This window comes from Pecten maximus, chromosome 18 (assembly GCF_902652985.1).
Source record: "Pecten maximus chromosome 18, xPecMax1.1, whole genome shotgun sequence".
In the NCBI taxonomy this organism is placed as follows: domain Eukaryota; kingdom Metazoa; phylum Mollusca; class Bivalvia; order Pectinida; family Pectinidae; genus Pecten; species Pecten maximus.
The window spans coordinates 11,183,032-11,255,120 of record NC_047032.1 but is presented as its reverse complement, the minus strand read 5'-3'; the positions used below and the strand labels follow the sequence as shown (position 1 = coordinate 11,255,120).

Sequence of the window (72,089 nt, the reverse complement as noted above, 5' to 3'; positions counted from 1 at the left end):
ACAAAAAATAGTGGATTTTCAAATATCTTTGCCTCAAATACCATACCAACATATTTAAACCTTTCGCTCGCATACACCGAAGAAAACAATGTGCGAGAAAGCTGTTCTGACAAATTTATGCTAAAATATTGTCAATTATTATGTCGAATTAAGTTAAATTAAGTTAATTTTGGTGTGAAAACATGTTATGTTATTTTTTTTGTAATATTTTGATTTAAAATTCATTTCAACTTATTATAAATGGTATTATAGAAAATTATTTGACAAAATCAGAGTAACCAGAATTCAACCATTACAATTTTACAAAATTGTCTTCGAAATGTCATCTGCACACAGGAAAATTATTGGATTTTCAAATATCTTTGCCTCAAATACCATAACAACATATTTAAACCTTTCGCTCGCATGCACCGAGGAAAACAATGTGCAAGAAATCTGTTCTGACAAATTGATGCTAAAATATTGTCAATTACTATATGTCGCATTAAGTTAAATTAAAGTAATTTTGGGTGTGGAATCATATCATGTAATTTTTTGGTAATATTTTGATTTAAAACTCATTTCAACTTATTACAAAAGGTATTATAGAAAATTATCTGACAAAATCAGAGTTACTAGAATTCAACTATCACAATTTTACAAAATAGTCTTCAAAATGTCATCTGAACACAGGTAGAAATTAGTGAATTTTCAAATATCTTTGCCTCAAATACCATACCAACATATTTAAACCTTTCGCTCGCATGCACCGAAGAAAACAATGTGCGAGAAATCTGCTCTGACAAATTTATGCTAAAATATTGTGAATTATTATGTTGCATTAAGTTAAACTCATTACTCTGGGTATGGAAACATGTATTGTAATGTGTTTTTTTTTCTCTTTTGAATTAAAATCAATTTCAACTTAATGCAAAAGGTAGTATAGAATAGTACTTGACAAAATAAAAGAATTACCAATATTTATTTATCAATATTTTACAAAATATTCTTCAAAATGTCCGGTAAACACGGATAAACATGAGTAAATACAGGTAAACATGAGTAAATTTTCGAATATTTTTACCTCTAATACCATACCAACATATTTCAACTTTTTGCTTACATGTGAAAACAATATGCTCTTGATGGCATAAAAGAGGTAGTCACCAACTACTCCATGGAGACCCCACCTCAAAATGACCCTGGCTGTTCACGGGGTGATATTCCCAGCAAACAACAAAACAAACATAGTTAAGAGTAAGACATGTCATTTATTTTCAGTGCTATTTTTGTTGTGTCCTGGATGGCATGCGACAGGCCTCCTGCATATTGTTCAGTGATGTAGTCACCAACTACTACAAAATGACACTGATCATGATTTGAACTTCAGGGAAATTCTCAAAATAACATCTTATTGAAATAATTTAGGCAAAAAAGAAAACCAAACAATTTTCCTTTTCTCATTTGTATTTTTGTTCCACTGGCAAACACCAAAAATTGGGATTTTCCTCACGCAAGTATGAATTATTAACTTTTCCTCCAAGATTGAAATTGGCGCGAGCTAATTCCTGTAAAATCATGAAAATTTACATCTGATTGTGTTAATCCTTATATTGTGAGGAAATTGATTTAATCCCTATATTGTGAGGAAATTGAGTTAATCCCTATATTGTGAGGAAATTGTTCCAAATTAAGATATTGTCCTGTTTTAATGATTTTTATACGCCCGACCCGACGTACATTATAATGTTATCATGTTGGCAGGTGGGCGGGCACATATGGTGTCCGGACCATAACTCTCGACCCAGGCTCTCCATACTTGACAGAAATACACATCTTAATGAGCCGGAGTGTCGCATACCAAAATCATGCCCCTTACCCCCCGCCCCGTATTTGTGGAGTTATTCCCCTTTGATGATTTTACTTGTCCGGACCATAACACCAATACTACTCGACCCAGGCTCTCCATACTTGACACAAATATACATCTTAATGAGCCGGAGTGTCGCATTCCAAAATCATGCCCCTTACCCCCGGCCCCGTATTTGTGGAGTTATTCCCCTTTGATGATTTTACTTGTCCGGACCATAACACCAATACTACTTGACCCAGGCTCTCCATACTTGACACAAATATACATCTTGATGACTCGGAGTGTGGCATACCAAAATCATACCCCTTTGCCCCGTATTTGCGGAGTTATTCCCCTTTGATGATTTTACTTGTCCGGACCATAACTCCAATACTACTTTACCCAGGCTCTCCATACTTGACACAAATATACCTCTTGATGACTCGGAGTGTCGCATACCAAAATAATGCCCCCTTTCCCCCATATTTGCGGAGTTATTCCCCTTTGATGATTTTACTTGTCCGGACCATAACACCAATACTACTCGACCCAGGCTCTCCATACTTGACACAAATATACATCTTGATGAGCTCGGAGTGTCGGCATTACCAAAATCATACCCCTTACCCCCGGCCCCGTATTTGCGGAGTTATTCCCCTTTGATGATTTTACTTGTCCGGACCATAACTCCAATACTACTTTACCCAGGCTCTCCATACTTGACACAAATATACATCTTGATGACTCGGAGTGTCGCATACCAAAATCATGCCCCCTTTCCCCCCATATTTGCGGAGTTATTCCCCTTTGATGATTTTACTTGTCCGGACCATAACTCCAATACTACTTTACCCAGGCTCTCCATACTTGACACAAATATACCTCTTGATGAGCCGGAGTGTCGCATACCAAAATAATGCCCCCTTACCCCGCCAGTATTTGCGGAGTTATTCCCCTTTGATGATTTTACTTGTCCGGACCATAACACCAATACTACTTGACCCAGGCTCTCCATACTTGACACAAATATACATCTTGATGACTCGGAGTGTGGCATACCAAAATCATACCCCTTTGCCCCGTATTTGCGGAGTTATTCCCCTTTGATGATTTTACTTGTCCGGACCATAACTCCAATACTACTTTACCCAGGCTCTCCATACTTGACACAAATATACCTCTTGATGACTCGGAGTGTCGCATACCAAAATAATGCCCCCTTTCCCCCATATTTGCGGAGTTATTCCCCTTTGATGATTTTACTTGTCCGGACCATAACTCCAATACTACTTTACCCAGGCTCTCCATACTTGACACAAATATACCTCTTGATGACTCGGAGTGTCGCATACCAAAACAATGCCCCATTTCCCCCATATTTGCGGAGTTATTCCCCTTTGATGATTTTACTTGTCCGGACCATAACTCCAGTACTACTTTACCCAGGCTAAATATTGCGCGGGCGTATGTTACGGCCCTCCAACGGGCCCTTGTTTATTTGTATGTACATCATGGGAAATCAGTCACTTTCGTAACCTGATTTTCTCTTTTTAACAAAATCGCCGCCATCAACTGAGCTCTGCTTGGTTCAAATTTAGATATTGTCCAATTTTGATGAAATTTGATATGTAGGAACATCATTGAACACCGGTCGCTCTCGTAGCCTCACTTTCACATTTAAACGAAACGGTCGCCAATTCCTGGCCTCTGATTGGTCAATATGTAGATAATGTTCAATTTCAATTAGATTTGATATATGGGGGTATTAAGGGGATTGCGAATTCAACTTGATTGGTTTTGTTGCCTTTACGAACAACAGTCTTTTTATTGGTCGAAACTTAGATATTGAGCGATTTTGACAAAACATGCTCACACAGAGTTATCGCCCCTTACTACACTTCATTCCATCTGTGACATCCTTCAGGTGTCACCCTCTAGTATGGAATGAAGTGCAGTAAGGAGGCGATAACAGAGTTATCGTTCCTTACGGAACGTAATGTATACACGGCTACTTCTGCCTATTTTGCCGGATATAGTCGCGATTTGAGGGCAAAGAAAACTGTCCGTAACTTCTTGATGAAACTTTCCACACTTGTAAAACTCGGTGTGATCTACGTCCTGAAATATTCGGTATATCTGGGAAAAATCTAGTTATGGAGATATTTGGGGCCAAACACGCCAAAATCGACACTTTGACTGCAGGTTTCTGTATAACTCAACCTGGAGAATTCAATCTTAAAGCAGACGAACTGAAACTCCAAATGTAGCAAGTAGAGGTAATTCCGAAGAAAAGGCCGTGTTTGGTTTTTCGATATCTGTCATAGAACGGCCACAATAGGGCTTTAAAAATGGGTTGTATTTTGGCGAGGTCTCATGGAAACCAGAGGAGGATTCCGGATGTTACGTCACGAGGGACGTCACAAGTATGTGTGGAATGTAGTGTATTGGGGGACGGAACGTAATGTACATGCAGCTAATTCTGACTACTTTGCCGGAGCTTACTGAAAAACGACTCATTACATTTTGATAAAACTTTCCACACTTGCTAAAGTCGGTGTGATCTATGTTCTGGCAGTTCCCTTATATATGGGGAAATTTTAGTTATGGAGATATTTTGGGTACAAACACGCCAAAATCGACTATTTGACTGCTGGTTTCTGCACAACTCGGTCTTGAGAATTAACGCATAATGCCAACATACTGAAAATTCACACATCACAAGTACATATAATTCCAAAGAAAATGATATCTTTAGTTTTTCTATATCTATCACAGAACGGCCACAATAGGGTTTTGAACATGGGTACTATGTACCGCGAGCTCACATTCCGGAGAGTCTATTACGGACGTACGTCACGAGTGACGTTATCAAGTCTGTTCCGCTTGTCTGATTGAACTTGTAGCGCTCGGTGAGCTGCTTGTATTTTCACTGTCACTGTCAGTATTTCTTAAAATGTTGAGATATCAGAGAAAATACGAAAGACACATTTCTCCACAATTTTTTTTTTTTTTTTTTTTTTTTTTTACATATTTATCACAAACATCTCTATCTAAAAGACATAATTAATCTTGTTTCTTCATATATGGTACATTAAGTTCTTTTTCCTGTCGTATCCGTGATGCAACAGTTTCCGCTTAGGTCACACGGGTACGTATAATCGAAAGACAGTAAGCCAGACATTTTACACTGCACTGGGGAACCCCCGCCTGGGGAATTCCCGCCTTTTTACATCAGAATCCTACGTCATTCTATTTTCAGTAACAGTGTGTATTTGTGATCTTCTAAATCTCAACACACTACTCTTTATCCTCGTATCATATATAATAGTACCCGTTTCATGTGTTACATGTATTTACTCGGGAAAACAGATACAAAACAGAGAAACGCATTCTCCAAAGAGACTTGGATAGGGTGAAACACAAGCTGATTGGCCGGTCGTGTTGCGCAAGTTGTTAACACACTTTTGTGTGTAGATTTGACCTCTACCCCAGACCCGGATGTATATAATCCAGCCTTCGACACTAACGGTAGACCTGGTGCCCGAGTCCACCAAAATATTTGGAGGTCTCCAAATACTGCACTTACCTGGAGACCGTCGGGCACTGAGATTTTTACATTGAGGTGTTCTTAAAATGTAGGAATTTTTAGTAAAATGTACCCAAAAAGTTGTCGATTTAATTTCAATATCCGTCAGTCGTTTATACCCATGTGTTGCACGCATGTAAAACTGCACTTGTGTACTCCCGTCTTTCCGGTCGCCAGAGTATTTGGAACGCTTGTAATTTTAGACAATAAACTAGTACTATTTCAAGCATCTATATGACCAAGGTAAGTCGGCGCGAAGCGAAAGTGACCTTCACTTGCATTGACCTAGGGTAAACAACACACGTACATACATAGATGCATCGGTGGTTGGGGCTGTCGCCTCCTCCTAAAAAAGCCAAGACATCAAAGAAACGACGGTTTCAACAGCATCAATACGAGAAAGAAAAGAAAGTTCCAGAACTCCTTGCAAACACAGTTTAATTGGTTGGGCTACGACGATGTACACATGTACTGTACACTGTGTCGTAAACATGGAGAAACCGGGTCGTTTACTACTGGAGGAGGAGGATAAACTGGCCAATAACCAGAACCTTATTGAACTTCAACGGAAGTCTTTTAAACTCCTCGTGGAAATAATATAATAAAATATTTGAACAAATGAAATAAGTTTCTTTTTATAATTTTTTTGTTGTTGAAAATGTGGGCTCCAAGATTCTGTGGAGGGCACCAAGAATTTAAGTATCAGGAGACCGTTGGTCTCCAAGGCCTGGAAAGTTAGTGTCAAAGGCTGTAATCGGTATTTGATGACAGCTGTTGACAGATATCTCCTGATAATGTCCAACATGCTGTGTTGAAACTTTTATATTTTGTTTCTCAGATGTTGGTCTTGACCAGGTGAAATAGAAAGTTGTAAATGCAATTTTGGGAATTTATTATGAATTTTAATATTACAATGTAACATATAGCGAAGCTAATTGTGAACTCCGTCCCAATATATGATGTTATAACCAGAAGTGATGTTAAGGATTTTGTGTACACTTGTAGAATTTATTTTTAGTATCAATACTCAAGCGGTATTTTATACTTGGTAATAGAAATACCTTAATCAATTCTAATAGTATAATGAATGGCAGCATTAGCAACGTAATTCGTTAATTATTTAATATTATCGTGGTAATGATATCTCAGGATTCCGATCGATAAATTGACGATAGAATATTATAAAGGATGAAGTGTTTAATAACGGAATGTATTAATGTTCGAAGATTTAAGTTATTGTCCGATTGCAATGAAATTTAAATTTGGTATGTAGGTACATCAAAAAGGAAGGGTCATTCACATTTGGATCATCCTCGAGTTGGCGATACGTACCCTCGGACGCTAACGTTAGTAGCCCAGTAATCTACCCAGATCCTGGAGAAATGCGGTTTTGCGTAATAATGACGGAACAAAGTAACTGGCAATTGAATTCGCGCATGATTTAGGTAAACCATTTCTTTTAATCATTTTAAATAAAGTTACTGGTTCTAAGGTTCAAATGTATTTAATGGAATTAGTTTGATGGTGACACAAAAAAATCCAGCAAGAATTCAGCGTGTCCTGCTGAAACACAACCTTTTGTGGCGTGGCCGCCATTTTCATTACCAAATGATTTGTCACGTGACAAAACGTTTCTTCAAATAACCATTCACGTCCGAGGTGTATTTTGAAAAAAAAAAAAAAAAAAAAAACTGAGGGGTTCCGAATGGGTCATTTAAGGACGTGCCTGGTTTTGTTGGTGGAGGAAAGCTGGAGTACCCAGAGAAAAATCACCGACCTACAGTCATAAAAAGGCATCTGCCCTGTATGTGTTTCGAACTCGCAACCCAGAGCTGAAGGGCTAGTGATAAAGTGTTTGGACCCCTTAACCAATCTGCTACGGCGGGCCACAACACAAAGTCTTGTTATTGGTCGAAATTTTGATAGTGAGCGGTTTTGATGAAAACTGCTGGAACAGAGTTATCGCCCCTTACTGCACTTCATTCCATCTGTGACATCCTTCAGGTGTCACCCTCTAGTAGAATTGGCATGTATATCTTAATCAGTTCTGTCTAGTTCATGTGAAAACTAGCATTTCCTCTTGTAAGTGTGTGACAAATAAGTATATTTTTGGTACAAAACCTACAAAGTATATATATACTGGCATAACGAAACCATATAGAATGAAGTGCAGTAAGGAGGCGATAACAGAGTTATCGTTCCTTACGGAACGGAATGTAGATACGGCTACTTCTGCATAATTTGCCGCGGATTACTGCACATTTGGGCGCAAAGGAAAACGGCACGATAAAACTTGATACAATTTTCCACAGTTGTAAAACTCGATGGGCCCGACAGCCTGACATATCCGGTATATCTGGAAAAAATCTAGTTATGGAGATATTTTGGGTCAAACACCTCAAAATCGACACTTTGAACGCTGGTTTCTGAATAACTCAACCTGGAGACTTCAATCTTAAATCAGGCGTTGACCAGTGTCAATTTAACACTACCGTTGACCGGTGTCCATTTAACACTTCCGTTGACCGGTACACGTTTAACACAGGCGTTGACCGGTATACATTTAACACCACCGTTGACCGGTAGACATTTTACACTACCGTTGACCGGTACACGTTTAAAACTACCGTTGACCGGGTATATATTTAACACTACCGTTGAACGATATACATTTAACACCACCGTTGACCGGTACACGTTTAACACTACCGTTGACCGGTATACATTTAACACCACCGTTGACCGGTACACGTTTAACACTACCGTTGACCGGTATACATTTAACACCACCGTTGACCGGTACACGTTTAACACTACCGTTGACCGGTATACATTTAACACCACCGTTGACCGGTATACATTTAAAATTACCGTTCACCGGTTTACATTTTACACTACCGTTGACCGGTATATATTTAACACCACCGTTGACCGGTACACGTTTAACACTACCGTTGACCGGTATACATTTAACACCACCGTTGACCGGTACACGTTTAACACTACCGTTGACCGGTATACATTTAACACTACCGTTGACCGGTACACGTTTAAAACTACCGTTGACCGGGTATACATTTAACACTACCGTTGAACGATATACATTTAACACCACCGTTGACCGGTACACGTTTAACACTACCGTTGACCGGTATACATTTAACACCACCGGTCAAAGGTAGTGTTAAATGTATACCGGTCAACGGTAGTGTCAAATGTATACCGGTCAACGGTGGTGTTAAATGTATACCGGTCAACGCCTGTGTTAAATGGACACTGGTCAACGCCCGTGTTAAAGGTGTACCGGTCAACGGTGGTGTTAAATGTATCCCGGTCAACGGTGGTGTTAAATGTATACCGGGCAACGGTGGTGTTAAATGTATACCGGTCAACGCCTGTGTTAAACGTGTACCGATCAACGGTAGTGTTAAATGGACACCGGTCAACGGTAGTGTTAAATTGACACTGGTCAACGCCTGTGTTAAACGTGCACCGGTCAACGGTAGTGTTAAATGTATACCGGTCAACGGTTATGTTAAATGTATATCGGTCAACGGTGGTGTTAAATGTATACCGGTCAACGGTGGTGTTAAATGTATACCGGTCAACGGTAGTGTTAAATGTATACCGGTCAACGGTAGTGTTAAATGTATACCGGTCAACGGTAATGTTAAATGTATACTGGTCAACGGTAATGTTAACTGTATACCGGTCAACGGTAGTGTTAAATGTATACCGGTCAACGGTAGTGTTAAATGTATACCGGTCAACGGTAGTGTTAAATGTATACCAGTCAATCCCAGTGTTAAATGTACACCAGTTAACGACAGTGTTAAATCCAGATTTATTTCAATTTTTTTTTTCTAATTTATTGAAAATGTATTTTTAAGTTTTTTTAATCCCCCCAGTCAACGTCAGTGTTAGATGCACACCATTCAACACTTGTGGTAGGTTCAGATTTATTCATTAAAAATTTATTTTTTGAAAAAACTTGTATGGAATGAAGTGCAGTAAGGAGGCGATAACAGAGTTATCGTTTCTTACGGAACGGAATGTAGATACGGCTACTTCTGCATAATTTGCCGCGGATTACTGCACATTTGGGCGCAAAGGAAAACGGCACGATAAAACTTGATACAATTTTCCACAGTTGTAAAACTCGATGGGCCCGAGAGCCTGACATATCCGGTATATCTGGAAAAAAATCTAGTTATGGAGATATTTTGGGTCAAACACCTCAAAATCGACACTTTGAACGCTGGTTTCTGAATAACTCAACCTGGAGACTTCAATCTTAAATCTGAAGAACTGACTTTCCAAATATAGCAAGTAGAAGTAATTCCGAAGAAAATGGTATGTTTGGTTTTTCGATATCTGTCATAGAACGGCCACAATAGGGTTTTAAAAATGGGTAGTATTTTGGCGAAGTCTCATGAAATCCAGAGGAGGATTCCGGATGTTACGTCACGGGTAACGTCACAAGTATGTGTGGAATGTAGTGTATTGAGGGGCGGAACGTAATGTACATGCGGCTAATCCAAACTACTTTGCCGGAACTTACTGAAAAACGGCTCATTACATTTTGATACAATTTTCCACACTTGCAAAACTCGGTGTGATCTATGTCCTGGCATTTCCGCTATATCTGGGAAAGTTTTAGTTATGGAGATATTTTGGGTACAAACACGCCAAAATCGACACTTTGACTGCTGGTTTCTGCACAACTCAGTCTTGAGAATTAACGCATAATGCCAACATACTGAAACTTCACACATCACAAGTACATATAATTCTGAAGAAAATGGTATCATTAGTTTTTCTATAGCTATAACAGAACGGCCACAATAGAGTTTTGAACATGGGTACTATGTACCGCGACCTCACATTCCGGAGAGTCTATTACGGACGTACGTCAGGAGTGACGTTATCAAGTCTGTTCCGCTTGTCTGATTGAACTTGTAGCGCTCGGTGAGCTGCTTGTATTTTCACTGTCACTGCCAGTATTTCTTAAAATGTTGCAATATCAGAGAAAATACGAAAGACACATTTCTCCACAATTTTTTTTTTTTTTTATTTTTTTTTTTTTACATATTTATCACAAACATCTCTATCCAAAAGACATAATTAATCGTGTTTCTACATATATGGTACATTAAGTTCTTTTTCCTGTCGTGTCCGTGATGCAACAGTTTCCGCTTAGGTCACACGGGTAGGTATAATCGAAAGACAGTAAGTCAGACATTTTACACTGCACTGGGGAACCCCCGCCTGGGGAATTCCCGCCTTTTTACATCAGAATCCTACGTCATTCTATTTTCAGTAACAGTGTGTATTTGTGATCTTCTAAATCTCAACACACTACTCTTTATCCTCGTATCATATATAAAGCACCCGTTTCATGTGTTACATGTATTTACTCGGGAAAACAGATACAAAACAGAGAAACGCATTCTCCAAAGAGACTTGGATAGGGTGAAACACAAGCTGATTGGCCGGTCGTGTTGCGCAAGTTGTTAACACACTTTTGTGTGTAGATTTGACCTCTACCCCAGACCCGGATGTATATAATCGGTATTTGATGACAGCTGTTGACAGATATCTCCTGATAATGTCCAACATGCTGTGTTGAAACTTTTATATTGTGTTTCTCAGATGTTGGTCTTGACCAGGTGAAATAGAAAGTTGTAAATGCAATTTTGGGAATTTATTATGAATTTTAATATTACAATGTAACATATAGCGAAGTAATTGTGAACTCCGTCCCAATATATGATGTTATAACCAGAAGTGATGTTAAGGATTTTGTGTACACTTGTGGAATTTATTTTTAGTATTAATACTCAAGCGGTATTTTATACTAAGTAATAGAAATACTTTAATTAATCTAAATATTATAATGAACGGCAGTATTAGCAACGTGATTCGTTAATTATTTAATATTATCGTAGTAATGATATCTCAGGATTCTCAGGATTTAAGTTATTGTCCGATTGCAATGAAATTTAAATTTGGTATGTAGGTACATCATGGGACACTGGTTACTCTTGTAACCTCAATTTATTATTTTATTAACATTTTACCGAAAAGGTCGCCATTTCCTAGCCTCTGATTGGTTCGAATTTACATATTGTTTGATTTCAATGAAATATGTAAATAAAGTGTTTAACGTCATATAAAAAGGAAGGGTCATTTACATTCGGATCATCCTCGAGTTGGCTATACCTACACTCGGACGCTAACGTTAGTAGTCCAGTAATCTACCCAGATCCTGGAGAAATGCGGTTTCGCGTAATAATGACGGAGCAAAATAACTGGCAATTGAGTTCGCGCATGATTTAGGTAAAACATTTCTTTTAATCATTTTAAATAAAGTTACTGGTTCTAAGGTTCAAATTGGACATTCCACATGTTTAAAATTTGTTTATTGAAATATCTTTCATTATTTTAAGTTGTTGTACTAAGTACATTATAAGCAAACATGGCAGCGCCCATAGACTTTTCAACGTGTTTTAACATCGCTTTATCTAAATTTGATAATGCAATTAGTTTAAAGACGAAACAAAAAAACTTCAACATGTATTTAATGGAATTAGTTTGATGGTGACACAACAAAAATAGCAAGAATTCAGCGTGTCTTGCTGAAATACAGCCTTTTGTGGCGTGGCCGCCATTTTCATTACCAAATGATTTGTCACGTGACAAAACGTTTCTTCAAATAACCATTTTTGAAAAAACCATTTGAAAAAAAAACATTTAAGGACGTGCCTGGATTTGTTGGTGGAGGAAAGCTGGAGTACCCAGAGAAAAATCACCGACCTACAATCATAAAAAGGCATCTGCCCTGTATGTGTTTCGAACTCGCAACCCAGAGATGAAGGGCTAGTGATAAAGTGTTTGGGCCCCTTAACAATCGGCTACGGCGGCCCACAACACAATGTCTTCTTATTGGTCGAAATTTTGATAGTGAGCGGTTTTGATGAAAACTGCTGGAACAGAGTTATCGCCCCTTACTGCACTTCATTCCATATGTGACATCCTTCAGGTGTCACCCTCTAGTAGTTTTAATTCGATAAAACGAAAGCAAAATATGAACCAACATATGAACATATAAAGTACGGTGATTCTGATTCTTAAAAGCATGCAAAGAGAATAAGACCAATTACTCCGAAAGAGAAAGCGTCTTCTGCTTCTGACGACATTAAACCATACAAATCTAGGTCAATCGGTCGAAATAAGAACTAGACTGGTGAGAACGGGACCCAATGCATATCAAGACATATCGAGCAAGGTCCGACTTCATATCGCATAAGGAAATAGAATACTGCTTACCCAAATGACATCACGAAGTCGACCATAAAACTGTCCCATGATCTTCATCAATTTTCATCTCTCAAAACTTTTATATTTAATTTGATGCTAAGGACTTAAATGTTGATACCTAGGAGCACACTTAAAATGATCGAAGGAAATATCGACATTAAGATCGTGAGGTGCAAAGGCTCGAAGTTAATACATTTCATAATTTTAAAAAATCAGATTAAAAAATACAGCAACAAGTTATACTAACCTTAGTTCTTAACACATTCGTATTCTTATGAAGACAGCTAAGAAGTGGGGTTTTCCGCAAGGATTTTTCTGTTTGGTCATTGTCTGGTTTCCCCTGAACCAATTTCACGAATGTCTTTACAATTTGAATTACCTGGTATTTCAACAAGAAGTTCATTTACGGTTTCGGTTTAGTCAGGATATCTATTCTAACTAGCGTCTATAGCTAAAGGTGTATACAATCGCAGAAGTGGTCACGAAAATATATGGCATTCAAGTTGGCAGATTTAATGATATTCCGCAGTTATGTATGCACACACATAATGACATTTATTGACGCCAAGATTACACAATATAACAATGGAACGACTTGCTCACCAGAGCGGTGAGACACAGCCTGGTGGAATTACCAGTCATCGAGTTAGTATATTTGTAAAAATATATTTTTTTGTACAATTTTTTTCTTTTCCACAAGATAACATTCAATTATTTTTTATTGTCTTTTACTTCTTAAATTGCTGTGATTTCCGCGCGTGTTAAGTTAACTATCCGCGTGATGGTTATTGTAGCATGGGTTTAATTTCGCGATTTCGATAGGTAAACTATTCGCGTTGGTGTCATTTCCGCGAGAGCTTAATTTCGCTATTTCGATAGGTAAACTATACGCATTAGTGTCATTTCCGCGGGGCGTAATTTTGAGATTTCGATAGGTAAACTCAACTCTTGAGGGTTATATCATCGAATTTATCTTGATCACCTGTCACATAAATACAACATTCATCAGAATATAATAAACGTTGGGGAAAATTTCACGGTCGAATGAATTTTGCGTATCTTGGGTACATTTCCCCTTGCGTAAATTTCAAAGTTTACAGTACAATTTAAGACACATCTCACATTGAAAAATTAGGAAAAAAAACTTCAATTGGAAGCCGCTAGTATATGCAAGTAAGCAATCTGTCTATTCCGAAACTGGTCAGAAACTTTAAATACAAAACGATAGCAAAGGGAACTATCTTCTTTTTTTATTTTAATGCACAACAAACTAACTCCTTCTTATCTGTTTACATTACTTCCGGGTGTAGTAGGTAACAGAACACCTTATCCTCTAAGAAATCATGATTATTATATCATACATACTATAATCTTACTAATACTAGATTATCGTGTATACCAGCTATCATAGTAATCTGAAATAACCTCCCTGAATCTATCCGAATTCAGACCTCAGTCAAAAGTTTCAAAAGTGCAAAAAAAACCCATGTCATAATAATCCTCCGAATTTCTTTAGTTACGGTCTCCGTCACTTGAACATTTTATCAACAACACTAAGACATATAATTGTAGCCAACTTTTTTATGACCTGTATCGTGTGAATTTAGTAGAAACACCTTTATGTGTGTGTGGTTATCCATGTGAAAACTTATTTCAATTTCAATTTCAATTTCAACATATTTTATTGACATGATGTTAAGTCAATAGGATTGGACATCAGGCATAGCCTATCTTAGTCCTTTCCTTATAATTAACAGATGGTAAACAAACATAGACCTATATACATATATGGAAGGTTGGTGAGGGTATCAGGGGAGGTAATTCCTTAATAATTACAAGGATTTATTAATTTTAACATTAGATAGTAACCCTTAGGATATTTAGTTTAGCTAATTGTTTTATTATTTACTAAATGAATATTCAAACGTAGTGTATTTTGTAAAGTAGGTGTATCTATATGATGATATTGAGTTTATTCCCCCAACAGATACAGGCCATAAAGTCCATATGTTTAACACACAAGCCATCCACTGAAGAGGATCAAAATTCAATTTCATCCCATAGAAACATATTAAGTAAGTAGAGTTACACCAACTCTTGAAAATAAAATGATTGTTTCAAAAAGACCTTTATAGGAATTACCTCACTTACATATAAGCACAAACAAATAAGGTTATAGATAAAATAGATTAACAGAAGATAAATTGTTAATAGACTGCCCAGAGTTCATTATTACATTAATCAAGTATATTTGGTAATCAAGAATAAATAGACATTGTTCACTCAATTTCATAAACATGTATTTAGATGTCTATTTAATTATATTGCTGTATAATTGGAGTCACCAGGGGTTAAAAAGAAATATTAAAAATATTAGATCATTATACATCAGACATGATTTCAAAATCTCTTTGATTGCAGGATGAAATTTGAGACATGTGTCAAGATGCTAAAATTTTGAATATTATTACAAAGAGTACATCCATTGACAATGACATTGGTACATAAATGATCATGATGTGGATGATTTAAATGTTGTATAAGTACTAGACGAGGATTTTGATATAAATTACATTCAAAGAAATAATGTGATATAGTTTCAACAGATTGATTGCATTGACACATTGGAGATTCAATTAGATGATCATTAAAACGGTCGTAATTTAGATTACTTACGTTGTTTCTTAATTGGCATAGAATAATGTTTATATCACGCCGGCCAGAATATTTAAATACATCAGTTGTAGTGGATATAGTATGGTGGTTGTTATTTAAAAGTTTTTTAAATTGATTAGTGGAGTGAATATTACTGATTTCAGGAGCGAGTCTATTCATTGCATTTAACATGGATGGGAAAAAACTTTCAAAATAAGTTACTGTACGACATAAAGGGGGGGGGGTCAAATAATCGAACTGTACGGAGTGGATATCTAACTAAGGTTTCATCATGAATATATGGTTCAATAATTTCTCTTAAGTAATCTGGGGTTTCATTATTTAATATTTTGGACATTAAGATAAGTTTGTGTTTTTGCCTTCTGCAACTCAATGATTCCCACCCTAATTCTGTATATAGTTTTTCATGTGAAGTACCTTTGCGTAAACCAGTAATTAATCTAGCAGCATCTAATTGAATTGATTCTAAGAGATTTTTTTGTATTTGTGAACAGTTATCCCAAACAACATCGGCATATTCAATAATTGGCCTAATGTAGGATGTATATATGGTTGTTAGAGACTTCCTATCAATTTTAATTTTTAATAATCTTAAAATGTTTATTCTTTTTGAAGCTTTATCATATATATTAGAAATGTGTTGGTTCCACTTGGCATCATCACTGAGTGTTAGACCAAGGTGTGTATGTAATTTATTTTCAGTAACTGGATCATCATAAAAATTTACAGCAGGGTGATCTTTATTATTTTTTCTAGAAAATATAACTGATTCTGTCTTAGCAGGATTAAATTTAATATCCCATTTATTAGCCCATTGTTTGATATTAATTAAATCATTAGTGAGACTTTGAGCTATTTCAATGGGGTTATTATCACATATACCATACAGAGAGGTGTCATCTGCAAATAGTTTTATCTTATTAGAAACACAGTCAACAATATCATTAATATAGATTAAAAACATCAGTGGTCCGAGGACTGAGCCTTGAGGAACCCCAGCTTGAACAGGGTCAAATGTCGATACAAAACCTTCAGTTTGAACTCTCTGTTTTCTGTGTAATAATTTTTTTTAAACCAGTTTAAAAGATTACCTTTAATACCATATAACTCCAGCTTGTAAAGCAGACCATCATGCCAAACCCTGTCAAATGCCTTACTAATATCGCAAAATATGTATCTAATTTCTTTGTTTTGATCAAGACATTTAACAATGGTATGGTAGATAGACAATAATTGATTTACAGTAGAGTCATTGGGTGTAAAGCCACACTGATGTTTAGTGATAATTTTATAAGTGGTGAGGTAATTATATAAGTATTTAAAAATAAGCTTTTCTAACATTTTACTAAAACATGATGTTACAGTAATTGGTCTATAGTTAGATACCTCATTGACTAATCCTTTACCTTTAAAGATAGCATTAATATTTGCCATTTTCCAGGTAAGTGGGATTACACCTGTTTCAAGAGTTTTGTTGAATAAAAGAGTAAGAGGTACATATATAGATGATAGTAGATTTTTTATGACTTTAGGAATCATATTGTCTGGTCCAGCAGGTTTGTTACTATTTAAGAGGAATAACTGATCTTTTACATCCTGCTGTGTTATAATAATGTTGTCAATGGAATGGGGGGACTTCTGGATAATTTCTGGAATTGGACCAGTATTTGCTGATGTTGTTGATATGGAAACAAAATATTTATTTAAACACTCAGCTTTGTCAAATGGATGTTGTATAAAAGTGTTGTTGTGTAATAGTGGGGGAATAGATGTAGATTTATTATTAATATTAAGGACATTTCTTGCAATTTTCCACCATTTATTGGGGGAATAGATTTATCAGAAAGTGACTTTTGTAAATTTTCAATATATGTGTTTTTTGCTTCTCTTATCTTAGTAATAATTTCATTTCTCTTAATTCTATAATTTTCCCAATGGTGCATGGAATTAGTAGTTTTTGCTTTCCTATGAACTCTATTTCTTTGTCTTATAAGTAATCTGATATCATTAGTCATCCATTTCTTATCATTTGGTCTAACTGTAACATATTTACTTGGTACACATTCACTGATTAAATCATTTACAGTATTACATAAAATATTATTAAATTCATTCGTATCATGTATATTGATTAAATTATCCCAATCCTTCTCTAAAATATGTCTGTTCATCTTATCAAAATCAGCATCTTGATATATAAAGATTTTTTTACGATAAGATTGTTTTTTGAAAACTGAATAGGAGATAGTGAATTGAACCAGTGAATGGTCACTACATATTGGAGGAAGTACGGATGCATTTTTAATCAGACTTGTATTATTAGTAAAAACAATATCAATCGAAGTTGATGAAGTTGGGGTGATACGAGTAGGGTCCTTTATGAGATTTGAAAGATTAAATTTTGTCATCATTCTAGCCAGATTTGAATGAGGTTGAAGATTAAGCATGTTGACATTGATATCACCAGTTATCACTATGTCAAGATTTGTGTTAAAGGCTTTTTCAATGATGGTGTCCAGAATGTCCCATTTCATTACTTTTTCCAATGTCCAAATTACATGAATATTAGACGTGAAATGTTTGATATGTTGTAACACCAACAGCCTGTACTACCTATTATTGTGTGGAAACAATAAAATATCTAGAGGTGACAATGAGTTTATTTTTGAAACAGTTCAAATGTTTTGTTCGAATAAGGGACCGTTTCAAAGCAAAACTTTCATGGGAACAAGTACATCTTTATGTTTTGTTTTTTTTCTTATTCTATCTATGTCTTAAAGTATACAATTTGTTGATATACATACTGTTATTGGTTCATATATTACATATATCATTTACAGTTTATGATAAACCTCTACTGCATGGCATATGAATAAGAAACTTTTAAATTCAAGAGTGACCCTATGAAGGATTTAAGGAGTGTTTTTGTGGACAATGGATAAGTGAGGTGTATTAAATGTATAGCTCGAATGTGCCATGCATAAGTTTTTAATTAGTTATAATTAAGTATATATATAAAGATATATAATGTTTACATCGTTGTTGAACCCTAATTTGGAGTATATCCTAATTTATCTACCTTTATCTTACTCTTAGATCTCTACAATCAATATAAGTATACTGTGTCGCTATCACAATATTTGTAGTACTTATTTGTGGAGAGGGTTTTTTATAAGTTGTTAAAAACTTGTGCCCAATTCAATTGTGTCTAAAAAATTAATACGTTTTAATCATCTCAAGCAGGCTGTATTATCCATTGGAATTCATATATGATTTAATTGATGTTACCTGACAATTAGTGTGACGTCACCGATCTGATTGTGCTGTTTAAAGATTGTTATTGACGTAAGGGAACCGGAAAAAAAATAACGAAAAATTGAAATGAAAAAAAAAAAACAAAAAATAAAAACACCATATACTATTGAAATGTAAATATTAGTAATAGGTATATTGGTCGATTGCGTTACTAATTGTCCTAAGACACACAGTGCTAGTATCAATGTGAGAGTCGGGTTAATTATAGCTTACAGACAAAGGGAGATAAACGTAAAATAAAACACCTAAAGAAACTGGTATGAGGTCAGAAATATCATTTAAGAAAAATATGAGATAGTCCATAACTTTCACACAATATTAGTAATACAATATCTTTTAGAGAAAAATATGACACTTAATCATGTTAAAATATGATAGGATAGTTCATACACTTCAGATGATAAAATGTAAGATATCAAATATCATGTGTGTATAATTTTATAAATAAACAAGGGGCCGCGGTGGCCGAGTGATTAAGGTGTCCCGACACTTTATCACTAGCCCTCCATCTCTGAGTTGCTACGTGGGGCAGTTGCCTGGAACTGGCCGTAGGCCGGTGATTATTCACCGGGTACTTCGGCTTTCCTCCACCCCCAAAAACCTGACACGTCCTTAAATGACCCTGGCTGTTAATAGGACGTTCAAAAATAAACCAAACCAAACATTATAAATAAACAACGGATCCATTCTAATTGCAGATTAAAAGGCTGACGATCATGTCTGTATAAGCCTAATTATTAAATCATTATCTAATAACATCACATCTTTTGTTTGAAACTATGGCATTAATGCTTAAGAACAAAAGTATCATTTATGACATTAAATCCTGATTTATTTACATGCGTTAACATGTATTACCATTGTCTGCTAGCGGGAGAACTAGGTCATTAACACATAAACCTGGACTACTTGAAGATACTCGTTGTATTAAAGTTTCCGAATGTTTTGCTATTTTCTGTTCGGAACCTCATACTCTATTCTAGTTTACATAGACCAACAGGAATAACTAACTCATTTTTTCTATCTCAATATTCTAAGGATACTTAATCATCGTCTACCTGTTATTTGCTGAGGTCTTTCATAAAAGCATCCATGATATTTTGAGAAAACTGAATTAATCTTTATGTATGGTCAACGCGTCAAAATTGCTTTCTGTCGCCAGAATAATTCACAAGATTTTCAAAAAAAAACACATTGTCACTATTTGAGTAGCTACTTAGCATATGTTTCGCATAAGAAATCAATCTAAAGGTCTTTTTATATCATAGAGTATACAATTTTATATTCTTAATTATAAAGTGAATTAAACCAGATATACAATTCAATTTCGTATAGGTATCAGAACTAATTCTATATGCCCCATACGGAGACGCCTGCGTACATGTCTTTAAATTAAATAAACTCGTCTTTGTTGTGAGCAAATATGACAGACAGTGCAAATACATCCGGGCTTAACAAGGAATTCGGTAGTATTGTCAATATATCATACAAATACTTTCAATTAAATCCAAAATACTTACACAACTATAGATCTATAGAGTATATATATTGTTTATCTATGGAAGAATGATTTTATTGTAACGTGTTACATGTATTTAAATCCGACTTCTTTTGACACTTTCAGATGAGTTGGAACATAAATGAATATAGCAGTCAGATATATCCCATTTCATTTCTTTAAAGTCTTACAAAAATGAATCGGCAATTTATCAGGAAAAGTATATTACAGATAAAAATCTTGAAAAACAAACTTTGGTCCGCAAATGCGAGAATATAGCTCATCTATCGCGTGATAGGAAGGACACACCAGGAATTACCATAACGGTATGGAACCAAGGGAGGTCCAAAAAGTGAGTAAAATTCCCAAAATGGTTGTATTTCCATTACTTTGAATGATGTTACACCGAAATATACATTTCAAAATCATGATTATTTCTTATTTGATATATTGATCAGTACATAATAATTTGCTATTGTTTGTAACAAGCATTTTCATTGGCGTAGATATTTATGTTATCAGTCCATAACGTAAAACATGACGTCACCGTTTTTAACGTCACTTTTGATTGGGTGATGGAGCAGCGTTATGATTTATAAGAGAAAAGAGTCTATCAATACCATTATTTTTTTGTAGGGTATATATTGAATACAAGGATTAACTTAAATATATTTTTATGTTATGGAGTCATAACGCGGTTTTTTAGAGTACACTCGTTTTGTGTTTGTTTTGTTGTTGTTTTTGGTTTTTTTTAGGGTGTTTTAGCTTCTTAACATAAAAAAAGTATATCAGTTAATCCTTAAATAACCCTCGTATGGAATTAACTAGGATGCACACGATTAGCTGACAAGGTAGTGATTGGTAAGCCGTCACCTCTATTACATTTATCAATATATCCCTGATTAGAGTTGATAAACGCAAATCATTTATTTACCGTTGAATTAAGATATTATTTATTCCATAGTAGCGCTGGAATAGACAGAAAGATGCATTTAATGGAACTTAAATAATTAACACATCTACACAATTATAGAATTGTTAATGTAAAACAAATCTTACATTTCTTACGTCATTCAGTAATGTAAACATAAGAAGTAAGTTGACAAATCTTAGTAAACTGCTGTTGTTGTGTGTTGGTATAGAGATTGGATTCAAACATTTAATGTCAATTTAATGTGAAGATGAGAGTTAAGATGACAAATCTTAGTAAACTCCTAAACCGATGACGTTTCAATAAATTAAATCATATTTGGGTTGAAGATGAGAACATTTAAGCTTTAATCTTTGTAAACGCATTCTGATGTTATAGACTTTCCAATGGTTGAACTCAATTTTTTAGATTGATTATGATATATCAAGCTGGAAAACAGCTTTTGATGTTATAGAATTTCCAATGTTTGAACTAATTTTTTGTACTGAATATGAGAGGGAAGCAGATAAATCTTTGTAAATGTTTATGTTGTAGCGATATTCATATTACCTTTAAATGTTTAATGTAATATTTGAGTTGAAGATGAGAGCAAGTCAATAATAATGTATTAAATATTAAAATCGACCAGGTAGATATCCATAGCAACATCCATAGTATCCGTCTCATTATTTCTCCGTTAACTCTATTGGTGTAAATCAATGATCTGAAAATATTACTGAGGCAGTTATGCAGCATTTCACAGTTAATGGATAGTTATTTCTGTTTATGAAATATATATATATATATATATATATATATATATAAATATATAAGGATTTTTGTTACACAACCGATGGATGTGTATACATGAAGTTTTGATCTTGTCTGATGAAGGTATCAGTGTACTTTACGTACTAGTAGTCGGAATGTCACGTTTAAACATTAACTTGGTGTAACAAAAATCCTTATATAAGCTATACTTTCTAACATGAAGAAAATGTATAGAAATATCTTTCTTATGATGCTTATTGTTCACCGTTTGATATGTATTCTGTTGTTTAATGCGAAAGTTTGTAACTAAAATAACTATGAAGAGGTTTCCATGTATTAATATTTTTTCTGATTCTTTTAATGATGTTTTTATCTAAAATAGCTATGTGGAAGCTTTCATCAATTGATATTTATTTCCGATGCTCATTGCTAATGATTGTAATATTGTTATACATATATGGCCATCCATTTATGTTTATTTATGATGTCTATTGCAGATGCCTCTAATAGGTTTTTTTCGGTATATTCAGGTGGCCCTCGAGGCAGGTGCAACTGTATTTTGGACTCAAAAATAAGCCAAACACAATAATGGAATGCGTTACTCTAGCCATTCCTATAATGATCAAGATAACAAATCGGATTATCACCAAATATCTATGAAGGCTCCTGAATTCAAACATTCACGAAACTGGCAGGGATCCCCGGTAATAGGGCATCGAACATTAAGTAACAACGGTTAGCTGCGTAAATAATTTCCTTTTTATTTCTTCCATAAAGAATCCCGTGACAATTTTACATTGTTTCAACAATGTTGCAAGTATAAAACCAAAATTGTATCTTTTTAAGTTAAGTATGTGTTGATGTGGACTGAGTCGACAATGTTATTTACTATGCCTAAGGGATTACTTAGGATAATATAAATTTTCATCGAAGCAGCATTAAAGAATTGACATTAATATCTCATTAATCAAGATTTGTCAAACTCGTTAGATGGTTAATATGGATATTTCACGAAATCCGTCGCTTATTTCCTAGGTTAAAGCTATTTAAAATTTGATAATTTGTCGTCTTACCCGAATCTATTTCTCAATATATAATGTAATACATTTCGGTCAGTTTTAATAGCAAGTTTCAATATATCGATCAAGAAACTAAAATAATTGACATTAACTCCTAATTTCTATTATAAATATGAGCGAAAGAAATACATTTCATTTCATTTGAACCTATTTTAAAAAGATAATTTCCACTTATTAATTTAGATATCCCTGTTATTTTAAAATACGATTTTTGGAAAGGTGAAGTTGACAATGCTTGATTAACTGGGTTTATGGACGGTTAAAGGAACGTGACTTTACCTTTAACAGATAATTGGAACAACTCTGAAAGAATAATCGTTTAAATCTATTATGTGTTTGATAACTGTCCGTATTAAGGTTCAGAAACAATTACATATACGGGTGATTTTTTGTTATTTTGTACTTAAAGCGAGAAATATCTTTATATATACAATGTACATCCGTTTAAAGTAGAAAGAATAAACATCAAATGGAGATCAAAGCTTCCATTCCATGTAAGCTTGTTATATGAGTGTAAATCGTACTTACAGTGCTTTTGTATTATTCTAAATACATGTAAATAATACGGAAACATTTGTTTAATAGTGGTCAGTTAAATATTATTTTAGTAATTTATTGAAAACATGAGCTTATTTATCATTAAGACGAATATATTTATAGATAATCTAGTGTTAAGCTGACTGACCTTTTGGGAAAATTCATATGACGATCATTAATTGGTGGTTTCCTTTAGGACACCCTATCGACAAGCCGATTGAAAGTGCTAATTAATGCAAGTCCATTGTTTGTTCTCGCCTCGGACAACTATGCAAACACATAAAGGATCAATATTGTCTGTATACTGGTAAATGGCAGGCGCGCCCTCAGAATATAGGATCATTCAGGATTCTAACAAGGGATAATGTTCATAGTGGTGATGCAGTAAAGGTGAGTACAAGAGAATTGTTTCACAATATAATTGATTGCGTCCACAGTTAACTGTTAAGTTTATTTAGTTAAAGCACTTTCATTTGTATGTAGATGCTTTGGTCATGAGCGTTAGTACAGGTATTATACAGAGTTCATTCAAAAAGTGATATTCTATTTCAATTCAGGGAGTTACATATAAGTATGTATGTTTAGGTCATGGAACCATGGGTTAAATGCCAATGTATATACTCTAGCTTAGTTCACGGATCTTCGCGGTATGTGCACATACCCTAGTTTATGGAACGATGTCGTGCATGCATATATATGCACCCGAGTTAGTTCATGCAACTATGCTGTATATTTTACATTCCTCGGTTATGTTCATGGTGTTATATATGTGTAACGTTCATGCATGTATATATACCCAAGTTAAGTTCATGGTTTATGGTGTATAAGTATATACCAAATTTTTAAGGTTGTTGAGTTAAGATATGTATGCATATGTATATGTATATGCCATGTTCAGTTCACGGAGGTATGACGTGCATATATATGTATATACCCCAGTGTAGTTCATGGTGGTATGACGTGTATGTATATGTATATACCCCAGTGTAGTTCATGTTGGTTAACGTGTATATATATATGTATATACTCCAGTGTAGTTCATGGTGGTATGACGTGTATGTATATGTATATACCCCAGTGTAGTTTATGGTGGTATGACGTGTATGTATATGTATATACCCCAGTGTAGTTCATGGTGGTATGATGTGTATGTATATGTATATACCCCAGTGTAGTTCATGGTGGTATGACGTGTATGTATATGTATATACCCCAGTGTAGTTCATGGTGGTATGATGTGTATGTATATGTATATACCCCAGTGTAGTTCATGGTGGTATGACGTGTATGTATATGTATATACCCCAGTGTAGTTCATGGTAGTATGACGTGTGTGTATTTATATATACCCCAGTGTAGTTCATGGTGGTATGACGTGTATGTATATGTATATACCCCAGTGTAGTTCATGGTGGTATGACGTGTATGTATATGTATATACCCCAGTGTAGTTCATGGTGGTATGACGTGTATGTATATGTATATACCCCAGTGTAGTTCATGGTAGTATGACGTGTGTGTATTTATATATACCCCAGTGTAGTTCATGGTGGTATGACGTGTATGTATATGTATATACCCCAGTGTAGTTCATGGTGGTATGACGTGTATGTATATGTATATGTATATACCCCAGTGTAGTTCATGGTGGTATGACGTGTATGTATATATATATACCCCAGTGTAGTTCATGGTGGTATGATGTGTATGTATATGTATATACCCCAGTGTAGTTCATGGTGTTATGATGTGTATGTATATGTATATATCCCAGTGTAGTTCATGGTGGTATGACGTGTATGTATCAGTTCAGTTAACGGAGTTTTGACAATATGTATGTATATACCTATATGTATGTATATACCTTAGTTAAGGTTATTGAATTAGGGCATGTATGTATTTAGGTGGTTATATACCTCAATTTAGGTTATAAAGTTATGACGTGCGTGTATATGTCCATGTATATACCTCAGTTAAGTTGACAGAGTTATGACGTGTGCGTATTATATACCCCTGTTTAGGTTAAGGATTTATTACGTTAATTGATATGTTTATATTCCAGTTTAGGTAATTGATTTATGACGTGTATGTATATGCATGTATTATGGGTTTTTATGACTATGGATATGCTCACTTGCAGGTCTAGCATTCTGTTCAGTCCAGTGTGTTATGACACAGATATGTTTGTACAGGTATACACAAATCGGTTTAGCTCATGATGTTATGACACTTGGATATGTCGTGCGTAAGTACATTATTGTATAGCATACCCTGAATCATAACGCCAGCCGCTAAAATGTTCGTTATACATATCATTATATGTTATTATTATATATCATATTCTGATGCTGTTAGTTTACGCTGCCAACAATACGGCTGGGTACGTATTAGTATAACAAAGTCAGTGTTGCCAAAATTAGATCGGTGACGTCACAAATTTGGTCACATGACCATACGTTGTTACGCTCGGACATTACAAAAATGAGCAAACATTGCAAGTGAGAGAATTCTACGCTATGTTTGGTCGTCGTTAATACTTCATCCTATTTATATGTAGTTATATACTACCACCTACCCCCACTGATGGCGATACACTTAAAAAAGATAAAGGAAGTACTAATCCAATACTTGACTAGTTTAGGTAAGGTTTAAGATATATTCGGAAAATTGTGTAGATATGCCTTTAGGATTCTGTCAGTGTCGCTGATGATTAATTAGTGTGTCAATGAAAGAACCCTTTTAAAGACGGGTGTTGTGTCGTAATAAATGTTATTGTTGTAAATCGTAGGATATATCGAAAAAAACGACCATAACAGTTAATATAATATTATGACAAGTTACTATTGATTCCAATAAGTCACATTGACTAGTATTGAATAGTCAAAAGCATTTCTTATTATATACAGTTGACTTCTTGCTGGAAACATACAAAGTAATTTTAGAACTATTTTGTATTATTATTCCACCAAACAGTAATATATCTACAAAATATGATAATTAATCAATTTAGAAAATAAAAAAAAGGAAAATAAGAAAGGAGAAAATAATAATTTATTTCACACTGGCGTTAGTTAAAATCATTATCATTGTATATAAATGGGAGTGACATCGTTCGCACTAAAAGCTTAATCCATGTGGTGTTACAGTTATTCGCTACTTTAAAAGCTATCATTTTGATATGATCGGTACTAGTCAGGGCGATATCGTGTGGCTTCATGTGTTTGACAAGTCCTTGTCAGTGTTGAGTGGATGTTTGGCTATCTATGTAAATGTTAGTTGAGTAATATTCGTGCCTCTTGTCCGGGATACTGTCGGCTCTACACTGCTAACTCTATCAGGAAAATGACACATTATTTATTTCATTATTTACTTGGACCTACCAGGCGTTGAGTAGAACAGGTAAATATATCTATGATCATTAATGATGATCAGCTATCTATCGTTTATATATAGACTTGAATTGTCAGGAAAGCAATATTTTATTGATCGGGTCCATGGGACACGCCCGTGCAAACTTTTCAAATCTATTTGTTTTCTTTTCAAGTTCCTGTTACAGAGCATATGTTTATGTCTATAAATCGATTGGATTTTGTGTAAAGCCATTGATCTCAAGCCCTGGTATTAAGTAGGCGTCATTTTAGGAATTATTCTATTTTAAACAGTCGACAAAAAAAGAGCAACTTGCCCTGAAATAACGATTTAAATATTGAAACTAAGTATAAAATAAACAAAAATATAGACCTCTTCGGTCTTTCTTGTGATATTTATCGATACAGGCAACCCCGATCTTTACTTAAAACGTAACCAGCAGAGACAGCATACAACTAAGCCATATGGTAAGCGTGTTGATTTCAATTTCTTTCTCCATTGTTAATTTTTCATTTATAGATAGTAACATCTCAGCTTTCCCAAACTACCTTCTCCAGTCCCAGTTGATTCTATATTCAAAGACTTGTTTCCATCATCATGATTCCTTGTTTCTGTCATCATGTCTGTGACAGGCTTCGACTGCTGAGAGAAAAACAAAACAGTTTTATGAACGATATAATGATTTCATTTGGAAGCATCCCATTCTCTCGTGCAATATGATGTTAGCCATGTTTGATGCTGTATGTATACCCTTGGGTTCCGTTTTTACCACCTAGTTCTGAGTTTGATACCTGGATTTACCTCCATTTGACGGGTGTGTTGTCATCTTTTATGCAGAAGACGCTTACCCTTCCGGAGTTCGCGGTAATTTTTCAAGGGTGCCCATGCAATCTCAATTTTCTTCGTATTTGCCCCTGTTTTATTATCGATTTTCAGTTGGAATTACGGTTTTGTTTTAATATAGAAATTACGTTTGGGAGAGTCACAAGACACAAGAAATACTTATCTCCCCAAATGGTTATAGTCTCCTGTGGTACATGTCGTTGCTGATATTTTTGTTTGTTTGTTGTTTCTTCTTCTTCTTCTTCTTCTTCTTCTTCTTCTTCTTCTTCTTCTTCTTCTTCTTCTAAACGTCTTCAGTTTCTACAGTCGCCGTACAAAACTATGGTAATATAACCATTGGTCGCGGAAATCTTAAGTCGTACTGTATCATCCAGCGCCAAACACGTATTAATCCATATCATGCAATGAAAAAGAATTATCACCTGCATATCCGAAAATCTGAATGCAGGAGTGTTACTATCTAGGAAAGGAAGATTAACAATAGGGTGATTGAAATCGCTCCGCTTATCATGCACCTTACTATTAAGCTGTCCCTACTAGATACGTTATCAGTAAAGACTTAGGTATGCGATAGTCGAAGCGTCATTCATATAAGTTGTTTTAGGGTATAACCAATTGGCATTGTCATTATCGGTTTTCTATCTAAAACAGCACATCATCAATATATTATCTACATGTGAAACTTAACGACAAGCTAATTGCTATATGTTCTGGAAAGCTCTTCGTTGAAGCCTGCCTCCTACGAAAACAAGTCGACCAAAAGAAGGACAAAGGTTATACTACTTGTCTACTGGAAGACAAATATGTCAGTCAGAAATCCATTTATTCTGTAGATTTTATCCTTGACGTGTGTCAAGGAAGTGTCTCCAGTATGATTCACAATCATGTCCTTTTATCGCTGTTCAGCAGGTATTATGAGGGGTTTTTAATATTATCAAATTATACTTGAATTAAGAGCAGATACATTGTATATCAGTCATTATGTTTGATTTGTTTTGATTTTATATCCAGTTTTTATATGTTTGTGAAATTTTTAAAGAAAAATTTAAGATGACGATACATACATATATAATACAAAATGACGACGGTAAACAATAGATAATTAAAAAAAAGTTAACATAACGTAACAAAATGTTTTTTCCTCGATAGTCATCAAAATATATTATTTGATGAATATGAAATCTTTGCCATGCCAATTTCATCTCACTCAACTTTTGTTCACTTTTACATTCGTTGCCTTACTTTCGTATAATATTGAATCTCTTGTAAAATCCCCTATTTGTGAGTATAGTATACGTAATTGATTATTTAAGTAAATTGATTTAAAAATACGAAAATATTATGTTAATTATAGTTAAAAATAAAAGTTTGCTTGTTTCTCCGGTGTCTGGGCCAAGGTTTCAGAAGTTTTTTTTGTCGTTTGTTTTTCAATTAAGATATTGGAGAGTGCTATGAGATAGCACGTGATGTGGATGTTTGATAATATGATATATTAGGACTACACTATCTCCCTTGTCGTATGGGTGAACTTTAATAAATTCCTGTCATTGTTATACAATTGTCACTCCTAAGTACAATAAGATTAGACAGTAGATGTCCTTCATTGGTAATGTGAGTGGAATTTATCAAACTAAGTTGCAGAATATGTCTTCACCTTCTGATACCCTGCAATACATAATTTATATACAAGTATACATGTACATACGATTGATAATTGTAACATAAGGTATATAAATTGCTAACGTGAGATGCACTTATCTCTGAGTAATGGTGATGAGAAAGGTGCCTAGAGCTAACAATATAATATAATACCAAACTGTATAGACTTTGTTACTAAGTATGCACATTAAGTAACATGGATCAGAGTGTACGTTTAAACGGCTGGATCAATACTTCATTATCACCGGAGAAAAAAAAGCTTTTAAGACGATTATAAAAGTACGTTACTCGTAACAAAATTTTCTTTCGCCCTATAAAGTAAATGCCTATCCTAATTATGATTTTAAAGTATAAATTTAATTTCAGCTTGGGATTTTGAACAAAAAAGTATGGTTGGCCTTCAACACTGAAATTCTTGCATGCCAGTTAAATTCTTGTTTTTTATAGAAAAAATTTTCAATTGAGATCTTCACAAGAAAAACGTAAGACTTTTAGATATTCGTTATGTAAGTGTTTATCTTAAAAAAAATTAACCAAATGCTTCAATATTATCCACTAGAAACCTAAGAAGTAAATTAAAATATGTATAACAACCGAATTGCCCCGTACCGGTATTGTAATGGTAGTATACACTGATAGAACATTTCGGTTATTAAATATTATTATATGAAACTTTCCATGTTTTGCCATAGTCATATGGTATTATGTCACGTGATTGTGTTCTATTTTGAAGCGTTCTCAATGTGTACTACCATAGTGATGATATACATCTTTATATGGATGGTTGCATGTACAAAAAAACGTTTCCTGTGGAATTTATGCAGAAAACGATGAATTACTAGATCAAATCATTTACTCGAGTACCTGTCGAATTCAAATAATGTAAATATTTGGTAGGTAGGAAGCTGAACGTAAGTCAGTTCCATTGTTTGAAATTACTTACATATAAAAACATATATACTTGATGCTTGTGAGAACAATGAGAAAACGTGAAGAGCGAAATATGACCTGGGTAATGAAGCAAACAGTCATTGCATGTTTAGTTTAAATATGAATGTTATAAGCTGTAATACACATACACCACGTAACCTTGTGGTATTAAAGCCCTTGTAAAGCCCCCTCTAGTCCAGCACAAACCGACAATAGAGACACAGTTCATATGGATATGCCCGTTTTCACTGACCGTTACCACAATCAATGTTACTTCAGATGCTGTAACGATGGATGATTCCATATTTTCCTACAGAGTATCTAACTACATGGGATGTAGGCTGCTCAGAGGAGGAAACACCAAGTTTGTCAGCAGATTTAACTTCTCGCTCCGATGGTCGACACTCTCTCAGCTGGACCGTGAAGCCGATTTCACAGGTATTTATTTATTTTAGTTATTCCAAAGAGCACGTTGTTCACATGTACCATCGTCTGTTAATTCGTATCTCATTAACTCTTTGAGTTCAACTTAAACAAAAATGACAATGCCTCAAATAAGAAACACGACTTCAACACGCAAGTGTGCAATTTAAACCTCAAAATTGCCTTAGATCGCCAATGAAGATGCGATTGGCAGAAACTAACTAAAAAAATAGATAAAAGTGAGACTTTAAGTGTTTGTGTCATTATTCTGTGCTTAGATGTCAAACGTTTTAGCCTAGAGGAAGGGGTCAACTATAGGAATAACGGTAATTGGGACCGGCCTGTAGTAATTAGCCGACGTTACGCCTAAACACATGTGAAAGAGTAGGTCTGGTAAGGGCCATAACCGGCCCCAGGAAATGACAAAAAATAAAGTTTAACATTCAGCAGAAATGTTTATAGTTTATAGTTTTAATGAGATGGGGCCAAAAATGGCCCTTACTGCCGCTACTCCTTTCAATAGAAAAGAATCATCAGGCAGTTACCGCACAATCCATGAAAAACATTTATAGCTATATAATCATCAATGTTTTCAGGTTAAGTATATATTATCAAATGAAATGTTATAATTGGCAAGTTCTAAGTAGAGTTTGTGTTTTATTGCAAGATATATATAGTTTGATAGAAACTAGTATTACGTGTTAAGAGTCTTGAAAATTGGCAAATCTCGAGTACTTTTTGTCTTTAACTGAAAAATGTATATTTTTATAGAAACTAGTATTGAATGTTTATGGTGTTGAATATCACTAGATATACATTGGAGTTTGAATAACACTGTAATACGGTTGTCGTAATGCAAAATAAGGATACAATAGGTACAATAGAAACATTTGTTTAACTCGTATATCTAGTAGACTAATACTACAGGATTAACAGATTAAAACAACTCTAATCGTATATTAAGTCGCGAAGGTAGAATGTAGTTAACAGCACTACACGTCCACTGTGATACAGTCACGCGAGGTTCAGTACCGTGGACACTTGTGCTTACATACGATTGGTGTTTCTACAATAGTAATGTACTACATAAAGCGTGATACATGTAATTTGATGAATATAGTATACAACATGTAAAGTCGGCGATTGTGCCACCACCATTTTGCTGTATTTCAGAGTTATTTTTCCCATAATTTGTTTAATTTGTTGTTTGTCATTTAGTTGTAATAATTTGACTTGACAATGTGAATTATATCGGGATTTCACCCACAGAACATAATAACATGTCATTAGAAAACATTATTAACCATGTGATAGGGTTTTTCGATCAGTAAAAGCAAGGTAACTATGAAATGGTTAGTCCTGAGACAGACCTCATTGTAGGACAGAAACGAGGAATAAGCTTTAAACATGTGTTGTATGTTACAAAGACGTTACCTCAGGATATAAAAAGTCATTTTAACTATATGTTTTCAGAAAGTGAAAGTAACGTTGTATTACATAAAATCATTTATACAATGTTTCCAAAAAAAGACTACCAAAACAATGTGTAACATAAGTATCGTCGGCTAAACACACGAGCAGGAAGTCTATCTTATATTAAAGCTTTGACATTTTTCTTTAAATAACAAACTTTAAAAACCTTATTTCTATTGAATAATGTTCAGTCCGTAGGTTAAGTGGAAAGCTACACTATCTATTGTCCGTATAATCGCGTACCTGAGATCATAGAGCACGAAAAAAAATATATACAAACATATTACCTTGATTTTTATTCACGAACCACTTCAAAGCAAATTACGAATATATATATATATATATTTGTATGTTTTAAATGCAATACACCTACAAGGAATTGAACAAAGGACACACATTCAATATTCAATATATTAACACATTTCAATACAAATTGAGAGAAACGGTTCATACAGCTGATGTGTCCTTCTATGACTCGTCATTGATGATAAGGACATAAACTGTTGAAGGCGACAGGAGATAATGGGTTAAAAGATGGTTGGGGAGGAACAATAGTTCCATAATTCAAAAAATATAATAGGATTGTCAAGTCTTTATTAACGCGTGTCCGATTTAATAAGAAGTGTAAGAAGTCATCCTTTTGCGAAGATAGGGTAAATCCTTAAACGAAATATATTAAATAAATCATGTGACACCCCCCTTTCTGTATTTTAACATCAGTTAAGGCTCTTTTGGATTTTCCTTATACCTCCCTTCTAGATAAGTAAAATTGTTGTTCCTAAAATGACGTAACAAGGACAAAACAACTGTATGATGTTCTTAGCATCAATGATGAATACTAGAAGGAGGAAACAATCGTATGATGTCCTTAGTATCACTGGCGAGTACTAGAAGGACAAAACAGCTGTATCATTCAGTTTTATATTCATTATTAGACCTTTATGTATCTTTTACTAAATATACATTAAAGGTGTTATTGATTTGAGTGTCTTTTGTATAGAAGTACCTTAGTACAGGTTTTGTACTTCATCACAGGTGAAAATGTACTCATAAAGCCCAGTTTATAGTGATTGACGACGGTGTCATGTAAACTCCAGTCATACAGGTAACACGAATAATCATTGTACAAATGCATGCTATGGATAGTATCAACAGATCAAAATTACACAAATCAGTAACATTGAACGTAATAATAGTATTCGAAGTCCATAACCAAGTCAAATCAAAAATCAATGGAATGAATTTAAGCGATATTAACAAAATGAGAGAGGGGGAATGCCAATGCTCGCTATTCAAACTAATATTGCCATATCACCACATATTACTTCTCAAGTTGTGTTTTGTTAATCCAACGTTTGGTTTCCGCAAGCACGTCCATGAACTTATCTGAACTTTTTGACGGAGCAAGTCATCAACGCCAGTTAGATAGCATATCATACCTTTTTGTATAAATTCATTAATGTAGACATACTGACATGTTCAGAAGCCATCAGTGAAAAGAACATCTAAGAATATACTGCTGATCAGTGTTTATTTAGACTGGACAATAATGCTAAGGGAAGGCCATGATATAGATTTCAAGAGGGAAAGAAATGTTATAGATTTCCAGAGGGAGAGTTATGCTATAGATTTCAAGGGGAGAGGTGTGTTATATATTTCCAGAGAGAAAGTAAGGTTATAGATTTCAAGTGGGAAAGTCATGCTATAGATTTTAAGTTTATGTTTTATGTTGAGTTTTAACAAATGTCAAACACTAAAAGGGTGTTGGAAAAAAAACACTTAACCTTTAATTTTATAAATTCAATTACATTTCAGAATTTTTGGATGATATAGAAAAAATATAGAACATGTTTTATGTTCTGAAAGATTTCAAAGATGTTCATTAATTAAGACGTTATGTACATTTCATATTGCAAAATATTGTGGTGATGAAGTGTTAAACGTTTTGGAAAATTAAGTTTCATGAAACCTCTCAATGTCTGTTTATGACGTCATTGTAACCATGCCATGAAAATGACCCACAATATCGATTGGATATAAGTTCACATATCAACCACATGTTTCAGTTTTTAGACTTCAAATCTCGTCAGATTCCACAGGCTCTGACAATTGTCAGCGTGATATCCGGAAAAGGTCAGACGATTTGACCCGCGGGGACTGCTTCGGTGCTCTTTACGTTATCAGACTATCACTGGCAAACATGTCGTTTCCGGTGAACAGCGTTCGCATTAGCGGAAGTTAAATAGAAAATATAAAACGATAGGATTGCTCATAGTACATAATGTGCATTATGTAGATTATATATACACGTTGATATATTTGTGAATTGACATTTTAAACATAACTCACGCCCTTATAATGACTTCTTTATCCTGTCGATAGACCAACAGATTGAGCTAAAACAAAACGTACCGTTCCCATCGATTTAAGTGTCTCTACATACAAAACAGCTTCAGTAATGTATGGGTTTCTGAACTATTCTTTATATATATAAACATATAGATATAGCCTTAATTATGTAAATAGGTACATGTATATCACAATAAGTTATTTAATACATATAAATTCAGTACTGGTTGTGATTTTTCATACTCGCACCAACAGTGGGCGAGAAACACCTGATTCTGACCATCTCATTAACACCTCAACAATTATACTTGCTTCCAGTGTATCATGGATGTGTATTGGCGAATATTTCTTTCTTTCTTGGGTTCCTTTGTAATTTGACTTTATTTAACCTGTATCTTACAGTTTATGCATATTTTTCTTCAGCTGTTTTAGTTTGCGATCTGATTACGGGTTAAAAAAAAAATTAATTATAACAACTGGTAATATGAATTTCTCGGTCAATATAGATATGAGATTTGAGTTTCTGTCCTCAATGCCACCCTCTATTACATGTATGATTGTATGCTACGAAATATAAGTGAGTTAAATGGTGGCTATGCTGTTTATGCACGGGATATATACGTGTGCATTTTATTTCAGTACTATGTATAGAGTATTGTGCTATGTTTACAGATATGAGTATACTATGGCCCAGATGTTCGTAAACAAGTGGTTTTAACACGCTGGGTTAGAATGCCACTGGTATTCTATTGTAATGATAGGTTTCAGTAAATTTTTAAGTGAAATACAATAGCTTAATAGAAAGACGCAGTCGACAAAGAGCGCTCTATATTACATTGTATTACTTACGTCAATTACTGTATATCAATGTACCACTTAATAAACACAAGTTGGAAATGTTCCAATTCATGATGTTTCAATGAACGTCTGTATCGTAATGTTTGGATTGAAAACTGTTAACTCCGACATAACCTCACGAAATCGGACAAATAAATTGTACTGCGTTTTAAATTTTGTGAATTTATTATCAGAAAGATATATTAAGTTTGGAAGTCGCGTGTTATGCAGACAATGAATTTCAACGCGTATTATTGAACAAAGGCATATCTAGTATTACTGCTGCATAATTACCTGATCACAGAAATATGAAACCATTAGTTCTCTTTTTAAATCACTTCAGTCTTTACTTAGTTGGTGTTTGGGGAATGTAGGATGACACGTGTTCACCGTTTCTACCTGGATTAAGAACAGAAACATCAAGTATGGATAGAAGAATATGTGAATGAGTCTAATGTCCACGCCGTGATGTGGTTCATGACAAATATATGTGTGTGTGTGTATGAGATGCCAGATGTCTAACGGAATCACTATTCATATGTATAGCTTATTTTACGACGAATTAAATTTCCACCTCTCCTGCAACTTGTGGTATACCTCTGGTATGCATATTGACGACAAGTGATACAAAATTACCTATTCATCAGACATTGATAATGGTATCACATCAGACATCTAATATCCGGACCGGGGAATGTGTGACGGATCCGACAAAACAAAAGGATGTCAAATAAACAATGTTTAAAAACAAGACACGTTTGATTGCGTTTGATATAAACATATCTCAAATGTAAAATACGACTACGTCACAAATGATATCCTGGTATACAGAGATCGGTGAAGTCGGAACTTAATACATGTTAAACAGTGTCGTGGGGTAAACAGGTCATTGTCTCAATAAGAATATATATCTTATATATTCGTCCGTGGAATCATTAGAATATTGTGTTTTATATTAACCCAAGGACAGAATGTCGGAGCCGTGAATGAACATACTGTTGGACATAACAGATTTGTTTATATATATTATATGATAGGGTTAATTACAATCAATAATTAGGTGAAACCACTGGAATGTTAGATATTTTTAAAAAAAACATGTTTACTATTTAATATGCACGTGCCTGTTTGTGATTTACAAACACGCAAATAGTCAACAACATACCAATTAGATAGTATAGAAATAATACATTTACCAAGGAATGAACAATGATAATTTGTCAAGAACAGTATTTGGTAAGTAACGTTACAAACAGCTTACATACTACAAAGTTCATTCCGCATTGAGTGATTATCAAGATCAGGCCATCTTAAACATACAACGAAAAGGACATCTCGACGATGGAAGTGTTTGTTCTATCGCACGGCTATTGAAACGATTATCTACTGAAAGGTAGCTATGCTACCCTGTCACCGTTAGGCTAAGAGAACTCTCAAGAGATAAAAGTGTAATTGATGTGTGCAGAGATAGCAGATATCATTGAATTACCCTGCATTGGTGTAAAATTACATTATAACTATCGTGACGTGGTGTGTGCTAGTGTGTAGCTAGACCTGCAGTGATATAACTCTCTATTATATTATACAATTAAGATTGATAGAAAACAAGATTGGAGATTTTTACCAAGTGATCGGGACTGTCGCCGGATTACATATCTCACAGGAGAAGATTATATGCGATTGTATACAAACACTCAACTATCAATTAGCCTCCTGTATGATGTGATGTTGACTGGTATTTACAACTCCCTGTGTAAATTAGTATATACCTGGATTTATTAAGGGATAAATATTGACAATTCCGATTAAAGGACTACAAGGCTATGGTGACGGGTTACTAACTCAAGGATTATACAAAGAAGGGCCCGTGTTGACATATAAAAACTGGAATATACGCAATATGACACATATATTGGTCAATTGTTCTACGTCATAAAAAAACAATTCATTGACTCAACATCAAACCGTGTGTAGTTAAAAATATATATATAATACAGCATAATGGATCTATCGCTTAAAGGAAAAGCAAGGGAAGTATTGAACTTTAAGGCGTTCACAGTAACCCTACAGCGCATGCGCTATACAAGACTTTATAACTGGAAGTAAATGCAGATTAAAGGATAGTTTTATATGTCATTATCACCGGAGGTTAAAGGCTATTTAACTCATTTATAGAGGAGAAGTTTTATCTAGCATCTTCCTGGAGGAGAAGGATCAGTTAAAACAACGTCAGGTAACCGCGCTCCAGGATCTATATTGATATTTTAATACTTTATATTGCCAGGGATTACAGTACCCGCTACCAGATAATGTGCTAAGCCTCCTGCCTTATTTTTTACATTACTGAGAACTGTGCGCCTCCTACATATATTTCCATAATGTATCATTAATGACACGAAGCATTCTAATGCGACAGTGCTGGAGTCAAACGATCATTTTCTACACTGTTTAAATGCATAGGCCATTGTGATATCGATGGAAGCAAGTCTTCAGAAGCCTATTGTGGTTGTGATCTGAATCTCCTGCAAAAGGATTATATTCCTGCTATGTGAGTTGGACATTTGCAAAAATGCGATATTCGTAAGGTCGAAGATTTGATTTTCTCTTGAATATGACAAACTATCAAATTACCTGAGATGACGCCATTGTGTTATACAGGTATCATAAAGACACTTACTGTTGTAGGATAGAAAGGCACCGGGGAGGAAGAACGAAACAATAATAAACTCATCCGATGTACGAGGAACGTTTTAATACTAAAACACATTTATAAATTTATAAATATTTTTGAGGGAAACTAATTAGGACATCCTGCAGGGAAATTCTTCTTATTCGTGTATTGCAACGTATTCAGTCGATGTCATATGTGACAATAGAGTTGTAGACATATTTTAGCTCTACTTCCGTCTGAAGGACGTCGACCGATATTAATTGACTAAGGTGTTAGTGACTACTTCACCAATCATGACAACGTTTTACGGCTATGGCAGTCAGAAGCCTATAAACCTAAGCATTCTGGAGATGGTTGGGATCATCAATCAACGATACCCTGCTGACGTAAGTAATCCAATTGTATATACGTTTGTTCATGTTGCAGGTTGCACGTTTATGGCTGTGACGTCACACAATGGCGGTTTCTGTCAGTTTGGATTTGCGCGACATTCGGAAGACACAGAGCAGAGTGAAATGTCTAATTCAAGTTAAGGAAGTAAACAATGTTCAACAATACCCGGTCAGTGAACTTTCACCTCTTGTATGTAACTTGCACGAATGAATCATTCAAACACTGAAACATTGTCTGCATAGTACATTGATCAATTCGGCTTTTGCTGAAATGATCATCTTTTATATATGCCATGCACATGTCATTCTCAATTGCTGTTTTTCCCCTTCCTATATAGTACTAGATTATGTCTGCACTAATTGTAATGTATGTGTTTCTATGCTGAGCATGCGCCAATTCACTCATTTCCTTATCAATGGGTTAGTAAAAACAGGCGAACTCAACACATGGATACGAGGGCCTCGTAGCTATTGAATACCTTCTGTAGCAGTATTCAAGTAATATACACTAGATTTATAGTTATTGTATATTTTCCGTATTCGTGGTGAGTTAGCTCGAAACATACGGCAAATTTTACCGTTGAATACCTTCCGTAGCGGAGGAAAGGTAGCGTACACAAGATTTAGCTATTGAATATTTCCGTAGAATTGGTAAGGTAACACACACTATATTTAGCTATTGAATAGTAGCGGTGTTAAGGCAACATAAACTAGATTGACTAATTCAATACCTCCCATAGCGGTGGTATGGTAACATACACTAGATTTAGCTATTGAATATTTTAGTAGAATTGGTAAGGTATCACCCAATATATTTAGCTATTGAATAGTAGCTGTGTTAAGGTAACACACACTGGATTTAGTTTTTGAATATTTGTAGCGGTTTTAAGATAACATACACTAGATGTAGCTATTGAATTCTTTCTGGGTTAAGGTAGTACATACCAGATTTTGAATACCTTACGAAGCAGTGTTAAGGTTGTAACATACACTGGATTAAGCTATTGAATAAAAGCGGTTTTAATGTAACATACACAAGATTTAGCTATTGAATAGTAGCGGTGTTAATGTAACATACACAAGATTTAGCTATTGAATAGTAGCGGTGTTAATGTAACATACACAAGATTTAGCTATTGAATAGTAGCGGTGTTAATGTAACATACACAAGATTTAGCTATTGAATAGTAGCGGTGTTAATGTAACATACACAAGATTTAGCTATTGAATAGTAGCGGTGTTAATGTAACATACACAAGATTTAGCTATTGAATAGTAGCGGTGTTAATGTAACATACACAAGATTTAGCTATTGAATATTTCCGTAGAAGTAGTAAGCTACACTATATGTAGTTCTTAAATATTTCTGTTGCGGTGTTAAGGTAACACACACCAGATTTGGAATACCTTTCGTAAGGGTATTTTTAGGTTATAATATTCGATTGATTTAGCTATTGAATACTTCTGTGTTAAGGTAGCGCACACCAGATTTGGAATACCTTACGTAGCGGTATTTAGCTATTGAATACTTTCCGTGGCGGTGTAAGGTAACACACCCTAGATTTAGCTGTTGAATACCTTCCGTAGCGGTTATAATGTAGACTACAACAAATCTAGTAACTTTCCGTAGTACGTATATTTAAAGTTACATACAAATTTTTTTAATAATATTTTGCTATATTGTGTCATATACTTTAGATGTTGTTTCAAAGGTCACCTGCAAATTTTCATATCTAGCATTTGAATGTGTTCCATATTAATCCTAAGTTCGTAAATTCATATCTCTCATTGAAATGTTATCTTGATATAAATTAACACGAGAGCTGCAAAGTTACTGACTCATAAAACTAAAAAAAAATGTGTAGTCATGTTTAAGGAATGTCATTTGGTAAAGACTGCTCAAAATCAATTTGATTAAAAGATCTTCCGTACATTTTTTTCTAGGTTTACAACAATTATTGAAAGAAACTTACTTATAACACGACTTCTCCTTTATTCTGGGGAAAATTAATGGAGATGTTATTGACAAGTAATGTCAAATAATGTGTTCGCCACATTACATAGACCATTGTAGGCCTCCCTCTCGTCTCGATAAATCACCTTTTCAATTACTTAACGCTTCCAGCCTTATCTATGTGGCCATCAGTGGGGTCACCGCTGTCGACTACATTACACAACTATATATATATATATATATATATATATACCGGTGTATAAGATAGTCTCTACTTGGTCTACAATTCATTATTTGCATTTAACTATATTCATCTTACAAAAGGATAAAAAAAATGATAATAAAATTAATGCAGTATAAGCCTCGTGATGTATTTTAGTTCCCCTCCCTCTTTTTTTTAATTGTGATTTTATCATGTTTTGCAAGATTAGTTGGCGATGTAATTAAGTAAAATTCAATCAGCCGCCATTCTGTGTGAATGATCTAAAACCATAAGATCACAAATAATCTGCTTAAAATCATACCCTATGAAGCCACCCAGAAACAACTATCTTATTGGGGAAATCCAAGTGAACCATATTAAATGTATATAAAAACATATCAAATGTATTTTAAAACATATTAAATGTATATAAAGCATGTTCAATGTATATAAAAACATATTAAATGTATATGATAAAACCATATTAAATTTATATAAAAACATATTAAATTTATATAAAAACATATTAAACGTATATGATAAAACCATATTAAATGTATATAAAAATAAATCAAAAGTATATAAAAACATATTGAGGGTACATAAAACGATATTAATTGTATATACTAAAACCATATTAAATGTATATAAAAACATATTAAATGTTTATGAAACCATATATAATGTATATAAAAAACATTAAATTTATGTGAAAACATATTAAATGTACGTAAGATTATATTTAATGTTTAACGATATAGCGGATATTATGCTTTATTGCATTATGAAACGAACCGGTCAGTTACGTAATTAACTTAATTGTGTCTATTTTAGCTATTCGCATACAATGTTATAACCAGATACTTGTAACGAAGTAAGTAAAACGCTTGATAGGGCATTGTGCCATATATAAAGTTATTCGATGCCCGATAATATTCCAAAAGGATAAGTAGTCATCATTATTATCATTATTTTGAGACCCATTTGTCTGTGTGTTGATATTTAGTGCATATTTAAATCAGATATACAACGTTACATATTTTGATATTGATAGTAAATTAACGATTTCACGAAATAATGTATTTCTTTTCTGTCAATAGTTATATGTTCAAACATTAGGCCTAGATTAAATAAACAAACTAATAAATAAAATAGTTAGCAAACTACCGAAAATAACGATATTGCTTTAATAATGATAATCATTTTCTGATAATCATATCGAAATAATGCTTCTTCCCAGGAAAATTAAGACACTGGCATGGCAGAAAACGAAGATTTGCATCATTAATTCATTTTTTAATATTTTATTATAATTGTCAAAAATGAACTGTTTTATGATTTTAAAGACCCTATATCCACACTCCTGCTTGGGACGCGGTCATGACCTAACTGACGGGGAGGGCGTACCCGGTTTGTGTATATAGTTCACATTATCACTACACAATGCCATAGGATCATGTTACTTACAAGTCGTCCGATAAAGTCTTAAAGGGATATGTTCAACATAGCATGCACCGTAACACTATTTGGGAATGTACGGAATTATACGTCCTCGCAACAGCTAAGACAATATAATGACGTTTTGTGATATGGGTATACTGGTAGAAAATTAAGTAAGATTAGTGAACTAATGAATAATTTAGGATTGAGTGTATCAGGGTGCAATAATTATATAGCATATATTAATGCATGTGCTATTTAACATCAAAATAAACTTTTGCTTATTAATTAAGTAATTAAATCCAAAGATGTAAAGGATTTTTTGATGTCCAGAATTTCAAATTCAAATTCCTTTAATCATTTATGTGTTGAAACTGCACGTTCACAACACAAAAGGAAATTCCTCACAAAAGTATCGCACTATACATACAATGTATAGAATATGTATGACTATGGACAAAACTGCCCAAAGCTTCCTCAACTTGATATAACATAAACGTAAATATAGACATCATCGAAACAAAAACAACTATGCATGTCATTGCATCGGAATCGATTTCATTAGATATTTGACACGGAAATTCACATATATCGTCGATATATTAAAAAAATAAAATAAAATAAATGAATTTAGTAATGATAGTAATGCATTATCAGCTTTATGAATATTTACAGTAATGATTTGTCTACGTACATACTCGTTAGATTTATGTATTTTATCAGCCAATGTATATTGGAGCCACCTGGAATTCCTTTCTTCATTACGTTTCCTCTTGATATCGGGCTTATTAATACAAATGTAATACGAATGTATTAATGGTTTTCTTAATCTGGACAAAGCTAACAAAGCTTAGCGCAATCGGGTTAGAAAACCAAGTTGAAACGAGTAAGTTTTATGTTAAAGTAAGAAAAGGGTTAAATACCTGATGTTTGGTTCTTATAAATTAAAAAAATGAAAATTAGGATCCAAATAATCACCATCAAGCAAATACCATATAATAACTCATCGTTACGTGAAAATGTAACTCAAGTTGAAGTCTGCTCTGTTCAGATTTTCTATAGGGACATAAAACTCACTGATGCATGACCAAACACTTTATTTAACAAATCGTCGGTAATCTATTCGAGCCAAAACTCTGAATGAATATATTATGTACCGATACTAAATGTAAAACAATAGCCGCCAAAGTACACGACATTTATCACAATAGATAATGAGTTTTAAACAATGGACCGTCTTTTAAGTACAATGTTTCTCCACAAGCGCTATGTAACTATTATATGTAATAAAAGGTATTTCGGAGATGGTGTCGCACTGCTAACGACCATATCCATGTCTCTCATAGGTATCACAGTCTTCACAGAAGTCAATAGTGTATAGGCAGGTATCAATAACAAATTATTGTTGGTATTCAAGTTATCAGGATATATTGTCGTAATGAAACTATATACTTCTTTTCGTAAGAAAAACGAACGTTCTTAAGAGATGCCGTGAGTTGGAGTTGATTCTCATGATTATGGGAAAAATACAAAAAAATCTCAGTTATTTTAGAGATTAACTAGTTTGTGATGTTGACACTTTGAGAGACACCTTCATACACAATTAGCTTCATTACGAGTAAAAATCATGGATGGATATATGGATTCTTATATCACCCGGAATTACTGTCTGTTTGGTCACAGAATCAAACCAAAACCACATCAGAAGGTAGGTTTAACTCATTAGGGAAACACTACATGTACTATAATGTCCATACTAAACGATAGTTCATTTTTGATCATTTCGATTTATACATTCGGCGCTTTTAGCCATTCCTAGGTGAATATACCAACTATATTTTATAAATGCATAAACATCTATTTTGGCTATCAATATCTCAGCATGATGGTATGGTAAATATTTAACAAATAACGAACATCAGAAATATTCTGACGACATGTATTATGTTTTAATTTCTTAATAATTCAGTTTAAAACAAAAAGAAGAAATGGCATTTCCCCTTTCCATATTTTCAATAAAAAAATCTTTCTTTGACGATCCTGGTTATATTGAGTATATGTTCATGTGGTATGAAGGCTTTCGGGCTATCTTGGTGAAATTTCTACAAAACATAAATTTACATAGAAGCAAATCTTTACTAGTTTTGTCAGATATCATTCACATTTCGTTTTTGTGCATATTACAATATAGTCTATATTGGTTTACATGAAAGTAGCCACATTATGCGATTTTACGATAGGTATATTATTACGTTTTTTAATGAAATGATAGCTGAACAGTTTTCTTTTGTAATATAATATTATCTGGAATTTAAAGGGACATCACTCATCTTTGATCATTGTGTAACTGACAATTTTAAATATTTTGATGTAACCAATCAGTACAGTTAAGTAGGTTTTAACAAAAAGGAAAAATAAGCAGAGAATAGTATTTATTTACAAGTTTATGTATGAAAAGAACCATATTTCACCTTTAAGATTGTGTCGATATACTTACATTACAAGTGAACATAAGGCTGTAAGTATACTTGTTGTTCATTTCGAAGTTGATTAAACGACATATAACGCACTTTATTGTGAACATATAGTTAAGGCAGAAATAAATCAATTTTGAATTGAATTTTTAATAATGAAGTGGATTTAAGACCATAAAAATTGTAGGATTAAACGCTTACATGTAAAATTTAAAAAATGTAGGATTAAACGCTTACATGTAAATCATGATTATTTTTTTATATCAATTTTAGACATCAATAGCTGACGCTTTGAAATGTATTTATACATCACGTAGTTCAGCTTAAAACTATTCATTATAAATTAAGTCTACTAATGAAGGACGGAGAAACAATTTGAAAAACAAAACAAAACAAAGAAAAAATGAATGCATGATTGAGAGGTGCCGGGACTCCTTTATTGAATATATTTATACCCAGGTATAGAGTTATTCCATATTGATAAAAACAGGAAAAGATAAGAATAAATAACATATCAACTAAATCTGACAGCGATAATTACTTCCCAACAATTAAAATAGAAGTGTGCTCTGTCATTATCCGTTCGATAGCGCCCCCTTGTATGGTAAAATCGGTCCCGCAACAACATTAAACTCGTGAACTCGCAAAATCTTTTGTAGTGAAACTATCATTTTCTGTATTTGTTTCCTTTTTTCGGAAAAAAAAAGAGTAAGAACTCTATTTGTTTCCGGACAATATCTCGAAAACTGACCAAGATAAATTCACCAACTTTCAATAACATGTCAATATTGCATTGAGAGTTTTCCTTGTCCTTAATGTTGCCTAAATTAGACAGTGCTCATTATACTGTAACACCTTTGACACTTCTTTGGCAATTGGTCTGAATGCTCTTGTCCTTCCTGTTTTTTTCAGCGTTTTCTCATCATCTTTGTATAAACGTATCCATACATGTTTGTAATTGGTCGTTTTATTTTGATATTAAACAGCTTTCTGTCCATTGCCTTGTAAAATTTCAGATATTTTGTAATTTAAGCATTACATGTTTCACCTAATAACATCGATATCATTTTCATTTGATCATGTGGTGCATTTCATACTGTAATTAAATTATGTTGATTAAGTCATATTAAAAAAATGCACGTTATTATTTAATGTTAAATCTTAAAAGAATTCATTTAAAAACATATTTGTTTATCTTACAGCTACGGCGTCGGCCTCTCCCTCCAGGCTTCTGCTATGTCTGCAGTCGGCTTGATCCAAATGGGCGACATAAGGTTCCAAACGGATACCTCTTTTCCAAAGGTTTCTTTTCTTACTGTGAACACATGCAACCACCTCGGCCCACCATATCCAACATTTATTGAAGATGATAAGGATATCGATATCCCGGTACTCCCACTAGAACATCTCGCGAACAAGTCTCCGGGTCAACCGCCTGGTAACCAAAACGTAAACCTAAGTGTTAGTGTTACCATCAAGAACAAGAACTCCCCGTCACCGGACCAAAAGTACAGCAAAAAGTATTTTGATACAGCTGTCCTGAATGGTGTGGATGACAATGATTATGATTACTACGAAGACGACCGATATAGGCTTCCTCCGGTGTTTGATAAGGACAGTCCAGAAAATGGCAAACATATCTTACATGCCAGTGATAAAACATTTGCAGAGGCCGGTTCATACAACGATGAGATACATACTTATCTTTCCGACGACGATTTTAAAGTTCCCCATTTGCCCTCCCTCTCTAATGGTAGGAATATGACCTCATATCATGACGAGTACAAACATGACCCCTCGTCAACGTCACCCGGGCGTTCAACAAAGGTTCGTCACGTCGTGAAGAAGAAGAAGACTAAAAGGGAGATCGAGAAACCCCTGAAGTCTCAAATAGATGACGTACCACAACATAACGACGAGTACGATGAAGATGAAGAGGGTGTATTGAAATACAATCACAGAGACGAATTTTCGTCTCTTCCGAATGAAGGACTAGAAATGGCGCCTTCTCGTGATAATTCAAAGTTGAATTCCGGTATGACTGAAATGTCATCTGCTGCACCGGACGTGTCATCTGGGGGAATGGAAGTGTCGTTCGGTGACCGGAGGAGATCTCTTCATGAGAATCCGCCATCAATGACTATACAGAAAATCGGATCACCGGAGCATTGGTGTGAGTGTACTGATACTGATCTTGTCACACTGAAATGTGACGAATGTGCTGCAATAGGCGGGCACGAGAATTGGTGCACATACGCGCGTTCGGGGTCCCGTCACGGGAAATGTCCCAAATGTGGAAAGAACGTGCGTAAAACCAAGGCACTTAGTTCACAAGATGTTAAGACGGATATAAAACGGAAACTCAGTTTCACACGTAGAATGTCGAGAATGACCACAAAGTCAGACGATTCTGACATGTCAAGGAAACGTCCTCTCAGCGACACACCCCTTACGTCAGTCAAGGCAACGGGTCCTGCACGTGCGTTTCGAGGACGATAAGGATGGTACGCACGCGGAAAAGCACGTGGATAGGTTGCGTAGTAAGACGGTTACCGACGAGGACTACAAAAAGTACGATAAGGCATATCAAGACTTTGTCTATAATCGCGAGGGTTGGACGGAACAGTCCGACTACTCAGACGAGGAAGAATTCGATGACTTCCCTCCGAAAGTGCATCCACGGGTTGATCCGAACATTCATCGGGATGCTTACTATCGCGCAATAGCGGCAAGGAGCCTAGAGAAATTGAAAAAGATGGATGAGGTCGATGAAAAGTTCGCTGCTGATAGAATAAGTAAACCTCATGTGTTTTCTTATTTTAAACTTCGGCCACATCAAAAAAATGCACTACCTGGTGGTCCTGATAACATAGGAATTCTTCCGTCGGAATCCGCCAACGTTCGTCCACGCAAGGCTATGAAACATATATTTGGTAAAATCAAAGTAGATGACTTTTATCCGGGTGGAAAGAGAAATAAATCGCAAGTGTCCGTGTCATACTCTAAAGACAAAAACAAGCAGACCATGCCGATAAACAAATGGACTAGAGGAGGCCTGAACGGCTGATCTATGACTAAATTGTATTCCTGTATACATTACTGCTAATGTATTTATTTACGCGAGCTCAAATTTTATCGCATGAATAAATCAAAAAATATTTCAATTTCAAATGCAACATAAAATATGGGGGCTTGATGCATGGTAAATTGATTGCACTTCTGACTAAGACTATGTAAGTCCTATTTGCAAACAATGTATTCTGCAATCATAGGTAAAGGGAGAAAACTCTCATTCATTATGAATGTACAGTTTTATAATTATATGAATCATACAAATGTCATTGATACAAATTCATCATGCATTAGTTCTTTGGAATTGAGGCCATTAAACATATTGATGCGAATATAATTCAGCGGAATCCTTTAAGTGTAAAATACCGCTAAAGATGGACGTTTACAGAACTTGGTTTTCAACAAAAAAACAATGCTGTCTCGCACGTATAGCAATTTTTGTTACAATTCTAACTAAAATGGTTTTAATGATATCAAAAATATTAATGCATGTGTGATTTTACCTGAACAGTGTAAGGAGAAATGGTCTCTCCTCTCCTCCCTCCTGTTATTTTAATGATGGAACCAAAGGTTCAAGCCTAGCTGTTTGATTGGTTACAATCGGACCAATCACAAGGCTGATAGATAGTTGTAACAGTACTTTGATATCAACATCTATTTGCCTGATAAAGCAATTGACTACTAATACCGCAAGGTGGCGTGATTCTTTCGCGAGAATACTTTTGGTGCAGAAAGATATGTGCTTCATGTGGAGACCGATTGATTTATAATGAAAAGGAAATTTCCTGGTAAATATCTTTTCATATAATTATCAATTAATATGTTAAATTTTATAAAGTTTTGATTTACACATTTGATTTAAAACGTGTCATTTGAAAATTATTTAATGCCCTTTTATTCATGTTATATTTCAGAATGGTGAATGTTTTCTTCTAACAAAACAAATAATATATTGTTTTACTCAAAATAATAATTGATCTTCCGATACCCCCATGGAATACAATATATATATATGTAATGCATAATAAACCACAGAGTATTTGGTTTAAAACAATATCGTACTTTACATGAATTTTAAACACAAAAATCCTCTCTCTATATCGATAGGACTGATTATTTGGTTTGTTATCTTATTCTGGAAAATAAAAAATCATATTCTGTATTTAAATGTGATTTGTTCATCTGTATGTGAAAAGTATTAATCTCGTTATACAACTGATTACAAGTTGTTTTTAAAGGAGAAGAATTACACTTCCGATTTTCCTCTTGCTATGGTCAAAACAATGTATATGCTGTGAAAACATGATGCATGAAACTAGTAAACGTAAAAATAGTAGCTTGATGAGTTTCAGACTTGCGTAACACATCTCAGTTTTTAAATGCTGTTACAGACATCTTACGTACTGTGAACTAAACAATACATATCGATATACATATCTTGTAAATTCGGTACACAAAACAATACTAAATAATGAGCCAGTGTAAAAGCTCCCTAAGTACCACCTTAGTACGTGACGGTAAACTGGAGTTGATGTTGGAGAACGTCGTTTGGTCGAAACTCGTCTGGTGGATCTCCCGTTCACAAAGAAACGAAGTAATTTGCGAAATTTTGTTCTTGGGCCAGTCATGATTAGCAAAGTCCACTTCTTCCGAATATTAATGTTTTTCTTGTTTGGCAACGACAAGAATTTTACACTTTTCATCCGTGGATATTTGGCGAATTCATTAAGATTTCTCGTTGCCACATTGCAGCCCGGCACACATCAGGAATAAGCAAACATAATGACATCTAGGAGACAGTAGCCTGCCTTGTGGACTATATCCCTAGCTCCCTTATTGGCGCGTTACCTCCCCTAACTAAAGAGGGCTGAATTTCAGGGATGATAACTCACACGAAAAGTGTATTTAACAAGAAAAAACATAAGTCAAACCTGTATTCCCTTAAATACTGGTGTGTCCGATTGTTTTTCCTCTCCGGGCTATCAATTTGGAAATGAGTCATAGAAGGACGAAACAGCTGCATGGTGTCCCTAGAATCACTGATGAGTTCTAGAACGACGATACAGCTGTATGGTGTCCCTAGCACAACTGCGAGTCATAAAAGAACGATACAGATGTATGATGTATGACGAATATAAGAAGGATGAAACAGCTCTGTAATGACCCTAGCATCACTGACGAATACAAGAAGGACAGAACAGTTGTATGATGACCCTAACATCACTGGCGAGTCATAGAAGAACGAAACAGCTGTATGGTGTCCCTAGCACCACTGTGAGTCCTAAAGGGAAGAAACAGATGCATGATGTCCCGTTCCTCGCACCACCGACGAGTCCTAGGCGGACGAAAGAGTCGCATGGTGTCCCTATTATCACTGAAAAATCCTAGAAGGACGAAACAGCTGCACGGTGCAGTTAAATTAATGTTGGCTTTACTGTATCCAATTCCCAATTTGCATTAAATAGTGCTAACATCTTGTGTGTCTTCTGCACAATATAATGAGTCTTGATAAAGAGATGGAATTCTCAAATTGTCCGAACTCTTGTTATGATTTATGTATGAATTTATTCAATGACAGACCAAATTAAACCTAAGTCATGAATCGTTCTCATTCTCGTGTCAATAGTGTCAATGCTATGAGGGTAAATATAATTTTCAACTGTTTATACATATATATTATTTATCTAATTTTTCACATAGAGTGTATTATATTATTTCTCGTTGAATATAAGATATTTTTCACGGGTATGACAGAATATCGCTATTTTCAAGAGAGTGGAGCACGAGTGAAAATATCGAAATAGTCTGTCATACGAATTAAATATATGTTATATTCAACAGCAAACCATTCAATATTCTTTTTCTTGCATTTTTATGCTAAAAACCTAAATAAAAAACATTGAAAAAATGTGCGGAATCAGTAACATACTTCATGACGTCTTTCACTTTGTGACGTCACTCCACGTCATTTTGAAAAGACTGGTCAATTCTGCTGTTATCAGAGAATATGTGCGTGAAAACCTAACGTCCAATGAGTATTTTGTCAAAACCTAGTCTTATTGTTTCAAAAATACAGCAAAATGACCCATTTATCTATCTTCAATTTGATTGGAAAAATTGCCAAGTATCCATGAGGCAAATACTAAGCTTCACTCTGATAGGTCAAAAATGAAAAAGTTATATTATCACTGCAAAATATATTTTCACTGCTCATGGCTTCAGTGTGAGAATATAAGTTTGATCAATTTCTTTATTATACTAACAAAAATGCAATAAAATTGTATATTCTGATCTGTTGCTTATATTCAAGACAGTGTTGTCGTAGCACACGTATATGTAACAATCTGGAGACACCACCCATTGGACGTAGCAATGGTAATGTAGTAATAAGATAGGAATGTTTGTTTAACTTCAGTAATCAGATATATATAAGCCCGTAAACAAACCCTTATTGTATAGTGGGTTTGTTGTTTTTTTGTTTTTTTTTTATTATTTTCTTCGCGTACGTACTCTTACAAAAGGAGAGAAACAATAGCAAAACAAATCTTTTATTAAAAAAAAAAAAACTCGAATGGGACACAATTTTACACTATGTCTGCACTCGAACAGTGCATTTTAATTGAAATGCACCAGAACGTCACAATAAAGATGTTCAGCTACTTCACGAGTCACAATCTTAGCCTCATCGCTAAGTATTTCGCTGAGTAGACAAGTACATAAGTGGGTAAATGCTTGTTGTGTGAAGTCAGTCAATGACCTTAGTTCTATGTCAAACAATATATATGACGTGTTCATCAAGATAACTAAATATATATCCATGGTGTTTCGCCTATTTGCCTATCTATCACTATGGTGATGTTACGAGTACTGGCTGGGGGCAAATGCAGCATTAAAACGTAATCCTTACGAGATATTTGTAGCGCTTTAGACTTAACATCTCCGATTTAAGCTCAATACTTAATTTGAATTCATAACAATATAAAATAAATATTTCGTCACTTCAATGTTTTTGTTCATAAAAATCGATCTTTAAATTGATCAAAACGTGTCCAATTTGATTTTTTTTGTAAATGGGGGTGGGGGTGTAAGAACTAGAAGTTTTGTTTAATTTGTCGTTATTTACCCTGTTTAACATATACAATTTAACCTGACTTTACGGACCACTGACTTTGACGACATCCTGTATTATCCGACCAACACCATCAGAATGGCGACATGCTCCTCTGTTACACTTTCATATCAGACATTGACTTGGTCCCAGTGCGTGTCGGTAAAGTCAGGTTTCACTGTATAACGAAAACAATAACGATACGGATGAATTCCCCGGCATTATAAACATTTATAACCCGATATTACGTAAAAGTTAAATAGAAAATATAAACTAGCATACATGACGACGCACAGAAGTTTGATGGATTTGAAAAAAAAAGTATTTGATCCGTCTATCTTAATCGTAACTATCAACTATTATCTTTTAACATCCGTTCGTAGGTTCTTAAAACACCAATCAGTGCTTGAGAAATCAAACAGATATGACGTCAGAATGTGTCGTCGAACGTGACCTAGATTTGCATTGCGGCTGACGTCGGTGACACAGAAGACGCTTGACTTCCCTCAAAAGAGAGTGAAACAGCGTTTGGGCAGAAAATTTAAAAGTACGGTGAATGCATCGGGGCCTACTGATTGGATATTCAGGTGTGAGAAGTTTCCACAGCCTTATGTGTGGGCTGAGTAATACATGTAGATCTAAAATACATGAAAAGAAAATATATTTCCTTTTCTTTCTTTTTTGTCATGGGGGAGTTCATTAAGTGTATAGTTTGTTGTAAACTTAGGCGAGTTATTGCTGCTGAATTCAATACAAGATGATGGCCCCCATATAAAAAATATTTCAAATTGGTAGAATTTTTAATGCTCTATTTACAGGTGTATGACATTACAAAATTAGGGTGAGTGGACCAGTGTTGAAAATTCCATTTAAGGAAGACAGTGGAAAACGTTAACATTATCGTCTATGGGAAAATCTTTGGTTCCACTGTTCGTATACCCCCTGGCGCGCTTCCATCCTGACCAAAAAGAATGATTTTATAAGTTTATATAACCTGTTCTGGCAATGGCAGGTAAGGAGGCATCGTCGGATACCCAATGGTTGGTTGCACTTTGCCACACTACACTAAACTAATGCATAAGAATGTGCAATACATCATTTGATTAAAACAAACATTTGAATTAAGAATACTAGAATATTAAAATATTTTTTTTAATTTCTGAAGCATTAACCTTGACATTACTAATGATGAATATATATTTGTTCTCAACAGCAAATGCATTAGATTTTTTTTCTGAAGCTATACAATAAGGATGATTTTACTGTTAAAATATGCAGTTAACGTTATCATTAACATATGCAGTGTACAATTGATCCGAGGTTCTAAAGAATATCCATTGTGACCGATTCTCTATTCTCAATAAGAATATCCATTGTGACCGATTCTCTATTCTCAATAAGAATATTCATTGTGACCGATTCTCTATTCTCAATAAGAATATCCATTGTGACCGATTCTCTATTCTCAATAAGAATATCCATTGTGACCGATTCTCTATTCTCAATAAGAATATTCATTGTGACCGATTCTCTATTCTTAATAAGAATATCATGATATATTGATGTATTGATCTTCCTAAATACCAATATTTAACTTGACTCGGAGATCATAAACATGTGCTATATATTTTGGTTATATACATAATGTGCTTGGCGAAGAAATAATGACAATCAAGTATATCTTATGATACGCCACACGTTTTCCTTACGATCAAGAAACCAGAGTTTGAGATATCTTGATATACTCTGTCTTAATTACTGATAGATAATCAATATCGAAACTAGATGATTGCCCATACTATTTCTAGCGATTCTAGGAGGTCATTGTTTGTAATGAGAATGAAGGCAGTATTAAAAATCAATATTCCATTTTACGTATTTTATTACATGAAACAAGTTTAAATCTTCCATTCATGATATATGTTATGAGTTAAAGATTAAAGTCTGTGGCTTGCTACTGAGTTATCACCCAATCGTCAACACTTTAATATATAATAGCACTATTAACGGTTCTGTCACCAAATAACTTGGCTATTGTGATAATTCGGGCGTAGCAGGAACCCAAAAATGATAAAATTATCTGCAGTAGACGTAATATACCTGTTTTGGTTTGTATAGCGTCATACAAGCTGTATCAACAGCTAAAGACATCTAAGGGTGGCTACCCCCGTGCCTCCTTGTTATGGCGAGAATCTGATGTCGACTTTATAGTGCTGCCTCCCTGAACCATACCGAGAAATGGAACACCCAACAGGACACCATACCCGATAAAATTATGCTGACAACGGGCGAACCAGTCGTTTCATTCCCAAAATACTTAACATTTAACAGGAGTAGCAACTGCCCTTGTTAGAGACTCTGGTATTCCTATGATTTCTATTAAATCATTACAGCACATACATGTATCTATATATAGATTTAAATTATATAATTAGCGTCAGATAAGTTACTTCCTGTAAGTTGTCCAACCATTGGACCAATACAAAATCTTAAATCGTGTCTAGTTTTCATGTTCTAAAATAATCCACATTCTCAATTAATCAAAAATATTTATAAATCATTTGGGATAGCAATTCTACAGTAAATATCTCGCTGCCTAAAATCCAGTGTGTTAACATAGCTTTCTTTGGCAATTTAGAGAATGCATTTGTAGATATCTACACCAAAGTTGTTCCGACCAGGTATTTTACTAAAACTGTACTTAAATATTTTCTTAATACATGTATATCAAAGAATGTAAAATTTCAAATATTAGTCTGTGGTCAGTATGTATAATTAAGAATGTCAAGTTGCTAGTGCTATTCATATCACATGTCAAAAATCCATGTTCAATGATGCCTTTATAGTTTAATCCTTAACTAGTACTCCACTATATATTTGTTTTTACTCCAAAGGCATCATAGCTTTTACATTTTACCGATACAGAGATGGTACTTAGGGAGAAATACTTTCCAATTCATTTTGTTGAGTATATTTATTTAAGATATTCTTTCGACTTGAGTTGGTACTGAACACTTGGTATACTATTCAATAGTAAGAGAGAGCAGTATATGGGCATTAGACTTCAGGAAACTATATTGTTGTCTGTATATAATGTACTTCAATGTTTTGCAGGAAAACATTTTACAATAGCAGACCTCATCGTTTGTTTACACGCGTGTCGAAATCTACGATCAAATATACTGTATATGATCGGGTTCACAGCACAGTTGGCGAAATATGACCTCAGAAAAAATCGGTATGCAGTGCGTCCGGCATCATTGCTTTGCAGACTGTCCACGAAGTCCTCCTTGAGTTCCCTTAGGATAACAAGCAGAAGATAAGGCAGGAAGTTCACAATGAACACCATTGATATAATGAACATTAAATACGTTGTGCTTTTCGCAAGATTCTTATTTTGGCGTAGCGTGTCTTGCGAAATTTTCCTACGATTGGACGGAAACATGTTACTGACTTGGGTTTTAAGGGATGACATTTTTGAGAATGAGCTGTGCATTGATTCGGATAAAGGTCTTATGTTTGGCATTGAATTGCTTGTCTTTGTTGGGCAATTGTTTGACTTGTCCCTAGTCGTTTCAACTTCATAATCTAGCTTGTCTTCTGAGACACACGACACATTTTCGTGGTGCAGATGCGGTTCTAAACTGGTAACTATTGGAGGAATGTGACTCTTGTCAAGCGTCGAAACAATGTCCGATGAACTTTGTTCTCTCTCAGGCGTCATAATGATTGGGTCCGATGACTTACTATGACTTAGTGTTCGATCTAGTAGTTGAGAGCCATTTTCCTCCGGGATAGGTAGATTCCTAGACCTCTTTGGTGGTTTTAAATTTATTGAATCTGATGAGACGCCATCTTGTGACCTCATTTCGGAAACACGGCGCTTCACTGCAGTTTGGGCGTCACTATGCGTCTCCAAGACAACCGACGAGTTTTTTCTTTGTTCCTGACGTCTGGCGAAGAACCTCACGTTTCTGCCGATGATTGTGTACAATGTCACCAGTATCACAGCAGACACGAGAAACATAAGCATAGTGATGACGTTGTTGATCAAAGGAAACGAAGACTCGGACCAAGCGTCACTAACAGAACATTCAGTACCATTATATACAAACGTTTCAAAGACCACTTCTCGAGTTCGAACACCATAAAGAAAAATGTTCGGGATTGAAAATACAAGTCCAAATATCAAAGAACACACACTTAATATTTTGGCCATCTTATTTGATATTTGCCACTTTAGAGGTCTGCAGATTTTACGGTATCTGTCGAACGCTATCAATATTAATATTGTGGACGCTGCAACAGTTCCTGCTGAGTTAACGAACCGAGATATCCCACAGGCAGTGGTGTTGTCAAACTCGTACTGGTTCAAAACTGTCAGGATTTCAACCGGAACTGCAACTGTACATGTCATTAGGTCTACTGTGGACAGGAAGCGGATGAAACAACGCGAGTTAGAGTTTTTGTAAACTTTGGTGTAGATGTACAATACTATTGAGTTTCCGATAAGTCCCACCAGGGACAGAATCGATAGATACACGGACAACGGAAACTGACGAAATGCCTCGGCCTCATTTATTTCTGAAAGAGTCGCCATGTCTATAACTATTTCTTGGTCGGTCGACGTCTTAATTCATTCCGTGAATGTCAGTTCTAGAAGTTGTTCCTTGGTAGGATTTTTCCAATGTCGCCTTGTTGTTAGAACATGACTATCATCGACGTCAATCACAGTTCTTTGTATCGTTTGTTCTCATACTGTTTTGACGATGACATATCCTTTGTACCTCTGAGATCTATTGGCAGTGGTGAATTCCAATTCTAAAAAAGAAGGAAACGACCATGCATTACTGATTCATTAATAACTTAATGTACTACATTAGTAACGAAGTCTTCAGTTTGCATTAAGCTTAATAGATATGCTCATAAACCACAATGACTTTTAAACAATAGTCGTTCGTTCAGCTTTGTATGTTTATAAACGTGTTTTGTTTACGGACGCACGACGGGCAAAGGGCAATAAGAATAGGTCACTTGAGATTTCGTCAAGGGTGAATTGAACTAGTATATACTTGTATGCAAAACGTCTTCTTGGGCTAGGGTAAATCAATTAATGCAAATGTCCATCATCAACCTAACACACCCACATTATCGGCTTGAATATATAATCATTAACTTCAATTTCTTCCGCATTATTATACTTAAATCAGAGCAGTTCCCTTGTTCAATGTATAACCGAACTCCCTTTAGACAAATAAAAACCTTCCGACACAAATATAATATACAGCTCCATCCATGGTTCGTAACACTTTCGTTGAAACAATAAACGTGGTATTACGTACTGGTCATGATCAGTTACACATGATTTGCTGCACAAACGGAATGTGTAACTTCCGGTAAGCGTTTGGTGTGAAGTGTTTGCACCGGAAGCTGACAGCGTCAGATAAGTACAAATCATGTATCGCCCATAGACAGACATATAGTCAATGGACATCATATTGTAAGGGGGAAAACACTTCTCACGAAAACATATACAAGATATTTCAGTGGATAACTTTCTATATTCAAGAAAATGCATGGTTTTGTAGTTGTTATGCATGTCTGTAGTAGGTATAGTTATATATGTCTGTAGTAGGTATAGTTATATATCTCTAGAAGGTATATTTATATATATCTGTAGTAGGTATAGTTATATATATCTGTAGTAGGTATAGTTATATATCTCTAGAAGGTATATTTATATATATCTGTAGTAGGTATAGTTATATATATCTGTAGTAGTATAGTTATATATATCTGTAGTAGGTATAGTTATATATATCTGTAGTAGGTATAATTATATATATCTGTAGTAGGTATAGTTCTATATGTCTGTAGTAGGTATAGTTATATATCTCTAGAAGGTATATTTATATATATCTGTAGTAGGTATAGTTATATATATCTGTAGTAGGTATAGTTATATATATATATATATCTGTAGTAGGTATAGTTATATATATCTGTAGTAGGTATAGTTATATATATATATATGTAGTAGGTATAGTTCTATATATATCTGTAGTAGGTATAGTTATATATGTCTGTGGTAGGTATAGTTATATATATCTGCAGTAGGCATAGTTATATATATCTGTAGTAGGTATAGTTATATATATATGTAGTAGGTATAGTTATATATGTCTGTAGTAGGTATAGTTATATATATCTGCAGTAGGTATAGTTATATATGTATGTAGTAGGTATAGTTATATATATCTGTAGTAGGTATAGTTATATATATCTGTAGTAGGTATAGTTATATATATCTGTAGTAGGTATAGTTATATATATCTGTAGTAGGTATAGTTATATATATATGTAGTAGGTATAGTTATATATATCTGTAGTAGGTATAGTTATATATATCTGTAGTAGGTATAGTTATATATATATGTAGTAGGTATAGTTATATATATCTGTAGTAGGTATAGTTATATATATTTGTAGTAGGTATAATTATAGATATCTGTAGTAGGTATAGTTATATATATCCGTAGTAGGTATAGTTATATATATCTGTAGTAGGTATACATGTCTGTAGTATGTATAGTTATATATATCCGTAGTAGGTATAGTTATATATATCTGTAGTAGGTATAGTTATATATGTCTGTAGTAGGTATAGTTATATATGTCTGTAGTAGGTATAGTTATATATATCTGTAGTAGGTATAGTTATATGTATCTGTAGTAGGTATAGTTATATATATCTGTAGTAGGTATAGTTATATATATCTGTAGTAGGTATAGTTATATATATCTGTAGTAGGTATAGTTATACACGTTTATTGTTATATTTGGTTGTCTATCATAATTGTTCTGTGTTTGTATACAATTCGATGTAGGTGATTGTTTAAATGTATCAGATCATTTTCTTCGAACTGACTTGAGGTAGCAATGTACTGTAGAATTGCCCAATTCTGAAAAATAAGGCATATGTTTTAGATATGTAATCATAGCCAGTTAATCCTGCATATTACCTACAAAGTATATATATTTGTAATCCATATACATTTGCAATTTTATTACAGCTTTGAAGGATAATAAACCTATTTTTTCTATGTCTTCACACCTGTGAATACCATGGTAACCACTTCAAGAAACCTTAAAAATTGCAAAATATCATGATTATTGACCCAAACTGACACAACTCTCTACTCAATTTGTTATCTGAAATGTATTTGAAATTAAATATCTCTATCCCAAACACAGAATTAATCTTGTTTTGACAAATGTTGAACATTAAGTTTTTCCGCCATCTCACCGTGGTTTTGAGGCACCATATTTCGCTGTTTGCACTTTCGGAAAATCCGGAAATTTTAAATCCGGTACCATTTTTCTATTTTAGTTTGAACAAATGTGAAGCTTGTTTGTACTACTTCATAATGAATAAACCAATTATAGTGTACATTTATTTATTCATTTATTTATTTTTAATTTCTAAGCATATTATAATACAAGAGTTATTTGCTTAACAAAAAAATCACCTACGGCAGGCAGTCATTCTGAGGTCTGATACCTGAAAATGTTATTGCAGCACATTCTATAAAGGTTGTTATTTGAATCATCTCGTTCCGTAAACTTTAAGACAAAGACAAAGGTATGAGAATAATGCTATTTAAAAGAAAACCATTCCAGGGACATCACAAATTACGCTGTTCAAAGGATTGGACGATGCTGAATGAGTTTTCTGTTCATCACTGGCATGCATGTGTCTTTCTATAATGTAATGTGACCGCAATTCATATATGCGTTTTATAAAGGGAAATGTCAGCGTAACGAAAGCGGAAGGTTAACACATTATAAAATCAACAGTTGACCTACAAATACTATGTTTTAATCAGACTAGTGTGTGGACATTTGTACAACACAACTAACAACAACGAAAAGAAGACAGAAACAAATATACCACACAACCAACAACAACGAAAAGAAGACAGAAACAAATATACCACACAACCTACAACAACGAAAAGAAGACAGAAACAAATATACCACACAACCTACAACAACGAAAAGAAGACAGAAACAAATATACCACACAACCAACAACAACGAAAAGAAGACAGAAACAAATATACCACACAACCTACAACAACGAAAAGAAGACAGAAACAAATATACCACACAACCAACAACAACGAAAAGAAGACAGAAACAAATATACCACACAACCAACAACAACGAAAAGAAGACAGAAACAAATATATCACACAACCAACAACAACGAAAAGAAGACAGAAACAAATATACCACACAACCAACAACAACGAAAAGAAGACAGAAACAAATATACCACACAACCAACAACAACGAAAAGAAGACAGAAACAAATATACCACACAACCAACAACAACGAAAAGAAGACAGAAACAAATATACCACACAACCTACAACAACGAAAAGAAGACAGAAACAAATATACCACACAACCAACAACAACGAAAAGAAGACAGAAACAAATATACCACACAACCAACAACAACGAAAAGAAGACAGAAACAAATATACCACACAACCAACAACAACGAAAAGACAGAAAATAAATGTATAATGTACTTTATAACAAGTCTTGTTCGAGCTTCGGGGTGAGGGATATTAGTCGTCTGAGGACACTTAATGCTTTCCTCCCTGGACACCAGATTAATGTATACATCTAAATAATATCGCCCTAGGCAATACATAGGACTGTTTAGACAAATCTCAACATTTTGATTTGGAACATTTGAATCATCGGAAAGTACGGAATTGTGTCCATGTCTATTACTAGTGCTGATTGTGTTAAACCTATCACGTGACCATCATCTTCATAAGATCTATATAAAATCATCAAGTACATATATGTGTAGAAAATGCATGTTTGTATGTATAAATAGGCACACGTCAATCTGTTAACGTATAACGTATCATATGTATATATACCACGTAAATGTAAAATATATTTAGAAATGTTTATATGCTCGTCAGTAATGCTGCGGGACAAAAACAATTAAGCAAAAAAAAATATGAGAATATATTGGCCTTGACAAAATTTGAATGTATGGCTAAATAATACCCAGCTACCCATCATTTGCATTTTACATTTGTATAAAACAACGGCATACCTGTTTCATTGTATATCATATCATAAGCAATATAATTGTGCAGACCAAATGACTTAACGAAAATCAATTAAGTAGCCCTTTAAGCTATCATAAACATAGACAACTGCATAACAAGAGGCCCCATGGGCCAGTACAGTCGTCTGACCATAGACCTTTGTACTATATACATACTCAGTAGAAAGTATAGTTGTACTGTTGACCATGGTGGTCATCTTAGATTTGGGACCGACCCGAAAAATAACAACACTTGGTCAGGACAATATCAGCAATGTTTAAGGAATGTCTGAGCTTAATCTCTCTGATGGAATTTGAAAATATGTTTGAAATAGTTGTTGTTCAGGAAAACCATGAATGCGCAATCACCTTACAAAATGGTCATCGTGGTTTGGTTTTGGCCGTCGTGGCTGAAAAGTTTTACGAGGTCGAAAAATAAGTCTTTGTTCCGCTTCCCTTCCTAAACATCTCCCTAATTTCCAGCTCAATGGCACCAGGAGAACTGAAGAAAAAGTTTTACATGTGTTTTTCAAGATGGCGCCATGACGGCCATCTTCGATTTCGGACCTATTCGAAAAATAACACCACTTGATCAGGACTATATCGGGATAATATCAGGCAAGTTAGAGCTGAATCCCAGAGATGAAATTTAAAATATGATAAGTTTACTTACGGCGCACGGCGACGGAGAATAGCCATGATTATATCACACTGTCATACAATTTACAAAAACTTCTGTTAAGTTATAAAGTAACTATGGCAAGCCAAATTTTAACCAGAGTAAAAGGCACACACATCAACATAGGGTTCCTAATTTTTCCGTATAGTAACATGGTAATTGGTTCATAATAGGAGATATCTGGAAGACGCCCATCCAACAAAAATGGCTTCCATTGCTAGCCATAGCAATTAAATATACAACCAATGTTCCGGGAAATAGTTTCATTTCATATCGATTTTGACCAATCAGAAATCTCCAGTATAGTAACTATTCTTGGAACACCCGATGTGTCATATTAAGGACATTGATAAGCTACATCACGCGACTAGTCTGAGCAAAATTGGTATAAGGACTGAACAGCTATGGGCAATTACACAATGTGGTTTAAGGTGACCTGGTAACGATGGTAACCAAAATTTCCGTTAAAACATACAAATGTACATCTATGCAGAATTCCTAACATTCCAATGCAGTTTCATTGAAACTTATTAAAACGTTTAGGAGATGTCCGGGCGAAAGGTTTCTACAGATGGACAGACAATCTGATTCCAGTATTTAACCCTCTATCATGTATGGAAAATATGCCTAGGAAAATATGATATAGTCGATCTTCGTCCTATGCTATGGTTTGATTTTGTAATACATATGTATAAATTACACTTACTAATTTGTACATGACGAGATACTGTTACGCAACTTACCTTGGCTCAACACGGTCTCTTGAATAAACTTTTCGCCTACTATAATCCAGTTTGCACGCAAAATGATAGCTAGAGAGAGACAATTTCAAATATCAACATGAAATAAAATTGCTGGTAGACCTAAATGTCAACTTGTAGTGTCAATGATTGGTAGGGTAAAACTGTTGTCCTATCTAATTCGCTCTGGAAAATGTCATCTGTCTAGGTCACGGAAAATCGGTGTCAGCCATCGTTTCCGGAACACGCCCAAGTGATGCGCCTATTCAGACATCCTCTTCAACACAAAAGTAAAAGTCTGTTAAGAAAATATTAATTTACAATTTAAGCGAAATACGCATCTGGATTTTTAAGAACCGACGAAAACGACGGTTTTTTCAGGTTAATAGCTTGCAGCGATTCACGCCTCTGGTTGATGTAGATAGTTTCGTTAGGTTAAACTGGACATTGATTCACGCCTCTAATCAATCTGGACTAATTTGACATTTGGATGATTTCCAACTAGATATGTTTAACACTCGGTGACATATCCATAAATGTCAGATCAACTCAACGTTTGAATTTTAGGTGATTTTTTTTAGGATCATTACTTCGACATTCGTTATCACAAAAACATGTCGTCATGGGTGAAAGATAACGACTGCATTCATAAGGCAATGACGTATTAACCAGCCAACAGTTAAAAAGTGGGACCTACTTAGAGAAGTATGAATGTACATCCGAGTATATTTGTAAGTACACTTAAACACGTGTCCTTTTGTTTTCAGAAGGACCTTTTGACATGTCTTAATCATAACTTGCACACTCAGCATACGTACAGATATATATGTTTGATGGAATATTCCGAAGTCCTCATCGGAACCAATATGAAGTCCATTTAAGTAGGCCTACGGGGCGTGTATCAATAGGTAGCCTATATGATATAAAAAAAAAGCCGATGAAAAAATCCAGTCAAGTTTTTAATTCGGCACTTTTCACTAAATATCTTAATCTTTATTCATTAGTCTGATGGAGATGACAGTGTAGTCAACGAAACGTCAAATTCTTAAAATATATTGGTTGTGTTATAATTTCTATCATATCTTATTTTTGTATCATTGTGAACTTGAAGGTATTTTAGGATAAATAAACAATTTAATTGAACTATTTGTGCTGGTCTTGTATTCAAGTCAACTATACAAACCAATATGATGTAGTACTGAAGATACCTTCTCGAAGTAAACCGCTTCTGACTGAGGTATCCGATTGAGACACATTTTATTATAATAAAACGAGGAGTGGATAATCCCGACATGAGTTATACCAACTCATAGACTCCTCGCCTTCAACAGTACATAACATTAAACATATTACAACAACAACAACAAAATATGACAAATGGTAAAAAAAACAAGTTGGGAAACCATTACAGACGCCCCCGCAGTCGTACCATTATGTTCGGCATCCCTCAATATCCCTATATATGTACCAAATTTCAATGAAATCGAACAACATCTAAATTTCGACCAATCAGAAGCCTCCATTTCGTTACCTCTGCAACCGATGCTTTTGAAAGATGTACCATTATGTTCGGCATACCTCAATACCCCCCTATGTACAAATTTTCACAGAAATCAAACAATATATCTAAATTTCGACCAATCAGAAGCCTCCATTTCGTTTCCATGGCAACACAGGTCTTTAAAAGTGGTACCTTTGTGTTCGCCTTCCCTCAAAACCCCTACATGCCAATTTTCGCCAAAATCGGACAATATATAAAGAGGTACATCTTGTATGGCGCATATCGGCCTGTTTCGACCTAACGGTGACCGTTTTCAAAATCAAAAAAATAATTGTTAAAAACTGAGTTTTTGAATACAAACCTTAAATCTATAACATATAAAAATTCTTATTTGCGAAAAATTTGTTTGATCATTGCAAGGAGTATTTCGTTAAGTGACCGTAACGTTGCATCATCGGGCTATTTGCAACTTTCGAAAAGGGGTTTTCCCCGCATTTATATCATTTTTTTTACATAGAGCGTATCGGAAGACCAACTTTTACAATGTCTAATTTTATTCTTTGTACAAAAAGACAACTAAAATCCTATTCTAAAAAAAGTGGTCCTTCGATGCGCTTGTATCGAAAAATTGAAAAAAAAACGTAGCTGATAAAATATTTTAATTTGAGCATTAACTAGACTGACTATAGTCTATAACTGATAACATAAACTTCACGTTTCCGTACGTCCGCATAGCTCATATGGTAGACTCACCGCTTAGCAACCCGAAGATTCGGAGTTTAAATCACCAAGATATATCTTATACTCGTGCAAAGTTTCATTAGAATCCGACAATAATTTTCGAGAAAAAGTCCGGACAAAATTCCACGGCGGAGGAGGAAGAAGAAGATGATGATGATGATGATGAAGAAGAAGAAGAAACGGTGCAAAACCAATAAGTCCCCACTTCGTTTGAGGGACTTAATGATTCGGTAAATATGAACGAGAAGCAGGAAAGCAAAATATAGGGGGTGGCGGGAATGTGAGGTATGTAGGTTTTGTTCTGTAAAAGAAGTCGTTTAAAGTAGTTCTTTTTTCGTGGTATATTTAATCTAGAATCTATTGAAAGCTTACATAACCGTGTCAGCTTGAGTTTCTCGGGAAGTTGATAGGGCTCATTCCCCGAACACCAACTCTGGTAAAGACAAAGGAAGGTGTTTATGTAGGAAGTTCTTTGAAGTTTAGTTATAGTCTGTTTCAATATGAAATACCGGGGTGTTCTCTGAACGCCAACATTTTTTTTAACAATAGGTAGGTGTTGTTTCAGGAAACAATGGGAGGGTAATTATATACTGCTTCATATAAGCTGTCTGAGATTTACCTGTGTTTTACAAATCATACAGTAGAATTGTATTTGGGTTCCCATATGATATGGACTCTAGATCTCTATTTTTGGAGCTTGACCGAGATATCTATCTACGGATGAATTTAAAAGTGCTATAAAGCTTCTGAAGGCATACAGCATTGACAGCCTCAATATTACAATGAAGATTTTGTAAATCAAGCCTTGCTTACTATTTTTAACAATTGTATTTGACTCTGGTGGAAATGGGGGCCTTTTACGAAATGCATTTTTTGACGGAAAGAAACTAGAAATTAACTTAATTGGGTTTTCTTCCCAATTGTGTATACCCAGTATTATAATGTAATTAAGTATTGATTAAAGCTATTTAGTACTAAGAACTGCATCGAGATACTTTTTTAGTATTATTTTTTTTTATTGACAATGCGCGACAAGATATGTTTACATAATTTAGTAGATTATATATCACTACAACGTTATCTATATTAATATATACCAAATCAACCAATAATTGCTTTGAGCAGAATACATTTATCAGCGCATACTCTGAATATTGAAATTCGTCGATATAAGTGAACGCCTGTGTAGAGTTTGCAGCTCTGGTGACATAGAAGATGAATATCGCTCTTTGTAATTTGTCAAATTTTCAAGTCCTGTATTGAGAGGTAGTCAATAACATGCGACCAAAGTAGTAATTAGTAGTTATTAAATGTGTACCTGGTTGTACAATGGAACTTATATTTTCAGGTATATTGCTGTTTGTATTATCATCAATATAGAACAAAACTTTCTTAAGTAGTGAAATTAGACTCAATTAATTCAAAATATCCATATGCCTATATGGAAATTAGTGTTGCAACGAGAGAGTTAAACCATTTTATTTATCTAAATGCAAATGTATAGATATTCTAAAAATGAGTATAAATGATTTTTTAAGACTTAATTAAGATAAAATAAAATCATAATTTTGAACATAAAGATAATTTTCAAGTAAAAATATTGTATTGTCGTTTTAAATTTGAAACTAGATATCAAATAAAATACATATTTTTGATATGCATATAAATATGATATTTAATTATAAATCCTGAATTTCACCTACAGGTAGTATCAACAGGTAACATTTACAGGTAAATGACCTGTTGGCATTTGGCTACTTTTAGGGAAAAGACTATAATCGCTATATCAAAACAAACTGCCCTACAGGTAAATTCAAAATGTTGGCGTTCAGAGATACACCCGAAATACCAACTCAGGTAAAACAAATAGGGTCAGCTCAGGTATATGAATCAGATAAAGTGTCTAAATTCAAAGCACTATCATATGGAATATTTTACTAGTAATATTGAAATGACAATATTAAATCAATAAATATAGACTCTATATAAAATAAATAGATAATCAAATTTTAAAACCACTATGCCTAAGTATACATTTTGCTATTGATAATGACAATATCAGATTAAATATACAAATAAAAAAATAAATAAAATTAGAAATTGTTTTCTAAATTCAAAGCACTAATTTTAGATGTAAACTATTAATAATAACAATATCTATTGATGATGAAGTTATAACGTTGACCTGTGCATTCGCCATTCCGAGTATGATTAACAAATAGCCAGTCTGTACTCTCGTGGTTGTGTCCTTAGGCAAGACACTTTACCCTAACTGTTCTCGATGACATGCGACGGGCCTCCTGTATGTTGTTCAGTGAGGTAGTCACCAACTACTACAAGGACACCCCGCCTCAAAATGACTATGGCTGATCACGGGGCGATAAACCGAGTAAATGAAATCCGATTCGTCATTTATTTGAACACATCCAGTTTTTCCTTTCGCATAATACAATTGTCTCCAAGTAGTACGAGATTTTTGAAATAGCATTTGAATGTTATAAGGAAGACATTGCTCATCTTACCTTTTGAAGACTTTCAAGGCTGAAAGAGAAGACAGTTGGCCGTTTCGCCGTCGTTGGAAAGCAAACCCATTTAAACTCCAATTCACGGTAGTAGGTAGTAGGTAGCTAAAATAGATGTAAAAAGTAAACAAGACAATCAAATGCGAGTCAGGGATATAAACGAAATGGCACCAGGTATGACAAAGGATTGTGCCAAAACCACACTGTTTTGATCAGAAACACCGTAAGTTATGTCAGGTGTCCCTTCTAAAACACGTATGGTGTGGTTTTTAATGAAAACCTATATACGACATTAACTCCAATATGTTAGCTAACGACAATAACATTTTTCTCAACAGATTAAAGACATAAGATCTACGATATTCCTGTGAAAAATGTGTGTCCAGTTTTTAGGAAACGTCTCTCAAGGTGAATACTAGTACATGATTTAGAAAATACCTTACATTGCTTTGATTGGACATCGTACTCGTTATTAAAGAGAAATTGACGATTGTCTTACCGATAATAATTAGCAAATATGTAAGCATTAATTACCAATTGAAACTGGCAAGCGAGGAAAATATAGAGCTGAAAGGATATGTAAATTATGTAGAAGTAATAAAACTGGTGATGAATTTTATTAAATTTTAGATTGTCCTGAATTTAATGTACAAAGAAGAAATTTACTTGATAAATACTACTATTTTGAAATATTCTTCTGTTGTGAACTGTTCAAGTATAAGAAAGCTCAGACATTTATGTAAGTTTATCAAATGTATTAATGACACAGTCTATTCTGTGTAAATTAAAACTACAATATATGCTCTTCTGAACACACAAATATATGTATATTATATTATGTTTATGTAATATCTCTGTACCATTGAGTTAGATGAGAAATAAATGAATTAAATCTTGTAATCTTACCGATAATACCTATAGCAATTACCTTACGACTTTCAACATACAAAAACGTATTTCTACCGAAATATCCAAGATAAAAGAAAGCTTCATATTTGATACTTTACGCATTATAAAGTTATATCGATTGCGTGATAATATCGTTGATCCTTTGCGGTCGATGTCTTGCCAGTGAAATAAAGAAATTTATCAAACTAATAAAAGTTATATTTTCACTGCAGCGACGAGCAATGAAAATATAAGATTTTGAAGTGAAAATCAAAAGGTATCCATCCTGCATAAAAAATAACCCCTACCAAAAATCTCAAATTTGAGGTAATACGGAGTAAACGAAGATACAGGAAGCGACATCATATAAGTAAGTTGGAGTCATACCATTGTGAATGAAATGCAATTTTTGGCGTTTCTGTTTATCTACCCTGCAGGTTCTGTAGGGCGAAAGAGGCGACTAAATTTGGGATCGTATTTTTTCTCTTTGTTCTAAACAACTTACTTTTTCCTAATATATTTCATGACACTGCTTCACTTTTGGACAGTTGCCAAGCGTTTGCCCCTGTGATGAAGGTTTTTGTCTCTGTCCCCTAGCCAAGACATATCAGAGTCTATAAAAAATGGTAGTTGCTACTCCTGCTTGGCGCTCATTACTTTAGCAGTTGGACGAATGGTTCTCCCGGCAATCGGAACCCATCGTCATTTTCTACGTTCGCAGACGGAGGCGAGGTGTTCCGATTGGGATCTCCCGTTGTCAGTATAATGTGACCGGGTGGTGTGTTCTGCTGGGTGTCTTCGGCAGTATGTGTCAGCGAGTAGCACTATTAATTCGGCATCAGTTCTGCGCTGTCACAGTAGACAAACATTGATATACCGCAGCCTCACCAAAACACGCTCTACATTATACACATGCATCTCGCACACATGAAAGGTCGTCCATAAATGACATAGACGTTAAACAATACTGAACCAAAACCTTCTGTTTTAAGGCAGAGCCATTATTTGTTGGCGAAGGACATTCCAGTGACGACGCGTGTTGCATTTAAACGATTTTTTTTCATCAACACTGGAACATCCATCCCACACTTGACATAGGTAAAGAGATGGGTAAATTATGTCAAGTTTTTTGTGATTTAAGATGCATTTTGTATATTTAAAATTCCGTAATATTTACATCTGTTTTAGAGCACTTTTACAGATTTTTTTAATACGTCATGTCTATTTACAATTTGCTGTTTATGTTATTTAGTATTTGTAGTTTTCAACAAAATCAATATCAATATTATCAAAATTAATTTCAATGTCAAGTGGGTAATTAGTTTGATACAAGTGTTACTTCAGTGTTAGCAGGATTAAATTTCACGAGCTATTTAACAGACTAAACATTTTCTAAATGTCATCATTAATGGAAGTTTCAGTTGTTGTTGGTGAATTATCAGAATAAAAAAATGATGTTACTTCAGTTTTAGCAGGATTAAATTTCACGAGCTATTTCCCAGGCTAAACATTTTCTAAATGTCATCATTAATGGAAGTTTCAGTTGTTGTTGGTGAATTATCAGAATAAAAAATTGATGTGTCATCGGCAAATACTGATACAGAAATGCTTTTAATGTTATCAGAAATATCGTTTGTATATATATAACGGACAGATTACAGATCAGTGGAGTACACCAGCACTGGTTGTTTTGATTTGAGATTTGTCGATCTAGCCCTGCAAGCGTTCGCCCCTGTGAGGAAGGCTTTGGGTTCTGCCCCCTGGCTGATACATACCAGAGTCTTTAAAAATGGTAGTTGCTGCTCCTGCTTAGCGCTCAGCATACAAGGAGTGGGACGACTGGTTCGCCCGTTGTCAGTATAATGTGACCGGGTGGGGTGTCCTGCTGGGTGTCTTCGGCAGTATGTTTCAGTGAGATAGCACTATAAATCGGCATCAGTTCCGGCCTATCACAAGGAGACTTAACACGAACATACCGCAGCCTCCTAAAACACACATACGCACTCACCACACGCATGCATGTCGCACGCACGGGAGGCCGTCCTTAAATGACCTTAGCTGTTAATAGGACGTTAAACAAAATAAACCAAACCAAACCCTGCATGCCTAACACAGCCAATGATTTTGAAATATCACAAAATACTAAAACAAGGTGTTTGTTTACATTTCGACATTATCGCAGATGTTATGAATACTGACATGGTTAAAAACCAGACTGATATTTATACAGTAACGCATTATGTAACAAATACTCAGAGTACTACTAGTCATCCTTTCAAAGACATTAATGTAAACTTTGTATATTTTACAACAATTGTGAAACAAGTTATACTATCAGCTTATATTAATCGCCAACGATATACTAATATGTAGAGCGAGGGTAGGTAATTTTATACAGTACGTAATTTCACACACCTGGCGATTTTTGCGTTTTTCCTCCAAGTGGCCATGAACTGTGCTCTTTGTTGCTATGGTGACTAATACAAGGCTTTCATCGTACTTTAACCATTTTAAATATATCACTTCGCGATTAAGTTCGTTTTTTTAAAACAAAATCTGACGGATACAACTTTCTTCAGAGAAAATGGATACGGCTGATTAGATATATTATTTTAAATAATCCCAATGTTGACGGGGATATAAGCTATCTTATAAAGTTTATAAAATATCTTTAGTTATATAAAATATCTTATATGATTTGGAAAATTCCTAGATCAGCGTTGCTCCGTGAATAAATGACAATTTGGCTTACCATAGAAAACGGATACCGGCTGGTTAGATAGATTATTTAAAATAATCCAAATGTTGACCAGGATGTGCATTTGCAACTATTTAGGGAAAATATCATTTTATCAAAGCATAATGAAAACTGAATGCATATCCACCAGGTAAAACTAATAACAGCGTTGATCTGCAGACACCTGCCCCGGTTAACATGCTATAGCTGAAAAAGAGCAGCATACTACACCACTCACGTTTAAACCTGTAAATGAAAATGAAAACAAACCAACAAAATTAACCCTAAAAAAGCTACAGGCAATGACAATATATCACCAAAACTATTAAGCCTAGCTTAACCCTACATCATCAAACCAGTCACTACACTCTCTCTCTAACCACATTAACATTCCTAGATACACTGAAAACAGTAAAAGTCAGGCCCATACATAAAAAGAACAATACACTTGACAAGGAAAACTACAGACCGGTAAGTACACATGTATACTCCGAGCACTTTCCAAGGTCTTTGAGAGAACCATACATTCCCACTCAGTGACTTCTTTGATGGTGTCTTTCATCCCTATCTGTTTGCTTTCATAGCTGAATGTGGATGTCAGACGGCATTATTACGAGTCATTTAGGACTGGAACTGGCACTCGACCAAAATAAGTATGTAGGTTAATTGCATACTTATAGATCTCTTAAATGCTTTTGATTGTCTGTCACACAATTTTCTTCTTCTAAAACTAAAAGAAAATATGGACTCTCAAATTCGGCCACAGATCTCTTATCAAACTATCTGAAAAACAGACAACAAAACGTCTAACTAGGAACTTCACACGTATATTTCAAAGCATAAACAAAGGAGTCCCACAAGGTTCCATTTTAGTGCCCATCCTCTTTAACATCTTTAAAGATGACATCTTCCACTTCATTTAACACTGAAAACTATACAACTACGCAGACGACAATAGTATAAGTAAGGCACACACAACGTTGGACATAGTAAAAACAGCACTACATTCGCTGATAAGGACATAGTAAAAGCAAACAGACATCGACACTTATTCACTGGTTCGCAGATAACCATATGAAGGCAAATCCTGACAAGTTCCAAGCAACAGATAGGATATAACAGTATTGAATGCGAACCAGAAGTTAAACTTTTCGGAGTTACTGCAGTTACTGTTTCAGTTTAGCAGTTACCCGCATCATTTTTCATATTACCTTATCAGATACCCGCATCATAGACTTACAGTTACCGTCATCATGCCAAAACTTCCGATGTTAATATCAGCTTAATTACACCAAGTATCGATAACCCCTCGCTTCAGATTACATTTATATTGAACCAACTATCGATACGCTTACTCAGATTGCCATATACATGTAAAGTTGAAGAACATTGATAATTCACATCAGTTAATACTTGCCGTTT

At 34.6% G+C, this 72,089-nt stretch overlaps 2 protein-coding genes across 3 annotated transcripts; one reads left to right on the top strand and one right to left on the bottom strand.

Annotated features, from left to right (window-relative positions):
* The first annotated feature begins 30,416 nt into the window (after positions 1–30,416).
* Positions 30,417–48,773, top strand: LOC117316747. The gene is given in 5 exon segments (XM_033871508.1): positions 30,417–30,762; positions 38,504–38,638; positions 45,742–45,879; positions 45,881–46,948; positions 46,950–48,773. Coding segments are annotated over 4 exon segments (1,968 nt in total). The 5' UTR covers positions 30,417–30,762; positions 38,504–38,533; the 3' UTR covers positions 47,607–48,773.
* Positions 48,774–51,678: 2,905 nt separating this feature from the next.
* LOC117316792 (D(2) dopamine receptor-like) lies at positions 51,679–62,891 on the bottom strand. Of its 2 annotated transcripts, none has more exons than XM_033871563.1 (2): positions 62,282–62,891; positions 51,679–56,540 (listed from the first exon to the last, which is right to left on the bottom strand). In XM_033871563.1, the coding sequence occupies exon 2, from the start codon at positions 56,317–56,319 to the stop codon at positions 54,820–54,822; it is 1,500 nt and encodes a 499-aa protein (XP_033727454.1). In that variant the 5' UTR covers positions 56,320–56,540; positions 62,282–62,891; the 3' UTR covers positions 51,679–54,819. The 2 variants fall into 2 exon arrangements, with proteins under 2 accessions (XP_033727454.1, XP_033727455.1); XM_033871564.1 differs by lacking the exon at positions 62,282–62,891 and adding an exon at positions 61,229–61,339.
* Positions 62,892–72,089: the final 9,198 nt, after the last annotated feature.

What these genes read in the sequence shown, in the direction of transcription:
- LOC117316792 (XM_033871563.1), bottom strand. Translation starts at nt 56,319, where the DNA reads ATGGCGACTCTTTCAGAAATAAATGAGGCCGAGGCATTTCGTCAGTTT.